Consider the following 72089-nt stretch of genomic DNA (forward strand, 5'->3'; position numbering starts at 1 on the left):
CAAAGAATCAGAAACTGGATGCCTTGTCTCGTTAGTTTGACGAATCTGAAAGCGAAGAGCAGCCTACTACCATGTTGCCCAAGCCAAGATGATAGCACCAATTCATTAGCGAATCGACGGACTTGTTCACAAGGACCAGATGCAAGGGGAGATTCCCAAGAATAGCCCTCAGGGTCACTTGTTCATCCCAAATTCTGTCAGATCTCAGGTACTTCATTGGGAACACGCATCAAGAATGACAGCTCATCCAAGGATTGCCTGGATCCTCAAGTTCATCAAGAGAAGATACTGGTGGCCTGGAATAGTGAGGGAGGTCTGACAATACATGCAGGTATGTGAGGCATGCACCCACATCAAGGAGTCCTCCAGCCAACCTCAAGGGCCCCTTCACCCTCTACCTGTTCCAAACAGACCAGGGGCGCACATCTCCATGGACTTTGTCACGGGTCTTCCACCTTCCAAGGTGAAGATCATCATCATGGTAAATGTAGATAGTTTTACGAAGGCATGCAAATTCATTGCCTTGGATAAACTACCATCTACGGCAGAGATGACTGAAATTGTTCTGCATCAGGTCTTCAGGATCCATTGATTTCTGGTGAACGTTTTGACAGATCGCAGTCCTCAAGTTGCGTTATGTTTTTGGAGGGCATTCTGTACACTGATTGGGGCAACAGCAGGTCTTCTGGGTTTCGCCTACAGTCGAAAGGCCAGACGGAGTGGCTGAGCCAGGTTATGGAATGATGCCTGGCCTCTGAGAAACCAGATGTGGGGTGTGACCATTTGGTGTGGGCAAAGGGCCCCCGCAGCACTTTACAGCACTCTGTACATGGGATGTCCTCATTTGAATGTCAATTTACGTATTCTCCACTACTCTTCCCTGAGCAGGAAGCTGAAGATTTTGTCTGACACCTCAAAGATAAATGGACGAGGGCAAGGGAAATTTTGTTGGCCTCTACATGGAAGGCTAATTGCAGGAGAAGACAGGGAGCAGCTTTATAGCCTAGGCAGCAGGTCTGGCAGTCTGCTCAGGATTTGCCTGTCCTGATGGAAGTTGGTTCCCATGTTCTTTGGACCCCTCAAGATTCTCAACAAAGTAAACTCAGTGGCTTCTACCTCGCAGCTCCCCAAGACCCTCAAGGTCAATCCAAATGTGCACATTTCCAAATTAAAATCTATAAACACCAGTCCTTTAGCCCCACCACCATCAGTCCTGCTACCACCCAGGTTTGTCGATGGGGAACAGGTCTTCGCCGTAAAAAGAATTCTGAGTTCACAAATTGTTTGGAGGTTCCTCATGGACTGTGAGGGATTCGTACCTGAGGAATGGTGCTGGATTGCAGAACGGGACATCTTGGATCCGGCTCTGATCTATGATTACCATCATCATCTCTCTGAGCAGCCAGGGCCGTCAGGAGTTGGCTGTGGGTGTGGGGGGGTGGAGGGTGGGGGGGGGGGGGGTGGGTGCAGGAATCCTGCTATGACACACGGCCGGCTGCACCAGCCCCTGGGGTTTAGACGCTCTAACTCTCTGGAATATGGACAGCTGGCACAGCCCCTTTAAAGATTCAGGTCCACCCGCTAACTGGCGGCCATGATTTGGCACCAAGATTTTAATATTGAAAAAGCACCCAAACAGAAGTTTGGTGCTCAATTGTCAGCCGAGCTTTGAATTCTCATCTAGTATAGAACCCTGTCTTCATTTCAGTTTTGTATCATGTCTTGATTCTAGTATCAGATACTCCAGCACTTGGGTCTTAACAATCCTTGCCTCGGTCTCGTCACAATTGATTCTGGAGTGTGATTTTGGCAGGAAGTGGTTTGAAATTTTACAGCCTAGAAGTCCCTTCCCAAGAGCAGGTTTTTGTGGGATTAATTATTGGGAGTTTGGTGTCTGAGGGAGCTTGCTTGTGCAAAGTAACTGCGGAATTTGCTGTATTTCCTGTAAGACAACAGCAACTGCCTTGTAAAAACATTTCATCGATGGTGAAGCACTTTGGGGTATCCTGAAAGGGAAGAACTGAGTGATGCATAAATGCACATCTTTCTTTTCTAGACACAATGGAAGTTTAAAATAGCAATGGCTATACCATGTACTTAGATCTCTGGTCCTAAGTTACTGCGCTGGTCCTCCTGCAAGTTTGCTGTGGCTTCTTTTTCTTCCCTTCAGAATGTGGGCATAGTTGAGCAGTCCAACAATTATTGTCCACCCTTAATGAGCTTTGAGGAGCTGCAGCTTCTACAACCTTTCTAGTGACGGTACTCCTACAGTGCTGATGGGAAGGGAATTGCAGATGGGAAAAAATCAACTATGATTTTATTAAAAGCAAGAGCAGACATGAAGAGCCAAATGGTCTTCTCCTTAAGTCCTTATATCTTAAAAATGGATGTAGGTGAGAGGTGTCACAATACTGAATTTCATGACTTTGGCAAGTAATTAATCTCAAGGATAAAACAGAAAGAATTTAATGAGTACAGATCTCTTTCAGGGTTATTGAGCTGCAGAACAAGATAGCAACAGAGAAGAGAAGATAACAGAGGGATTTCAACTCAAGGCTGTAAATATTGAAATCAAGTTGTTTCTTAAGCAGGAGATGCTCAGTAAGTTCAAAGGTAATGGAAGCGATTTAAAAAAAAAATCTTTAAGTGCAATATACCACCCCGCCTGGGAATCTCTGGCCTGTGACTTCTCAGAATGGAAAAGGAGCACTTGAGATGGTGTTGTGAACATCGAGTACTTGTCTTGGGAGGACACAAAGGCTCTGTGTGAGTGCAGAAAGGTGCATTCTACCTTACAAACCATCCATCAGCCTGAACACTCATTGGAAAGTCTGCTGTTCTTGAATTGGCTTCCTTGGCCACCACAGAAAGCACAAAGATAAAGTGCAAACAGATCTGAGAAGGAGGAAGAGAACGAGAATGTCTGAGAAGAAGGAAGTGAACGGGTAAATGGATTTGCAGAGGTAGTTTGAGCAATGCAAATCAGGATAGTGATGCTGCAGTCAAATTTGACACATCAAAGGCATTGATGAGGGTTTGAGCAGCTTTTGATCTTGACTGGGATAGAGTCAGGCCATTACTGAACTGAACAATCCCAGTGATTGTAAGTTTACATGCTCTGCAGCCTAACGGTGTGGGGGGTGGTGGTGGGGGGGAGGTGTGGTTCAATAAGTTACTGTGAACAGTTTGATTCGATTTCAAACAATTACTAAACAGAGGAATGATTTGGTAACTATTAAACAGGTTTTTATGAGGAGTGCCTCTTGAGGGGAATGGAACTCAACCAGGAATTCTCTTAGGCAAAAGGAAACAAATCGATCTTTTTCTTTACCTCATTTCAGTAGCTATTTCTGAGTTGGCAATATTTCATTAATTTGGCTCTGCCAACACCAGTGTTTTACAGCAATCACAGCTGAGATCTGAACATCAAAGATCACCACAGTTTATCTGTCTTTATGTTCTTAAGCAGATAAAAAAATCAAAAGTAACTATTAGAATTATATAAATATAAAAATCTAATCAAGGAGAAATTTGCAGCATTAAGTTTAGGCAGAAATGTTTGATAAACATGATGAAATGAACTATCCTCTCGTTGACACTGTCATTTACAATGAACATTCCTCATACAAGATGATGGAGTTATGAGCCACCTGCTACGTGTTTGAGTCTCGGTGTAGTAACATAAATTTTATTCATAATGTTTATCTTAGTGAAAATATACTCACATAAAGAATTTCTCCATTGTCTAGCATGGCACCTGCCACTGCTATCAATATGTAAATATCAAAACTGGTACTTTGTTAAAAGTCAAATATTAGATGAATTCAAGCTTCACCCTATCCAGAACAAATGAATCCATAGCAATGCTTTTAATCTGCTATATCAACATTGTGAAGCCAAAATGTGCGCAGAATAAAAAATAGCTAACCAGGAAGATTGTAAGCAGTGATGATATTATTTAGAAAATAAAGAATACATCAGCAACCACCTCCCCGGGCCTCCCCCTCCCAATACAGCCAGAAGGAGATAAAAAGCAAACACTCCTTGTAGAAGTGCAAAAACAATAGAATCGGAGTGGTGGAGGTTTATAACCACACTAATATGAAATGGAAGAAACAAGTGACTGAGGGAACTGAGCTCTAAATGCACACTCATGAAAATGTTTATCTTTTATCAGCAGGAAGCCAAACAACAGTGGAGAGGGGAATTTTAGGTTTAAATGTTCAGAAACGCAGCTGTATTAGGAAAGGAAGGAATTTCAGTAACAGTGCAGTTTAGTGGCAGTGAGCATCATTCAGAGATGTTCTGTGCAGAGTATTTCTATATATGGGAACACCATTATTGAACAACTGATATAATCACTCAGCTGTAGACAGTCTGGAGTGAGAGATTATTGTACATAGAGCGAGTATTGAACATTCAACCTTGTTAATAAAACACAATAATTCTTTTAAAGTATCAGATTGTGCCAATTTGTGTATGTTAGCATGTCATTACAGAAGACATAACAACATGATAGACCAATTTGCAAGAGAAGAAAATGCTTTATTTTTATGAAAACACTTGCATGTTACACAAAACACCAAGACCGATCTCAGGTGGGTCTGAAGCTCAGCCTTATAGAAGCAGTCACAGTAAACTTCACTCTATGTAGAGTGTTGCAAGGGCATTGGCACTTGATGGCCAAGGAACTGTGAGAAATGTCAGCACTGGCAACAGCAGAATTTTTTCACGAGAGGCAGCAGTGGTTTGCAATAGTCTGCAGGGTTCCTATGGGTTGAGGTAATGCAAGAGTCCCTTTCAGTAAATGCTATGTTAATGGCGTAGTAGGTCAAATATTGCGACTACTGAATTTGCATCTATCTCTTATGTTTTTACATATTGAAGACAGTTTAATTTGCTTGTTCAGGGAATTAAAGCATATGGGCTTAGTATACATAAGTGACTCATGTAAAATGTCTGCCATAATTTTATTGAATGGTGGAAAAGGAGAGAAGGGCCAAATGACCTCAAGCTGCTTCCAATTCTACACTGATGTGGGAGAAAGATTCCTATGTTTCCAGGTGACAGTTTCACTGTTAGTACCAGGAGATCAGATGATGAGATGGCCATTTTCTTTCTTTACACTGAAAAACTAGAATCTATGATCTATGCTGTCAAATACTGATAGATGATTAAAGCCAATGGTATCCTAGATAAATATGCTGAAAATAATAAAATACTAAACAAAGCCAATTCAAGAGAAAGAAATTATCCTTTTCACAAAGCAGAGATTTAAAACACAATGGCCTATTTGCTAACAACTCAAAAAGTAAAGGTTATTTCTTATGCAGATGTGGTGTGCAGGTGTGCAAAAGAAACTGTAGGAGAACTTCCACTCTTTAATTTTACAAATGACATAAAGCTACAAATTCTGGACCTAAAATCAAAAGTATTGTGAGTGTGTGTGTGTGAGTGAGAGTGATTACGTGTATTATGGCATTGAGGAAAGTCTCATTACATTGCAGCTTTGCTGACTATCTTAACAAGGCCTGAAGAGATAGGTTGATTCGTGGATTGAAGGATGAAAGGATCCAATTAGAGCTACTTAGTAGGCCTGAACCTACTTTTGAGGAAACCTGTCAGATAATAACTTCAACGGAGATGTCAGCTGTAAATGTATTAATCTCAAAACAGTTAATGTTGTACATTGTCATAGAGCAATAGGCTAGATCACAGCATCTCACTAGAGTTATGGACAAGAATCTCAAGATAATTTTGTGTGGGAATGCAATTGCAGACACTCAGATCAGTAATGCAATTTCAAATCAGTAATATTTTATAGATGCCAACAGAAGTAGTTTATAGGACACAGACCAAACTGAGATCTGGTATGATGATCCTAACCAACCCCAATGCATGGAAATTTATGAGAATTTTGAATAAACTAGCTTATTGTATGCACACACACACACCCACAAAATTCAAGATGAAAAAAACAGGTTTGATCAGAAGAAGCACATTGAGATGAAGATGAGGACTTTGATGGCTTTTCTATTCAGGCATTTGACTGTAGTTTTTCAGAAGAACACTCCCAAGGAAATGTGCAGTGTAATTGATGGTGCATTCTGAGGAGATCTTTCCAAGTATCAGGGCAAATGGAATGTTTAATGAGATTCAATGACCAATGCGCCTCACTTCTTATTATACTATTTCCTATGTTTTTATTGCAGAATGTGGCATTTAACAAAATGTTCAGCAATTATCTCTTTAAATGTTAGAGAAGATGTAAGGAGTAAAATGACCTACTCCTGCTCCTGGTTTGTATGCAGCGGCAAAATATTGTAATAGACAGGAGCAGATGGGGAAGGATTAGCTGTAATTTTCAGCCAAGTCACGGTTTGAAGCTGGCAAAGTTGTATCAAGATAACCTATGAGGAAATGATTCCAACAAGAGGATTAAAGACCGTAAGATGCATATCAGCAATGAATCTGCAGTTTCCTAATTGCATTCCATTAGGAGCCAGGCCATCCCTGGATCCATCTGTCTTAAGGTTAGGAGAGGATTTATGTTGTTCTCTCTAAAACATCTTCCTGAATGTTTTTGACAGAAGAACCTCATGACTTTACCACAAAATAACTAAAGAGAGCAAGCATATGCCAGTTTACTATCATATGTACATGGTTTTCAGCCTACAAAAGGGAATGTACCAGCTATTATCGAGAGTCTAAAACCTGAGAATGTAGCTGAACTGTGACCGTTATCTGAATTGCATATCACTTTCACTGGCTTTGACAACAATGTCAATGTCCAAATGATGCAAACCTAACTTGTCCAAACTTTTCTTTTAGGTGACCTATCCACTCCAGTTTCTGGTCCAGTCTTCTCAGAACTGTTTCCAAGGCATTCAAGTTGTTCACCAGAGTACCCAATTCACTCTATATCTCCCAGATGTGCAATTTCTCAACATTCTATCATGTGTTTCTTCTATACTTTCTCAGCGAAAATGGAAAATTTCACATTTTCTCCATTTGTTCTTCAATTGCAATTATTACCTCTGGTGCATTCATCCAAGTAATTTATCCAGTAGGATTGATGCTAGAGTGTCAACCTCGAGAGTTTACCTAAATTCTAGACAATTGTAGCTCCAGCATCATCCTGATGGCACACAGCTCATTGCATCTTACCAATTAGAAAACCAAGCAAGTTTACTGAAAACACAAATATCTATATATTTTTTCTTCAAATGAGTACTCTTGTTTAGTGAGAGAGCAATATGCTATGCCTATCATAGCTCTCTCTTGAAATTCATGGTGCCATTGAATGTTTGCACCACCTAAGGTAAGGTCACTTTCACTGGCTGTGATATGATTTAGAAAGCGTCATATTTAGATTCATATTCATTTATTTATCATACAGTGAAATGTGTCATTTTCATTAACAATCAACACAACCGAAGGATGCAAGTGTTGCCATATATTCTGTCACTGACACAGCACACGTGCTATTTTCGCAGAACAGCACAAAAACAGCAAAACAAGCTCTGTTCTCCCCTTGCCCCACCCATTCATACACACTGTCCTCCAACCCCTCTCAGGACTTTTGCAGCCTCTGGCCTCCAGCGGACTTGCAGATACTGTGTCTTGAATGTAAACAGTTGAAGGTAAAGTTGTGTTGAGGTGGTACAATGGATTTGAGAACAGGATTTATGTTGAAACTAAATACAGTATACTCTCATCAAGAAAAAGTTGAATTTTCCCAAATTCCTGAAGATTGTCAAAAGATACTCACAGTAGAGTTACTTAAAAGAAGGAAGCTTATGTCAGGTATCAAGTGCGTTTAGGATATCCCCCAACAAACCCCCGCCCCAAAAAAATGAACATTGAATCAGATTGAGGTTTTCCCAAAATTAACATAACTAAAATAATTGAGATGATGAAATATTGGAATTAAGGGAAAATAAATCTGGTGAGTACCATTTAAGCTCATTACTAACTGTCCTTGGGAACATAATGATGTCACTGGGAATTTTGCATTTTCCCCAAAATACTGGACAATTTCCCAATGTTCTTTTAATCAAGGAAACATTAAATTGGAAAGCTGCAGGAAAATGCCCTCAAAGCAACTGCTTAAAAATGAATGCACAATCAGACCACACAGGCAGTTGCTGGAAAATAATGTTACAATTTTATATGTATGAATCCAGCAGGACATATTCAGGAGAGTCTAATTTTGACAACTACAGTTCCACTTACTGCTCCAGAATGGTGTCTCTGATCCATGTGTCCATGGCGGCAGTCTGGGTTACGTTGGTTATGTTGGCGAGGATGTTAAGTTACACAATTAATATTTGCTGGGAGTAGGCAGGACAGACAGATCATGATATCAGTAATGTACCCCACTGCCATTTTGCAGGATAACACGCCAACCAGTATCCTCTCTTATCCATCACATCACTTAACAATGGGATAGAACCTCTGCCAAGCGATTATTAATTATTTAGAAGATTCATTTATCTTTATTGCTCTTCGTGCAATTGGACAAGTGACAGTTGTTTTCTGCATCGCTCGAGGTTTCAGAAACTTGCAATGAATGCTTTGTCAGGTGCCAAATGGTAATGGCATACCCTCCAGACAGGGCTTTGATTAGGTCATGATTGGGCAGAAGGTGTGCAGAACAAGACAAGTTGCTAGGGAAAAAAGGAAGAAGGGCCCTTAGCAGAACAGCAGTTGGACAAATTGTTCAGGAGCAGTTTTACCTTAGCAAGGGACAAGAAATTAACAAACATCTCCATTGTATTCTGCTGCTCATTCCAGTCATGAGAGACACTACGAAACAGGATGAAGACCACCTTGAAAGCGTCTGTTAAAGAAATCATGGCAATGGCCTTGTATGCATCTAATCCCTGCCTGAGCGAAGATGGAAACACCCAGTAGCTTGTCACCCACTGTAGTCTAAGAGACATCACTAAGACTCTCCATTCAAGAGAACCAACTACATTTCATTTTCTTTTGCCAAGGACATACAAGAGAAGAGTTTGTGCAGGTTGTTAGGACTGATGATTTTCCCAAGGGCCTGGATGCATGAACACTGTTTGTCAGGAGCAGCATTTCAATACTGTCCTTGACTGCAACTTTCTGATGCAGATTGTTTAAGTCATGCGGGTCAGACCCCAAAAGTCACTTGACAGTCCCAGCACTCTCAAAGTGCAACCATCATCAATGCTAGCAATTTTTCAGCTAGCATGACAATGAAAGTGTGGCTTATATGAGATGCTGTTTAAAAGAAAGAGAGCGTCTTAGCTGAAACATACTTGTACAGGATCTTGAGCTGTCTTCACTGTCTGAATGAGGAGTGGATGATTCCTCTTGAAGAGGAGCTTAAACTAAATGTCACTGTTTAAAAATAACGAGCATGAAGCAATTAAAAACAGGTATGAGGCATTTTTTTTCTCTCGGGTCATTAGTCTTTGGAACACTCTTCCTAAGAGAAAATTGGAGGTAAACTCTTCATTTTGCAAATACTAGATCCTTGACAAGTGATGAAAGGTTACTGCTGGCAAATGGAAGTGTGGATTTGGGGCTGCCATCAGATCAGCCATGGGGATGAAATTCCAAGGTGAGTAGCCTACTCTTGCTTCTCATTTGTATATTCTTACAGCTTCTGGGCAACAAAGACTGTTTGTCCGTAGCATGGCTACTGTTCCTGATGGCTGGCTCAAGACATTGCATAGAATGAAAGCCATGATGTCACAATAAGTATGAGTCCATTTGCCTTTGAAATATGAGCTAATCTACTGGATTGCTCTAGAGGAATACTGCAGCACTGAACAAAATGTGTTGCAACAATCTACTGTTCGATGTACACCTTCACCCTCATGAGGGGACACTCCTTGGCCTCAGATACAATAGGCTGCTGGGGAGGGAGAGAATGAGGATGAGGAGAACAGGAAGGTGGAGGCAACCTGCCCAACTCTTTGTTTATTTAAATTTTGTGTTAAAATATTAGTGTTATTATAATAAGGCAGCAAGGCCTACTAGGATAAACACTTTCCTCAAGCTCTTTCGCTTCAGCATAGTAGCATAGGGAAGAATTGAAAAAAATAATTTTAATGGCTGGCCCAGATTTCAGCACACTCTATATATTATTTATTTCAGGGTTTATAAAGAATTTGTCTCATTCAAATTGATTCAGCAGCAATGAATCCTTATGCTAACATACAAATGAAGTGCCTTGTGTTAAATGCAAATGTTACTACTGGAAATTAAAATGATGGTTACTTCATTCAAAAATTAATGAATCAAGGGTAAAATGAATAAAGCTTTTTGAAAGCATGCATAATGTTCACCCATTTGTAATGTCAAAATTCACTTAGCAGTTACAGAAAGCATACTTAGCACCAGGCATTGAATGGGAATGAAAATGAGGTCTGGTGACACAATCAATCTGTGATGGATAACATTCAATGGAAATTTATGTAACCATTCTAGCAAAATGGACAGTTAATTGGTGATAGACAGGCTGAATCCTTTACAAAGATGATAACATCACAGGTTTAGGGATAGTCCTGCCAGTTCTAGTATGAAATTAACAACCTTTGCAGCAGTACACCCATTAACATTAGAGACATGATCACTACTACAAAGAAACAAATATATTTTGACTATGTGAAGCCTATTACAAACATTAGCAATAAGAATCAAAATATATAAGTTTACACACAAACTGACTTTTGCAGAAATCAGCAGATTAACCAAAAGCAGCAAGTTAGTAAAGTAACTACAGCACAAGAATCCATTGACACAAGACTTGAATTAAAAGTATCTGATCACCTAATTATAAGAATTAGGACAGCAAGATGGTGACATAATACCAAGTTTAAACCAAAAAGGATGTTTTAAAACACATACATACACGAACTGGAGTTTTCAGCTTTGATCTGTATCCTGTACTAACATTTCATTATTGTGACTGGTTCTATATTATTAAAGAAAGTCAGCACTGAAGAAATGGGTTCCAACACAATTACTAATCAAACAATATTGGAAAACTGAAAATGTACAGAGGGGTCTGAGATATCTTTCACTCTTTTAGAGAGGAATATTTCCTCGTACATTTTTTTCCATATTTCACCTCTGCCAATCAAAATGATGGCTGGTAACCATTTCCTTACCAAAGTAATGATGACATTTGAATCTGACAAGGGTGATAACAGAAAGCTACTAAATTATAATCAGCTCATAAAAGGATAATTTGATTTTAAGCAAGTCAGTTACTTATTCATTTCAATCTTGCAGGAAACAGAAGAGGAAAACAATTGTCTGGCTAGCTGTTGAAATTTTGGATTTGCTTCTGAAAATGTTGATTTTTTTTAGTGAATCAGACTGTAGCAAAAAGAAGCTTTTTTTTTGGACTTGGCAGACAGCCAAATGCTATACACTGGTACTCTCCACTGTGTCATAAATTAGGTGAACCTGAATTACAGCCAATAGGCTTGGGAGGAAATGAGTAAAAGAGTGTCGAGTAAGAAAATGACTGTCTCCAATTTTAACATGCAGAACCACAAAAATAAACCTCATTGTGTAACTGGAGGAATGACAATATTTTGTACGACTACCAGTACAGATAAAATAGGTACTTGGAATTGATTCATTGCTGCTGTCTGGGGAAAATTATTATTTTTAAAAAAATGTTAGATCACTCTTGCTCAATGTTGAAATGGTAAATAAATGTAAATAAAAATGCCTGGTTATTAGTTTCTTGATATATTAACAAATATCAACTTATTGAAAGGCACATGTAATATTCAATATATATTTACTGTATATATAAACTAGAATACTAGAATTCTCCATAAGAGGTGAACAAGGACTATACAAAGGCTATTCAAGCCAATGGTAAATCCCAACGTCCATGCACCATATGAACTTCCTCCTATCTGCTTCAGAATAATGCTCAATTCTGCTCTCCCTCATAGGTTTATCTGGCTTCTCCCTCTGTTAATCCATGCTATTTGCCCGAACTGCTTATTTTGATAGGGAGTTCCATATTCTAATCACTAACTGGTTAGAATATTTTGCCTTGAATTTCCTGTTTTATGCTCCTAACTTCAGTCCCGCCTATCAGCAGAATGTCTTTCCCTTGAAGCCTTTACATAATCTGAAAGCCCCTCCACCAGACCATCTTGCAACCTCCTCTTTTCTATGGAATGCGTTAGCACCTTATTCTAATTTCTCCAGTAGGTGTTATCTCAGAGGTCTGGTATCATATTGATAAATACAGCTATTGCTTGTTCTTCATTTCCTCATTGTTCAGCTTATAGTAGGGCTCCAAAGCAATGCATTGTTCTTCTAAATAGCTTGGAAAATATCCTGTTTTGTATACTTCAATGCACCACATAGGATGAATGTACGAAAATACCTAGGAAATCACAAAACAATATTGCAAAATTTAAAAGATTGTGCTCTCACTATAACATCCCCAACATGTTTTCTTTCCAAGAGAGAAAACACAATAAGCTGCAAAAGCCAGTGGCTCAGATGTCAACACTTGCGTGCTTCATACGTGCATTGGTCTTAGGTCTGGAACAGTAGCAGATGAATTTTCTGTATCAGTTCCAAACAGCTTCATTCTTCTGGGGATGGGCCCGAGCTGAAAGAGTACTTGACAATGTAGAATGTCACAACATGTAGTCTTAAGCATTTATGTCAGATCAAAAAGACTGCACCAGGGGTGTGTTCCACTTGATTTTTGACCAAATTGTGTGCTGGAAGAAGAAACGTTGTCCATCTTCATCAAGTTTTCATTCAGTGAACTAAAATGAGATTGTAAGTGGCAATGGAAAGTCCATTTATTTTATCAGAAAAATTAAAAGAAATGTCAATATTATTACATAATAATTTGTTTGAAATTAGTCACTGATACATTCGAAATTTTTTCATTCGGGGAAAATGATGTACATTTTTTTATAATGTAGATTTGGAGGCAGAGGTTTGAACAAAGTAATTTACAGGATGTTTAAATCAAGCTTCCATCTGTGGAACTCTTCCATTCCAAACTGTTACTCTACTAGTGTTCAAGTTAATAACGTGCTCAAATTCTTCCTGTGCCAGGGAGTGAACAAAGTGACTTATTTTAAATCTGCAAAAGCAGATGAAACAGGGAAGTTGTAACCACCCACCTGGCTTCACCTATCACCTTCTAGCCAGTCCTCCTTCCCCTTTGCACCCCCCACTTTATTATTCTGGCTTCTTCTCCCTTCTTTCTCAGTCTTTTAGAAGGTATTGGCCAGCAACATGACTGTTTGTTCATTTCCACAGATGCTGTCTGACCTGCTGAGTTCCTCCAGCATTTTGTGTCTTGAGCTGTACTTAGGTGTTCATTGACAACCTACACCACAAGGGGCAAGAGATCAAATGGGTCTAATTCAATCATGCACAACAATGAACGCAAGTAGTTTCGAGTAGAGTGGTTGAACTACTTGGTACCTACCATTGATTGACTGAGTTTCAATTGACATCTACACTTCGTGATTTTGGCTGAATCTGTCTTCAATTTGTTTTATGATTATGGTAATATGTTTTTTATAGTTTACTGAAATATTCTTGTTGGCATAGCATTCTGGCTATTCTAGGTGCAATTCTAAATACCATAAAACCTAAAAACAAAAGCAAAAAGAAATCCAACGTCATTGTGAAAAAATATAAAATCTATAATTTTATCTTGGGTTGGTAGTGCTGAATCCTCTATACATTGTGGCCGTGTTTGACTGTCCCTCATTGAGATTGCTGCCATATAGTTACTGAATTTTAAATCATCTGGTAAAGGGTCTTGGTTTGAAACATTGAATATTTACCTCTTTCCATAGATGCTGCCTGACCTGCTTAGTTCCTGCAGCATTTACTGTTGATTTCTTGCATCTGCGGAATCTCTTGTGTTTATGAACTTTAAGCAATAATCCTAACCACGTTTATAACTAGAAGAGCTCACTCTTGGTAATAATGGTGAAATAACCTTCGTGATTCTTATTTAACACTGCACAGAAACAGGCTCTACAGCCTATAATAATGTCCCAAACTAATTACACTGATCCAATCAACCTGCACAGTGTCCATAACGCTCCATTCTCTGCACATTCAAGGCCCCATCTAAGAACCTTTTAAATGCTTCTATCCTATCTGCTTCCAATACCACGTCTGGCACCCAGCACTCCCTGGGTAAAATACCAGCTCTGATTTAGAAAGAGTGCAGGAAAGGTTTACTGTAGTGTATTCAATATTTCTGTAATTTTTGAGTATTCTGTATATATATTGTTCGATTGAGCATTTTTGTTTGTTTACGTAATTCATTATGAGTTATATGTAAGAAGTACATGAGTGGCATATGTCATTATGCCTCCTTGTCATATGTGAATGACTAAAAAAAAGCAAAAGAAAAACTAAGTAGACAAGTTTAAGATGGTGCTGGTGAAACACGGTGATGACCTACTGGCAGCAAACAAAGCTACTAACTACTTTATTAGTCACCCTTTTTATGGGAAATGATCACTTCAATCAATAGCCTACAACTTCTCATTTGGAGTTGAGCTTTTGAACCTCCTGAGGCCTACCTTCAGATGGAAATGGAAAAACAGTTCAAGGTGCTTCTCACGTTAAACATTCAAAGGCTTTTCTCACGTTAATAGGCTGGGTTTTGGAGTAGCATCTGCACCTGCACCATGGCAGAAAGCTATGGACTAGGTGCTGCAAAACTGTCTGGACACACTGTTTTACCTGGTGACAGCATTGTTACTGGTTAGAATGACAAGGAACATCTCCAAAATCTTAAGACAGTGCTAACAAAATTAGAACATTATGGGCTCAGAGCATGACACAGCAAGTGTAAATTATTTAAACCAAGCATCACTTACTGTGATCTTACATTGAAAATGACTAATCAGTGACTAATTTCACTTACATTGATGCACAAGCATTACACAAATGCGCTGGGAAATTTCAAACAGTGGCGAATGCCCCAATGCTCCAAGTTGTGGTCCTTTTTAGGATTTATCAATCAGTATACCAGGTTCCAGCAGAACCTGGCTATTGTGCTCCACCCATTGAACTGATTAGCACAGATTGGGAAGAAATGGAAATGGGCAAAGCTGTGTGAGGTGGCTTTCCAGAAGGTAAAGAAAATGGTGATGTCAGACACTGTTCTGAACATTATGATGCACATTGTCCAGTGAAGCTTGCCAGTGACGTCTCTCCCTATGGTATAAGTGTAGTCATGTCACACCTTATGAGTGATGGAAATGAACACTCATAGCCCTTGCATCATAGTCCTTTCTGCCGCAGAGAAAAATTATGCACAGATTGATGAAGAGGTCTTGAGTCTGGTTTGTGATGTAAAACATTTCAACCATTATTTGTATGGGAGAAAGTTTACCCTCAGTACAGGTCATCAACCACTGGTGGCCATTTGCAATCCACAGAAGGAGTTCCACTGACAGCAGCAGCATGAATTCAGAGGTGTGCTCTGTTTCTTGCAGGACAACATTATAAGATCAAATTCAAAATGCCAACTAATCATGGAAAAGCTGATGGATTTTTCCGGTTACCCACAGAAAAGAAAATACCTGTAAAATTTGCAAAAAAGGATTTTCTGCTTGACATATTCCCCCAATACAAATCAAAAGTCTTCATATTACAGCAGAACTGATCCAAAGAGAAAACTGGAAAAGACCCCAAAATAGCTGGAAAGTGCAATAGAAATTCAAGTTCCTTCATTTTTGCTATCCCCAGGATAAACTTGCCCTTGACGGTGGTTGCCTTATGTGGGCTAAAGAGTTGTTATACCATCTAACCTGAGTTCTAATGTGTTGGAGGAGCTACCAGCCTATCATCTAGGTATAGTCACAATGAAGGCATCGGCTCAAAGCTTTGTGTGGTGGCCTGGGATATATCAGCAGATCAAGCAGTTTGACATACACACTTCAGGATGCCAACACTTCTAGATATGCCAAGTGCAGTGCCTGTCCATCCCTGGAAATGGCCTCCATTGCCCTGGAAGAGGATTCATGTGGATTTTGCTGGATCATTCTTCGGGACAAATTTCTTGGTAGTAGTGGATGGAGCTACAAAGTGGCCAGAAGTGTTTCCAATAGTCTCTGCGACAAACTTGCACACTATTGATGAGTTTGAGAACTGAAGGACTGGTGTTACAGAACACTTAAGCAGTGACAATGGACCACAGTCTGTTGTGGAATGGTTTCAATCATGCCTGAAAATGAGTGGTATAAGACACATTACATCTGCACCATAGTAGCCAGCTACAAGTGGCTTGGCAGAAAGGTTTGTCCAAGTCTAAAGAAAGCACTATGAGCAATTTCAAAAGAAAACACTACACTGAACAGGAAGCTCACCAATTTCCTCTTTGCATATCACAGTGCAGGACACTCTACAGCTCACCAGGTATGCTGTAGCTAGTTCATCCCTTGCGTTCAGACTTGCATCTCCTCAAACCCAACCTTAGAAGGAGCATGGAAAACAAACAGTTAAGATAGAATGTAAGCTCCTCAAATGAGAGGGTTCAATGTTTCACTTCTGATCAAGCAGCCCTGGTGATAGTCAAATGTAGGGACTTGGAAAGATTAAGAACAGAACTAGACCACTCTTCTACACAGTGGAGATTGCATCTGATGTTATCTGGCGAGGACACAGTGATCGGTTGAGGAGAGCAGAAACAATACGGTAGTTAAAGAAGAAAGGTGTCCAGGCAAAACCTCTTTCTGCGTCCCAGTGTCAACTCCTAGAAACATCGTGGAGGAGGCCCCAGAACTTGAGATTGTTCACAGCCACAAGGGTTTCCTGCTAAACTGCCAAGCAGATTGACACCCCTTGTCAGGAAAGACATTATCCCACAAGAGGAAGAAAGCCTACACAACGATTAAGTTTTTAGGCCTGTATGGGTCAATTTTGTACTGTGCTGTGAATATCAATATAGCAGTTATATATGGTTATATGCATGTGTGTATTTTATATAACACACACACACACACACACACACAATGGATATATAAGATGACTAGAGAGCAATAGGTTACATATTTAAGTTGAGACGCATTATATATTGAGTTGGAGTTCATAGCTGAGCAGGGAGGAGTGTAGCATATTCAATATTTCATTATTCAAAATTAAGTAAGTTTTTTCTGTTTTTTAAATAATTTACTATGGGTTATATGTAAGAAATACGTGAGTGGCATTTGTCATTACGCCACCATGTCATACGTGAGCAACTACTGAAAAAAGGGAAAGAAAAAGTAAGTAAAGTATCCTGGCTCCTGTGTTTTTCTTTCAATTAGTTTCGTGAGTTGCAAAACAAAGACGGGAGGCCCTTTGAACTTACCCTGCTCATTTTGAATGCATCCCCTCAAGCATTAGTTAAGGGCTGATGCTGTTCCTGTTGACTATGTGAAGAATCAAATGTTTTGGACATCAGGCAGAAAAATAAGTTGGAGCCATAGATGAAATCAGCGAAGATCTGATTAAAAGCCAGATCAGATTCAATAGACTGACGCATTTCTGCTCTTATTTTTTTATGTTCTTTGGAAAATAAAAATGCCCGGATTGTTCCAGGCAAAAGCTAATGCTAAATATTTAACAGATTACTTAACTGCTGATTGCTGAAGTAATTGATAATGAACTTGACAACGAATTTCATCTCAAAGCAAACTTGTGAAGCACATAATATGGGTATCTGAAAGAGAATGTTCATAAATCTGGGAGTGAAAAATTCAAAAAAACTATAGGTACTAGAAACAGCACAAATCAACATGGATACAGGCCCTTCGGCCCAAACCATCCCTGCTGACTCTCTCCCATTCAAAGGCTATATAATGTTCACTTCCATTACTCATAAGATTTGACATGACCATACTTATACCATAAGACGAGGGGTCAGAGGCAAGCTTCACTGGACAGTGTCGATCATAATGTGTGAGTATAGTGCCTTACATCACCATTTCCTTTACCTTTTGGAAGTCCACCTCACACTGCTTTGTCCATTGCCATTTCTTCCCCATCCGTAGTAGTCAGTACAAAAGGTGGTGCACAGTAGCCAGGTTTGGCTGGAACCTGTTATACTAATTGATAAATCCTAAAAAGGACCACAACTGTGACACATCCATTGACCTTGGCGCTTCCTCCACTGCTTGATTTTTCTTAGCACACTTGTGTAATGTATGTCCATTGATGCCGTGACCACAGTAAGTGATACTTGGTTTAAATAATTAACACTAGCTGGGTCGTGCTCTGAGACCATAACTTTCTAATCTTGTTAGCACTGTCTTTAAGATTTTGGAGATGTTCCTTGTCATCCTATCCAGTAACAATGTTGTCATCCAGGTTACACTGAGTGCCTGGACAACCTATGCAGCACCTGGTCCATAGCTTTTGGCCAGAGTGCAGAAGCAGATGCTACTCCAAAAATCAGCCTATTATAGCGATAAAGCCCTTTGTGAGTGTTTATGGTGAGAAACACTTCGGACTCTTCTTTCATCTCCGTTTGAAGGTAGGCCTCAGCTGAGTCCAGTTTGCTGAAGAGTTTTTCTCCAGAAAGGTTTGCAAAGCTATCTTCTATCCTGGGCAGAGTATATTGATTTACTTTCATCACTAGGTTGATGGTGACCTTAAAATCACGACAGATCCTGACAGACCCATTCTTCTTGGCTACTGAGAACATTGCCCATTCAACCTTGGAAATAATTTCTTCAGCCTGCAAACAATCTAGTACCTTATCACAGATGGTATAAGGAACTGGAATGGCTTTGTAAAAATTAGGGGTGGCATTTTCATTAAGCACTATTTTACCTTTGATATGTTTGAGTTTTCCAGTGCCATCCTTGAACACTGCTGTAGCATTATTCAGTATCTTTCTTAATTTGCTTTCAGTTGACTCTATTGCGAGAGGTGTAGCATGCAAATTGAGGATGGATCTTCGACTGAGTTGTAGTTATCTCAGCCAATCATGACTCTACACTGTAAGCTTTCCTATTTTTACCTCATGCAGTGGCATGCAAAAGTTTGGGCACCCTTGGTCAAAATTTCTGTTACTGTGAATGGCTAAGCGAGTAAAAGATGACCTGATTTCCAAAAGGCATGAAGTTAAAGAAGACACATTTCTTTAATATTTTAAACAAGATTACTTTTTTATTTCCATCATTTACAGTTTCAAAATAACAAAAAAGGAAAAGGACCCGAAGCAAAAGTTTGGGCACCCTGCATGGTCAGTACTTAGTAACACCCCCTTTGGCAAGTATCACAGCTTGTAAATACTTTCTGTAGCCAGCTAAGAGAATTTCAATTCTTGTTTGGGGGATTTTCACCCATTCTTCCTTGCAAAAGGCTTCTAGTTCTATCCACAGATTTTTGATGATGTTTCGGTAGGGGGGTCTGTGAGGGTCATGGCAAAACCTTCAGCTTGTGCTTCTTGAGGTAGTTCATTGTGGATTTTGAGGTGTGTTTAGGATCATTATCCTGTTGTAGAAGCCATCCTCTTTTCATCTTCAGCTTTTTTACAGACGGTGTGATGTTTGCTTCCAGAATTTGCTGGTATTTAATTGAATTAATTCTTCCTTCTACCAGTGAAATGTTCCCCGTGCCACTGGCTGCAACACAAGCCCAAAGCATGATTGATCCACCCCCATGCTTACCAGTTGGAGAGGTGTTCTTTTCATGCAATTCTGCACCCTTTTTCTCCAAACATACCTTTGCTCATTGCAGCCAAAAAGTTCTATTTTAACTTCATCAGTCCACAGGACTTGTTTCCAAAATGAATCAGGCTTGTTTAGACATTCCTTTGCAGACTTCTGATGCTGAATTTTGTGGTGAGAACGCAGGAAAGGTTTTCTTCTGATGACTCTTCCATGAAGGTCATATTTGCGCAGGTGTCGCTGCACAGTAGAACAGTGCACCACCACTCCAGAGTCTGCTAAATCTTCCTGAAGGTCTTTTGCAGTCAAACGGGGGTTTTGATTTGCCTTTCTAGCAATCCTGCGAGCAGTTCTCTTGGAAAGTTTTCTTAGTCTTCCAGACCTCAACTTGACCTCCACTGTTCCTGTTAACTGCTATTTCTTAATTACATTACGAACTGAGGAAATGGCTACCTGAAAACACTTTGTTATCTTCTTTTAGCCTTCTCCTGCTTTGTGGTCATCATTTATTTTAATTTTCTGTGCGCTAGGCAGCTGCTTAGAGGAGCCCAAGGCTGCTGATTGTTGGGACAAGGTTTGAGGAGTCAGGGTAGTTATAAAGCTTTGAAATTTGCATCACCTGACCTTTCCTAATGATGACTGTGAACAAGCCATAGCCCTAACAAGCTAATTAAGGTCTGAGACCTTGGTAAAAGTTATCTGAGAGCTCAAATCTCTTGGGGCGCCCAAACTTTTGCATGGTGCTCCTTTCCTTTTTTTCACTCTAAAATCATGCAGAACAAAAATAATATACTAATCTTGCTTAAAATGTTGAAAAGAATGTTTGATCTTTAACTTTATGACTTTTGGAGATCAGTTCACCTTCTACTCACTTAACTATTCACAGTAACAGAAATTTTGACCAGGTGTGCCCAAACTTTTGCATGCCGCTGTACAAGCCTAATGCGTCTTGTTGTTTACTGTATTTCACTGTTAGAAGTGTCATTACCAGGGTAATTATCTTTTCTCCAGAATAAGTTCCTAGTTGGATATCTGCATGCATCAGTTCACTATCTTTGAAATGCCATACAAACTCATTTTGTATTTTGTGAAATAGCTGAGTCAGGATCAAATTCCATTTTAATTAATTTGCTGTTCAGTTCTGGTGTAAGCCGTATTGCTTGTCTCCTGTTAGTTTTCACATTTTAAATCTTAATGCTGCCCAATCTTGTGTCATTAGATTTTTCATTAGCAGCTTGCAAGGTAGTGCTCTTCTCGAAACTGTGACTTGCCTTTTTTCTTTATCTCTTTCCTGTACAGACCATTTATTTTTGTCTGTCCGACATGTTCTTTGTATAGGTCCAACTTTGTTGCATTTTATGCAAGTTTCGGCTTTAATCCTGCATTGGTCTGCTGTATCTGAGTCTCTGCCACAACAATAACACAATCTGTACGGCCAGGACTGTGTCTACTTAGATGTTACAATTTTATTCACACTCACTTTCATCCTGACTGCAATTCAATTGTTACAGTGATTTCAACTGATCTTTTAAATGTGAGTTTTGCTTCAGTTTGTAGCCATTTTTGAAGGCTTTCTTGTAAGATTCCACAAACTAAACAATCTCTTAGTGTATCATCACTCCCATTGCTGAACTGACAAGCTCAGACAATCTCATCAATGGCTGAAATCGATTCCCCTTCCTTTTGATTCTGCCTATGAAACCCAAGGCATTCTACAATCAACAATGGTTTTGACTCTAAATGTTCCTGCATTACTTTCATGATCTCAGCAAAGCTCATTATAGCTGGCTTGGTTGGAGCAGTCAAACTTCTATGCAAACTGTATGCTTTTCCATCTAATCCACTCAGCAAAACTTGTACTTGTTTCTCAATAGTTATTCTATTTGCTTTAAGGTACTGTTTAATCCACTTAGTGTAGATATTCCAGTTATGTGTTCAGCAATTGAACCTGCCTATCTTTCTGATGTAGCCAGCTATTTCTCTTTTTGTTTTATTTATGATTTTTATCAGCCAGTGCTCACTGCTTATGGACCCTCGAATTTGTCCGTTTTCTGCATGTCTTTATTTTGAGCATCTTGTTTTGTAAAACCAATCAGAAGGAAAACAAGGGAATCCAGAAAGCGAGTCTAACTCATTTTTACTTTAAGTAAGGCACGTATGTATGGTGTAGTGGCTTGATGATGTATGCCATTACTTTTACATATAACCTGCAATGCACTATGTAAACAATAGAGAATACTTAATCAAACAATATATTTGCAATATTACTTAAATTTTACTGAAATATGAAATACACAATAGATATGCTCAATTGTGGGGAGGGCTTTACCTATGATGTACTGGGCAATTACTTTTTGTAGGATTTTCCTTTCCAGGCCAATATGATCCAGTGAATATACTCTCCACCACATACCTGCAGAAGTTTGTCAAAGCTTTAGATGTTATGCTGAATCTTGGCAAACCTTTAAGGACGTAGAGACACTGTGTAATGACATTTAAGTGCTGCACCCAGGTTTGCTCATATCTGTGTCAATCATTTACCTATCAAAGAGTTTCTTAGCTTGTACTAATGTACCTACTTCAAGCAATGTTCCCTCTAAGGTGTGTCCGTGTACAAAGTGCATGTGCACAAAGGAATTTAAAATGCGCACAAAAGGTCATCACCCTCTACCTTGTTAGCACATAAAGTATATTTCATGATTGTACACAATCTCATTTCCTTTTCCAGTTTCTGATGCGGACAGTGTTGACAATGTGGAGTTTGTGATGATTTGTCTGCAGATTTTAGGACTGGCTTATTTATACTGTTTTGATTGAAGAAATCATTGATTCACTATGTCGAATTCCAAAGAAGCAAAGAGCATGAATCACAAAAGAACTGCTAGTTCATTTAAAGCAGAATGGCCTAATGACCATTTCAACAAACTTTAATAACGTGAAAAGATTGAAATTATTACATGCTGCCATATAGTATATGAGAAATAAGACCCATTAGACCATAATACATAGGTGAAGAGTTAGGCCATTCAATCCTGGATCCCACTCAACCCCATACATCTACCTTCTTGCCATAACCTTCGATGCCCTGACCAATCAGGAAACTATCAATTTTTGCATTAAGTATACCCATGTTCTTGGCTTCCACAGCTGTCTGTGGTAGAGCAGATTCACTACTCTCTCGCTAAAAAAATCCCCCTTAATTCTGTTCTAAAGCATCGGCCCTCAATTTTGAGGCTGTGCCTTCTAGTTCTGGACACCCTCACCATAGGAAACATCCTCTCCACATCCATCTTATCTAGTCCTTTCAACATTCAGTAGATTTCAATGAGGATCCCCAACTTTCTTATAAATTCCAAACGCTCCTCATATGTTAACTCCTTCATTCCCAGAATCAACTTCATGAATCTCCTCTGGACTCTCTCCAATATCAACACATGTTTTCTGAGATGTGGGGCCAAAACTGTTGACAATACTCCAAGTGTGGCTTGGTTAGTGTCTTATAAAGCCTCAGGATTATTTCCTTGTTTTTATATTCTATTCCCCTTGAAATAAATGGCAACATTGCATTTGCCTTCTTTACTAGACTCAACTTGTAAATTAACATTCTGGGAGTCTTGCACGAGGACTCTCAAGTCCCTCTGTACCTCTGATGATTGAATTTTCTCCCCATTTAGATAACAGTCTGCACTATTGTTCCTTTTATCAAAATACATTATCATACATTTTCCAACGCTGTATTTCATCTGCCACTTTTTTGCCCATTCTTTCAATTTTTATGTCCTTCCTCAATCGCATTGCTTCCTCAGCACTACCTACCCCTTCACCTATCTTTGTATCATCTACAAACTTTGTCACAAAGCCATCAACTCCATTATCCAAATCATTGACAATGTGAAAAGTAGCGGTCCCAATACTGACTCCTGAGGAACACTACTAGTCAATAGTAGCCAACCAGAAAAGGCCCCTTTTATTTCCACTCTCTGCCTCCTGATTGTGAGACATTTCTCTAACCATGCCAGCATCTTTCTTGTAATGCATGAGATTTTATCTCATTAAGCAGCTACATGTGTGGCACCTTATCAAATGTCTTTTGAAAATCCAAGTAAATGACATCCACTGCCTCTCCTTTGTCCATAAGACCATAACCATAAGATGTATGGGCAGAATTACGCCATTTAGCTCATTGAGTCTACTCTGCCATTCCATCATGGCTGCTCCTGGATCCCATTCAATCCCATACACTTGCCTTCTCACCATATCCTTTGATGCCCTGAGTAACCAGGAATCTATCAACTTCAGCTTTGAATATAACCACGGACATGGCCACTACCATAGTCAACGGCAAAGAGTTCCATAGATTCACCTCTCTTTGGCTAAAAAAGATCTTCCTTACCTTTGTTCTAAAAAGGTTCCTTCTAGTTCTGGATACCCCAACCAGAGGAATCATCCATTCCGCATCCACCTTACCTATTCCTTTCAACATTCCGTAGGTTCCAATGAGAACCTCATGCATTCTTCTAAATTCCATTGAGTATAGGCCCTACGCTCCCAAATGCTCCTCACATGTTAACCCCTACATTCCTGGAATCATCCTCGTGAACCTCCTCTGGACTCTTTGCAATGACAATACATCCTTTCTGAGATAAGGGGCCCAAAGCTTTTGACAATATTCCAAGTGTGGTCTGACTAGTGTCTTATAAAGCTTCAGCATTATCTCCTTGTTTTTATATTCTATTCCCCTTGAAATAAATGGCAACATTGCACTTGCCTTCTTTACCACAGACTCAACCTGTGAATTAGCCATCAGGTAGTCTTGCACAAGAACTCCTAAGTGCCTTTGCACCTCTGACGTTTAAATTTTCTCCCAATTTAGACAATAGCCTGCATTATGTCCACCCTGCTTGTAACAACCCTGCTTGTTACCTCCTCAAAGATCTCTAACAGATTTGTCAGGCAAGATTTGTCTTTATAGAAACCATAATGACTTTGGTTTATTTTATCATTAGTCTCATCCTTAATAATAGACTCCAACACATTCCCAAACACTGAGTTTAGGTTAACTGGCCTGTAATTTCATTTATTTTGCTGTACTCCCTTCTTAAAAAGTGGAGTGACATTTGCAATATTCCAGTGTGATGCACCATCAATAACTTTCGGAGATGTGAGGCGAGATATAGGCTTTTATTGGCTGGAAGAAAGAACAAACAGCAATTGACCACCACACTACATCCCGGAGACTGAGGCCGAGGCTGTGTCTCCAATTGCCTTTATACCGGGGTCCATGGGAGGAGCCACAGGAGCAGTCAGCAGCAGGGCGTGTCCAGACAGGTATATGTAGTTCACCACACAGTGCGCCGGAACCATGTCAGAATCAAGTGATTCTTGAAAGATAATAACCATTGCATCGGCAATCTTTTCATTTGCTATCTCTATTAATGTGTGATATTTCATTGCTTTTCAACAATGAACGACAAATAGGACTTAGTAGTTTTTTATCCTTGGAATAACTTCAGATTTACTTCCACTTAAAAATTCAGTGTGCACATGTTGTAGTCACTGGGCAAAGAATTGCACAGCACAAGGTTTTGGTGCACATTGGTCATTATAAATGAGAGGGAGCATTGACCTCAGGCACTTCCTCTGCCAGCTCATTTCATATCCTCTCCATCCTTTGTGTGAAAACATTTCCCATCAAATCCTTTTTAAGATTTCCCCTCTCACCCTAAATTCATAATCCATATGTTTGGACTCCTGTACCTTGGGAAAAAAGACTTGCCATCCACATTAGCTGTTACTCGTAATTTAAAACTCTCATTCTCCTATATTCCCAAGGATAAAGGCCTAGCGTGACCAATCTCCGCCGATGATACAGGCTGTCTGGTCCCGGCAATGTTCTCATAAATCCACCCTTTCCAGTTTAACCACATCTCTCCTGTAAAAGTTTGACTTGAACTCAAATTACTCCAAGTGTGACCAAGCCAATGACTTTTACAATGTAATAGCCTAACTCCTGTACTCAGAGACTTGACTGATGGAAGCCACTATGCTAAATGCTTTTCTCGCCACTCTCTCTACCTGTGATGCCACTTCCAGCAAGCTATGGACCTGTTCACCTAGGTTCCTCTGTTTCAATTCATGCCATATTTCCCTACCATTAAAAGTTAAAGCTGTTTTGACTTTCCAAAAAGTATCATATCACTCTTATATGTATTGAAATCAATTTGCCATTTCTTGGTGCACTTCCCTAACTGATTAAGATCAGCTGGAAGTCTGAAATAAGAACTTGCAGTGTTACACTGGAATATCTTTGTTTCATTCTTACTTGGACCCTTCCCTTAACTTCATTCCCCTGTACATTGATGTAGGTGCTGCTTCATGAACTCAAACAGATTTCAGAAGTTTTGTTACATTTGCTGCTAATTTCCACCAGGCTCTGAATTTCACATGTCTCATCTTTTATTCTTTTCTTTCTTTGCTGATCTCTGTCTCCATCTTTGTGGTTAGATACGTGATAAACATAGCCTCCCATAGCTACATGGAATATGGTGCACAAGAACAGGCTCTTCAGCCACAATATTGTGATGAATTTGGTAAGCTAACAACAGCTAATTAACCTAATCCCTTCTCATTGCACATGTTCCATATGTCTATTTTCCAGTTAAGAGCCTCTTAAACACCTCTGTCACTTCTGCCTCCCCCATTATCTGTCACTCTCGGTGTTTAAAAACATTTGTCCTGTACACCTCCTTTGAACCTTTCCTCTCTCACATTAAATGCTTGACTCTGGGTTTTGGACATTTCAACACTAGGGGAAAGATACTAGCCATCTACTCTGTTGTATCTTTCATAATTTTATTAACTTCTGTCAAATCTCCCCTTAGCCTCTTCTGCCCAATGAAAACAACCTCAGATTGTTCAATCTCTTCTTATAGCTTATACCTTCTAATCCAGGCAGCATTCTGGTAAACCTCTTCTGCATGTTCTCCAAAGCCGCGACATCCTTCCTATAATAGGACAACCAGAAATGAATGCAGTTTTCCATAAGTGGCCTAACCAGAGTTTTAAAAGCTGTAACAAAATGTGCTGCTCCCATCCTGTCCCTATCAAGATGCAATTTCTTTCTCCCACTTCTTTCGTGTCTCCTCCATCCACTCTGATATTTAGACTCTCTACACAGGTGTGTTTTGGTTGTTTTCCTTCTTTCTGAAACAAGAGTTCCCCTTCACTAGTAGACAGAGACTCTGACTGCATCTCATATGTTTTATGCAGACAATAGACAATCTCTCATCCCTTTTCCTCTTGGGCAAAGCAAGAACATGCTTCCCTTTGTTCTTCCTCTCTATACTACCAGTCTTCACATTCAATGAATTTTAGAAAACCTACAGCACAATACAGGCCCTTCAGCCCACAAAGCTGTGTCGAACATGTCCTTGCCTTAGAAGTGCCTAAGCTTTACCCATAGCCCTCTATTTTTCTAAGCTCCATGTACCTATCCAGGAGTCTCATAAAAGACCCTATTGTTTCCAGCTCAACCATCACTGCCGGCAGCCCATTCCACGCACTCATCACTCTCTGCGTAAAAAATTACCCCTGACATCTCCTCTGTACCTCCTTCCATGCCTTTAAAACTATGCCCTCTCGTGCTAGCCACTTCAGCTCTGGGGAAAAGCCTCTGACTATCCACATGATCAATGCCTCTCATTAACTTGAACACCTCTATCAGGTCACCTCTCATCCTCTGTCACTTCAAGGAGAAAAGGCTGAGTTCATTCAACCTGTTCTCATAAGGCATGCACCCAATCCAGGCAAGATCCTTGTAAATCTGCTCTGCACCCTTTTCTTTCACAATATCGGCCAGCTTCAATGAGATTTCATTACTGAACATATCTCTCCGCTTTCAGTATTCCAAAGAGTCTGTAGCCTTTTCATTTCCCTAATCTGCTCTTCTAGCATCACCAATAGCTCCCTTTCTCACACAGACCCATGTGATCCAAGTCCTGTTCTTACACTTCTTCCCTCCCCAGCATCTGGGGACCCAAGCAGTCTTTCAGGGTGAAGCAGTGGTTCACTTGCCCCGCTTCCGATCTACCATAATACAATTGGTGATCCCAAAGTGGCTTCCTCCGCATCGGAGGAAAGGAATGTAGATTGAATGAGCATTTTGCAAAGCACCTGCATTCAATCTGCAGGCCCGATCCTGCTTCTGTAGTCTGTCATTTTAATTCTTCATCCTACTTTCACTCAGTACATGCGCTGTTAGAATAAGGCCCAACATAAACTTGAGGAACATCTCATTTTCCTTTTGGGAAGATGGCATTTTTAGGACCACAGTATCTAATTGAATAGATGCTGCTAACTGGTTTTCTCTGTTTGAAGAACTGGACAGTCCTACTGCAGGTTTACCATGTGTGACTTTGGCTCGGAGTTCCTGTCCCCAACAGCATGCATTTCCAACTCCACGCGTTTCCAAGTCCACATCTCACAACTTCTACATTCCTTTGTGTTTTCCCTTTTCTTCCTATCAAAGCTGATCAGCATGACAACCTCTAATACATTCCCTATCCTATCCATTTTTCTCCGCAACTTAAAGCTCACTTGTTTTTTTCTTTTTCACTGTTCTGTTAGAGTATCTTTGACCTGAAATGTTACCCCTGTTTTCCTTCCACAGTCGTTGCCTGACATGCTGTTTCCATATCACCTGTTTCTATTTTATATTTTTCAAAATTTAATTAAGTTTGCAATTTAATATGGGCATATTGCACTTCCTATAAAATGGAAGTTATTTATTATAAATACCATTGGACAACTTAGAAACAATTATTGACAAGCTACGTTGAGTATTCTTCATAAATTTTGCTCACATCTCTGATTTTTATAACAGGAAAACTCTAGAATGTTGCTCAATTGGTATTCACTATGCTAAACTTGCACTTCGGCTGTGTGAGACATCACAATTCAGTCTAAATGTGTTCTTGGTTGGTTTGAGATCAGCTTGGGGAAACAATAGCTGATTGTACCCAGTCCTCATCACCACTTGAATCACAGACCAGTCACTGTGGCCCAAATGTTGCCACGGTTTCACATCCTACAAGCTGTTCAGATTACCTATGTCTTGTTAATAATATACTGACATTTCACTAACAGTGTAGAGCAGAAGCCAGTTGTGCACAATTAGTGTGCTATCATTTTGTGGAGAAGGTGAGCTGTGGAGATGATAATGATGTAAACCATTATCAACAGCAGCAGCAGAATCCAAGTGAATTAATGGCTATATGGAAGGTTTATAACAATCACTTCAATAATGCTGATGATCTTAAGCAAAAAAGATAGTGCCACTTAAGCTGCTCATTGGAAGAGTCTGGCAGAGCTGATGTTTAATGCAATGTCACACCATATGACTGACAGATTTTTGACATTAAGCACTTCTGGCTTGCACTGCAAGTAATCCTAATGGTGTGTTTTTTTTAAACAGAAATACATTAGTTCCCTTTTAATGTGACCAAATGTTTAAAATGCTCTTTTCTCTGGTAAATATTTTCTTGAATGTCCTGAATTTTTATCTGCAAGCTTATTATGAGGACAGTGTGCAATATGCATTGTATGAACGATTACACTGTTACATGCATTCTCTTTCACTTTTGCCAGGCAAAAATATTCCCTTAGGTCTTAAATATTCAGCAAATATATAGCAGTGAAGTGAAAAATAAATTGACGAATACTTATTACTTTCCCTGATTACACAGGAAAATAATCTCTTGATATTTGAAGTCAAATAGAGACATTTCTTTAAATACCTCGTTACTATAACCACTTGGACCCATGAAGTAAGCTGGCCACAGATATAACTGCCAGTTATTAAAGCAGTGTTGAAATATCAGTTTAAGTGCATGATGTACTGTATTTCTTATTCTGTTCGACTCGGAATCAGACACAGGTATATTATCACTGTCTTATACAAAGTAAAATCTGTTGTTTTGCAGCAGCAGTACAGTGCAGTCAATTACAAGTTACAAAACAAATAATCTGTCCAAAAAATAATGAGATAGTGTTTAAGGGTTTGTGGACAATTTAGAAATTTAGAAGAAGCTATTCATGAACTGTTGGGGATAGTTCTCCTTCCTGATGGTAGCAATGAGAAGAGGTATGTCCTTGAAGACGAGGCTCCTCAATAATGGAAGCCATGTTCTTGAGGCCCTAGTTCTTGAAGGTGTCCTTGATGGTTGGGAAGGTTGTGCCCATGATGGAGTTGGCTGAGTTTTCAACTCTCTGCAGTCCTCTGTAATCCTGAGCATTAAAGACTCCATATCAAACTGTGATGCAACCAGTCAGAATGCTCTTCACTGCACATCAAAATAAACTTGCAAGAGGTTTTGATGACATATCAAATCCCCTCAAACTCCAAATGATGTAGAGTCACTGCATTCTTCATAATAGGATCAATGCTTCTTACCTATGACAGATCTTCAGAGACACTGATACTCCAAATCTTAAGGCTGCTGGTGTGATCTTAAAGGTCATTGTGCAGAGTTAAAATTCATGATGTTGAGGTTATTGTATTGACATAGATAGAATATTGATTGGCTAGTAGGAAATAGAGGGTATGTATAAATTGATCCTTTTGCCGTTGGCAATATGTAAGAAAGGGGGCAATGGGTTTCTACTTTTAATAATTAATATAAATGACTTGAATGAGGACACCAAGGATATAGATGCTAAATTTGCTACTGACACATGATAGATGCAAAAGGAGGTTGTGAGAAGGACAGAAGGATACTGCAAAAGGATACAGATAGATAAAGTGAATGGAGAAAGATTTGACATGTGGAGTATAATGAGGGAAACATGAACCTGCTGGGAGGAGGTTCCTTAAGGTTGTTATAGCCAGGAGTGGTAGTGGGAGCTCCTCTACCTATTAAACGCTCCCAATGGCATGCGTCCTAAATAGCCTCTGAAAGCCAAGTCAGAGCAGCCAATCAGCTTAGCTACAATTTCCAGTGGATCCATTTCTACTGACAGGATAATGGACAAAGGCGGGTCACTGATGCCTTAAAAGCAGTCGCTTCGGGCAGATGCGGCTCATCAGCCATGGTTGGCAGCTCACCTAGGAGAAACAAACTCTGATCTCAAATCTCCGCTGCCTTGTGGCTGGATCTTCTACTGGGGAAGGCTTTGGGAGTAAAACCCAAGGGAAAAATGGAGCTGAGGTCCTAAGGCAGTCCAACATTGAGTCCAATGCTGACTAGCAACTCCTGTGGTACTGCTGGTGCCAAACTGTATCAGTCTCTGCCACTCCTTTGGGTTCATCAGCTACATGGAGAGGTGGAGCCTGCTGCATTGGCAACATCTTGCTCTCCATATTGTGCTACCCTGTCTCGCCTACCAGCTTGCGTACAATGAAGACAGCCGGGCCACAATATTTGTGGTTGACCCTGACTAATAGAGGGCCTCGTGGTGGGAGGTATGGAAAAACAGCAGGTTTTTAGCATTATAGCAAGAATCATGGTACATAATTTCACAAAAAGCTAATATGGAAGTGTAGCAAGGACAGAACATTATCATTTATTGTGAGGGGGATTGAATGTGAATGTAGGAAGTCATGCTTCAGTTATAAAGGACAGTGGTGAGAGATCATTTGGAGTGATGAACACAGTCTTGGTTCATTTTTCGAGGAAGAATGTTAAGGTTGGAAGCAGCTCAGAGAAAGTTATTGACTGTGGTGGCTATTTTTCTTAAACTTAAGACATCTAGATGCACGATGCTCAAGCTGCTGGGAACAGATGAACTGAAATCCATTGGTCGTCTCAGCAATAAAGTGTGTGGGGGGCGGTTTGGGAGGGTCAGCTCACACAAAATTGAGTTTCAGGTCTTAGATCTCAATTAATCAGGAAGCGATTTCCGACATCATTCTTTCAGCTAGTTTTAATTTCTTCATATCATTTGGCTGTCTGGGATTTCTATAAAATTGTCTAGATTAATTTTGAAGTTGCTTAAGCATCCTTAGACAATGCTATACCCTTCTCTCAGTTCCTCTGTCTCCACTGCATTTGCTCTCAGGATGGGGCTTTCCATTCCAGAACTAATGGGATGTCCTTCTTCTTCAAAAAAAGGGGCTTTCCATAGAACCATAGAACGTTACAGTACAGAAACAGGCCTTTTGGCCCTTCTTGGCTGTGCGGAACCATTTTTCTGCCTAGTCCCATTGACCTGCACCTGGCCCATATCCCTCCATACACCTCTCATCCATGTACCTGTCCAAGTTTTTCTTAAATGTTAAAAGTGAGCCTGCATTTACCACTTCCTCTGGCAGTTGTTTTATGGGAAGGATGTAATAGAGAAATGGAGGTCATTTAAGGGTGAAATTATGAGGGTACAGAATCTTTATGTTCCTGTTCGGTTGAAAGGAAAGGTTAAAGGTTTGAAAGCGCCATGGTTTTCAAGGGATATTAGAAACTTGGTTCGAAAAAAGAGGGATGTCTACAATAGATATAGGCAGCATGGAGTAAAGGAATTGCTCGAGGAATATAAAGAATGTAAAAGGAAACTTAAGAAAGAGATTAGAAAAGCTAAAAGAAGTTACGAGTTTGGTTTGGCAAATAAGGTGGAAGTAAATCCGAAAGGCTTCTACAGTTATATTAAAAGCAAGAGGATAGTGAGGGATAAAATTGGTCCCTTAGAGAATCAGGGTGGTCAGCTATGTGTGGAGCCGAGGGAGATGGGAGAGATTTTGAACGATTTCTTCTCTTCGGTATTCACTAAGGAGAAGGATATTGAATGGTGTAAGGTGTGGGAAACAAGTAAGGAAGTTATGGAACCTATGACAATTAAAGAGGTGGAAGTACTGGCGCTTTTAAGAAATTTAAAAGTGGATAAATCTCCGGGTCCTGACCGGATATTCCCCAGGACCTTGAGGGAAGTTTGTGTAGAGATAGCAGGAGCTCTGACGGAGATCTTTCAGATGTCATTAGAAACAGGGATTATGCCGGAGGATTGGCGTATTGCTCATGTGGTTCCATTGTTTAAAAAGGGTTCTAGAAGTAAGCCTGGCAATTATAGACCTGTCAGTTTGACATCAGTGGTGGGTAAATTAATGGAAAGTATTCTTAGAGATAGTATTTATAATTATCTGGATAGACAGGATCTGATTAGGAGTAGCCAGCATGGATTTGTGCGTGGAAGGTCATGTTTGACAAACCTTATTGAATTTTTTGAAGTAGTTACGAGGAATGTTGACGAGGGTAAGGTAGTGGATGTAGTCTATATGGACTTCAGCAAGGCCTTTGACAAAGTTCCACATGGAAGGTTAGTTAAGAAGGTTCAGTCGTTAGGTATTAATGCTGGAGTAATAAAATGGATTCAACAGTGGCTAGATGGGAGATGCCAGAGAGTAGTGGTGGATAATTGTTTATCGGGATGGAGGCCGGTGACTAGCGGGGTGCCTCAGGGATCTGTTTTGGGCCCAATGTTGTTTGTAATATACATAAATGATCTGGATGATGGGGTGGTAAATTGGATTAGTAAGTATGCTGATGATACTAAGGTAGGAGGTGTTGTGGATAATGAGGTGGGTTTTCAAAGCTTGCAGGGAGATTTATGCCAGTTAGAAGAATGGGCTGAACGTTGGCAGATGGAGTTTAATGCTGAGAAGTGTGAGGTTCTACATTTTGGCAGGAATAATCCAAATAGAACATACAGGGTAAATGGTAGGGCATTGAGGAATGCAGTGGAACAGAGAGATCTAGGAATAACAGTGCATAGTTCCCTGAAGGTGGAGTCTCATGTAGATAGGGTGGTGAAGAAGGCTTTTGGAACGCTGGCCTTTATAAATCAGAGCATTGAGTACAGAAGTTGGGATGTAATGTTAAAATTGTACAAGGCATTGGTAAGGCCAAATTTGGAATATTGTGTACAGTTCTGGTCACCGAATTATAGGAAAGATATCAATAAATTAGAGAGAGTGCAGAGACGATTTACTAGGATGTTACCTGGGTTTCAGCACTTAAGTTACAGAGAAAGGTTGAACAAGTTAGGTCTCTATTCATTGGAGCGTAGAAGGTTGAGGGGGGATTTGATCGAGGTATTTAAAATGTTGAGAGGGATAGATAGAGTTGACGTGAATAGGCTGTTTCCATTGAGAGTAGGGGAGATTCAAACGAGAGGACATGATTTGAGAGTTAGGGGGCAAAAGTTTAAGGGAAACACGAGGGGGTATTTCTTTACTCAGAGAGTGATAGCTGTGTGGAATGAGCTTCCTGTAGAAGTAGTAGAGGCCAGTTCAGTTGTGTCATTTAAGGTAAAATTGGATAGGTATATGGATAGGAAAGGAGTGGAGGGTTATGGGCTGAGTGCGGGTAGGTGGGACTAGGTGAGATTAAGAGTTTGGCACGGACTAGGAGGGCCGGAATGGCCTGTTTCCGTGCTGTGATTGTTATATGGTTATATAGTTCATTCCACAGTCCCACCACTCTCTGTGTGAAGAAGCCCCCCCCCCCCAATGTTCCCTTTAAACTTTTCCCCCTTCACCCTTAACCCATGTCCTCTGGGTTTTTTTTTCTCCCCTAGCCTCAGTGGAAAAAGCCTACTTGCATTCACTTTATCTACACCGATCATAATTTTATATACCTCTATTAAGTCTCCCCTCATTCTTCTACGCTCCAGGGAATAAAGTCCTAACCTGTTCAACCTTTCTCTGTAACTCAGTTTCTCAAGTCCTGGCAACATCCTTGTAAACCTTCCCTGCACTCTTTCAACCTTATTAATATCCTTCCTGTAATTAGGTGACCAAAACGGCACACAATACTCCAAATTCGGCCTCACCAATGCCTTATACTCAATACTTTGATTTATAAAGGCCAATGTAACAAAAGCTCTCTTTACTACCCTATCTACTTGTGATGCCACTTTTAGGGAATTTTGTATCTGTATTCTTAGATCCCTCTGTTCTACTGCCCTCCTCAGTGTCCTACCATTTACCTTGTGTGTTATACCTTGGTTTGTCCTTCTAAAGTGCAATACCTCCTACTTGTCTGTATTAAACTCCATCTGCCATTTCTCAGCCCATTTTTCCAGCTGTTCCAGATCCCTCTGCAAGCTTTGAAAACCTTCCTCACTGTCCACTACACCTCCAATCTTTGTATCATCAGCAAATTTGCTGATCTAATTTATCACATTATCATCCAGATCATTGATATAGATGACAAATAACAATGGACCCAGCACTGATCCCTGTGGCACACTAGTCACAGGCCTCCACTCAGAGAAGCAATCCTCCACTACCACTCTCTGGCTTCTCCCATTGAGCCAGTGTCTAATCCAGTTTACTACCTCACCATGTACACCTAGCGACTGAATCTTCCTAACTAACCTCCCATGCAGGACCTTGTCAAAGGCCTTACTGAAATCCATGTAGACAACATCCACTGCCTACCCTTCATCCACTTTCCTTGTAACTTCCTCGAAAATCTCTAATAGACTTGTTAAACATGACCTACCATGCATAAGGCCATGTTGACTCTCCCTAACAATCCCGTCTATCTAAATACTTGTAGATCCTATCTCTTAGTACTCCTTCCAATAATTTACCTACTACCGACGTCAAACTTATCGGCCTATAATTTCCCGGATTACATTTAGAGCTTTTTTTAAACAACAGAACAACATGAACTATCCTCCAATCCTCCAGCACCTCACCCGTAGAATTCGAAATTTTAAATATATCTGCCAGGGCCCCTGTAATTTCAACATTAGTCTCCTTCAAGGTCTGAGGGAATATCTTGTCAGGTCCTGGGGATTTATCTACTCTGATTTGCCTCAAGATAGCAAGAACCTCCTCCTCTTCAATCTGTATAGGTTCCATGACCTCACTACCTGTTTGCTTTACTTCCATTGACTCCATGCCAGTTTTATCAGTAAATACAGATGCAAAAAAACCATTTCAGATCTCCCCCATTTCATTTGGTTCCATACATAGCTGACCATTCTGATCTTCAAGAGGAACAACTTTATCCCTTACTATTCTTTTGCTCTTAATATACCTGTAGAAGCTGTTTGGATTATCCTTCACCTTGACTGCCAAAGCTACCTCATGTCTTCTTTTAGCCCTCCTGATTTATTTCTTAAGTATTTTTTGCACCTTTAATACTTCTCAAGTACCTTATTTGCTCCATGTTTCCTATACATGACATACATCTCTCTCTTCTTCTTTATCAGAGTTCCAATATCCCGAGAGAACCAAGGTTCCTTATCCTTATTCACTTTGCCTTTAATCCTGACAGGAGCATACAAACTCTGCACTCTCAAAATTTCTCCTTTGAAGGCCTTCCACTTACCAACGGCATCCTTGCCAGTGAACAACCTGTCCTAAACCACACTTTTTAGGTCCTTTCTCATTTCTTCAAATTTGGCCTTTTTCCAGTTTAGAACCTCAACCCGAGGACCAGATCTATCTTTATCCATGATCAAGTTGAAACTAATGGTGTTATGATCACTGGAACCAAAGTGTTCCCCTACACACACTTCCGTCACCTGTCCTAACTCGTTTCCTAATAGGAGACCTAATATTGCATCCTCTCTAGTCAGTACCTCTATATATTGATTTGGAAAACTTTCCTGGATGCATTTTACAAACTCTAACCTGACTAGACCTTTAACAGTATGGGAGTCCCAATCAATACCTGGAAAATAAAAATCCCCTACTATCACAACTTTATGTTTTCCGCAGTTGTCTGCTATCTATCTGCAGATTTGCTCCTCCAATTCTCGCTGACTATTGGGTGGTCTATAATACAACTCCATTAATGTGGTCATACCTTTCCTGTTTCTCAGCTCCACCTATATGGCCTTGGTAGACAAGCCCTCTAATCTGTCCTGCCTGAGCACTGCTGTAACATTTTCCCTGACTAGCAATGCCATCCCCCCCCCACCCTTCATCCCTCTGCCTCTATCACGTCTGAAACAGTGGAACCCGGAACATTAAGCTGCCAGTCCTGCCTCTCCTGTAGCCAAGTTTCACTAATGGCTACAATGTCATAATTCCACATGTTAATCCACACCCTCCCCACAATACTCCTTGCATTGAAATAGACACAGCTCAGAAGATTATTACCGCCACACACAACCCTTCTATTTGTGACTTTGCATGAACCTTTAACATCATTTATTTTCACCCCCGCTCCACTATCTACTCTGACACACTGGTTCCCATCTGCCTGCAAATCTAGTTTAACCTCCCCCCCCACCAATAGCACTAACAAACCTCCCTGCAAGGATATTGGTCCCCCTGTGGTTTGGGTGTAACCTGTCTCTCTCGTACAGGTCCCACCTGCCCCAGAAGATGTCCCAATGATCCTGAAATCTGAAACCCTGCCCCCTACACCAGTTCCTCAGCCATGTTTTCATCCTCCAGAGCATCCTACTCTTACCCTCACTGGCACGTGGCACAGGTAGCAATCCTGAGATTACCACCCTCGAGGTCCTGCTTTTTAACTTCCTACCAAGCTCCCTATACTCACTTTTCGGGACCTCCTCACTCTTTCTTCCTATGTCATTGGTACCGATGTGTACCATGACATCTGGCTGGTCACCCTCCCACTTCAGAATGCTGTGCACGCGATCACAGACATCCCTGTCCCTTGCACCCGGGAGGCAACAAACCACCCGGGAGTCCCTGTCGCGACCACAGAACCTCCTGTCTGTACCTCTAACTATCGAGTCCCCTATCACTACTGATCTCCTATTCTTCCCCCCTCCCTTCTGCACTGCAGAACCAGACTCAGTGCCAGAGATCCGGCTGCCGCAGCTTGTCCCAGAATCAGTGCTACCCTCACCTGGATCTCTTCCATTTCACCCACATCTGCCCTCACCCCATCCTCCCATCAGGAATAGGGTTTCTCTTGTCCTCAGCTACCACCCCACTAGCCTCTGCACCCAACACATACTTCTCTATAACTTCAGTCATCTTCAACAGGATCACACAGCCAAGCATATCTTTCCATCCCCCCTCCCACTTCCCGTTAACTGCTGGGATCGCTCCAAAGGCAACCCCCCCCCCTTCTCCATTCGTCCCTCCCCACTGATCTCCTGCCTGGTACTTATCCTTGCAAGCAGAACAAGTACCACACCTGCCCATACACCTCCTCACTCACTACCATTCAGGGCCACAAATAGTCCTTCCAGGTGAGGTAACACTTCACCTGCGAGTCTGTTGGGGTTATCTACTGTATCTGATGCTCCCAGTGTGGCCTCCTGTATATCGGTGAGAGCCGATGTAGATTGGGAGACTGTTTCACTGAGCACTTGCACTCCATCTGCCAGAAAACGTCAGATGTCCCGGCAGCCACCTATTTTAATTCTACTTCCCATTCCCATTCTGACATGTTAGTCCACGGCCTTCTCTGCTGCTGCGATGAGGCCACACTCGGGTTGGAGGAGCAACACCTTATTTTCCTTTTAGATAGCCTCCAACCTGATGGCATGAACATTGATTTCTCAAGATTCTGATAATTTCTTACCTGCCCATCACCTCCCTCTGGTGCTCTTCCCCTTAACTTACTTCCATAGTATTCTACCCTTTCCTATCAGATTCCCCCTTCTTTAGCCCTTTTTATGTCTTTCACCCATCAAATTCCCAGCTGCTTACTTCACCCCTCCCCAGGTTTCACCTACCACCTACCACCATGTACATCTCCTCCCCTCCCCCCTTCCTCATCTTTTTTACCCAGTCCCGATGAAGGGTCTCATCCCAAAATGTTGATTGTTTACTCTTATCCAGTGATGCTGCCTGGCCTGCTGAGTTCCTTAGCATTTTGTGTTTGTTGCTTGGATTTCCAGCATCTGCAGGTTTTCTTGAGTTTGTGATCCATAGGCCGTGTGGTGGTGTTGCAAACATACCAAGGCAGAAAATCAGTGAATCTCATAAAATAGTTAAGAATCTGATTGTGGGAGCTCTGTTGCAGGTTAGGGCCCACGCTTGCATAAGCAAAAAGCCTCGGAACTGAATGGGACATGAGATTCGAGAGAGTCAATTAATATCGATTGGTTGGTCAGACTGCCAAAGGGAGAGATTAAAGATCTCAGTAAACACTCCCGTCTGTTGATCGGCACAGGTCCTTAGAAATTGGCCAGGAATCCTGTCTGCAGAATGAAAGAACAGTAGGGTGGGGATGGTGCAAAGAACAGAGTTCAACTGCAAATTAATTTAAAACTCTTAATCCAAAGGTGATAAGAAAACTAAGAGTAAAGGCCCAAGTACAGGATAGGAAGTATATTGCCGATTTAATGGAATTAGTCACCAGGAAACGTAAAATTAGCTCAAAGGTCAGATATTTGCAAGCTGGGCAGAAATTCTTCAGGTACGTTCATATTGCTAGAGGGTGAAAAGCAGGGAGAATGGACAAGCACCAACATTGCTGGAAACAATCTTGCAACATGCAGACCTGCTAGCGTGACTGGGACTTGAAGAAACAGCAAGAAACTCCATGCAAAATTGTAGGATTTGGCAGTAACAATAAGCAGAGCAGGTATACACAATTATAAGGGTATAGATAGATGCAGGAAGATTGTTTCCGATGTTGGGGAAGTCCAGAACGAGGGGACACAGTTTAAGGATAAAGGGGAAGCCGTTTAGGACCGAGATGAGGAAAAACTTCTTCACACAGAGAGTGGTGAATCTGTGGAATTCTCTGCCGCAGGAAACAGTTGAGGCCGGTTCATTGGCTATATTTAAGAGGAAGTTAGATATGGCCCTTGTGGCTAAAGGGATCAGGGGGTATGGAGAGAAAGCAGGGACAGGGTGCTGAGTTGGATGATCAGCCATGATCATACTGAATGGAGGTGCTGAATGGCCTACTCCTGTACCTATTTTCTATGTTTCTATGTAAATGTAAGCAGGCTTTTTCCACTGAAGTTGGGTAAAGGGTGAAAGGTGAAAAGTTTAAGGGAAACATGAGGGGAAACTTCTTCACTCAGAAGGCTGTGAGGAGTGAAATGAGCTGCAGCACAAGTGTTGCATACAAGCTCAACTTCAACATTTAAGCAAAGTTTGGATAGGTACAAGGATGGTAGGGCTGTGGTCCCAGTGCAGGTCGATGGAAGTAGGCAGTTTAAATGGTTTGGCACAGACTAGATGGGCTGAAGGCCTGTATCTGTGCTGTACTTCTGTATTACTCTATGGTGCTATAACTATGAAATCAGGAGCATAGAACTAGTGGCAATCACAGCATATCGGGTTACCTGCTTTAAGACTGAGCAGAGGAACAATTTCTCATTTGTATTGTTCTGCATCTCCACAGCTTTTTTTCATATCAGTATCAATAGACTTGAAAGACCATATATGGATATATCAAGTTTCAATACTTGACCAGCAGTTCCCCATGAAACACTAAAAAATAAGTGAAATTTTAAAGATAAAAATTAATTTAGAATTGTGGTGTATCATTCTTTCAGAATTTATTTAATGCTGGAGTTTTAAAATTTATTTTTATTTCTTTTTTAAAATATAAATAAAACACTTACAGTTGCTTTTCATTTATCTCTTGCTTTTTTTCTCAATTCCATCTTTCCTATTATTTATTTTGATCTTTGTAAACTATTTGCCATTGAATAAATAGTTATAGTTCCTGGTTTAATTTCTGCATGTGTCAGTAAGGATTGCTAAATCAGGTCGTTTGAAGAGTCATACCATGCTTTGGCTTGTCTAATTACACTTGTGAAGAGTAACATACTGGAGAAATGTTTAGGAATGGTATCCAAGAAATTTGACAAAAAAAGTTTGATCTTAACTGATAATATTAAGCAGGATGATCTCGTTGGCAATATGTTTGTTACCCCTTCTGATTTTTGATTGCGTTAGTTTCTTTTTCTTAGGCAGGTCCTCAAAATTGAAGGTGATTTGTTACCTCTCTGGTTTTGTAGGTTCCAGGGTGGCTAAAGAGGCCAATGTGGGAATAACCAATGTGATGAGATGAGAAGTCCTTGGCAGGGTGGACAGGTAGGCAGATTTTAAGGTGGTGGACTCTTTCTGTTGCATGCACAGGGTTTCGATGTACTCCTAATACATGGATTTAAGGTTCCCTGTGCCATCCCAAGTGGCCCATCTCTACCTGGATTAGTCATGGGCTGTAGGTTCATGGCAGTGAGTGGTGATATTGCACCTCTTTAACAAACATTTCAGTGCATCTTGGATTTTTTTTCTATCTCCACAGGGCTTGGAAAGGAGTACCTTTGTGAGTCCAATATCAAGATTATAAAGATAAAAATAAAGATTAGCTTTATTTGTCATATGTACATCAAAGCGTTGAAACTCACCATGAAGTATGTTGTTTGTGTCAAAACCAATCAGCAAGGATTGTGCTGGGACAGCCTACAAGTTTTGCCATGCTTCCAGCGCAGGAATAACATGCCTGCAACTCATTAACCCTCATTGAAAGCCTTTGAAATGGGGGAAGAAACCGGAGCACCTTCAGGAAACGCTCACAGTCAGGAGGAGAATATACAAACTCCTTGTGGACAATCAGTGATTGCTAGTGTTGTAAAGCAATCACACTAACTGCTACACTACCCTGGATACATAACTGCTTGGCAGTAGCTAAGGACTCCGAGATGGGACTATTGACCGGTGAAGTGAGCACTGATTGGTTCGCATATCCTTTCAGAGCACTTGGAGGAGTTTGTGGAGATAGGATTGGTGGTATATTTACAGAATGTTCAGATGCCTGCTGGAGTTAGTCCAGCTCTCAGAATACTTCAGTTTCCTGTTTATCTATATGACGCAATAAAGTTGAAATTACCCACAATTAACGCAATAAAATAAAGATCAGCTGGTCTTATTCCAGGCTGTGTACTGTGCAGAACATTTACCTATCAAGTGACAAGTTGGAAATAAATGAAAAACTGAGCCAAGATGGAAGCTTGTCCATTATTCTATGAATTTACCAAAGAGAAAGCAGACATACTGTAGTTTCCTCTTTATTCCCTTATGAATATGATTACTGCTGTTCAGAAGCATAGCATCATTCCCGCAGAGACATCATTCAGACACATGAGAACTTTTAATCCTAAAATAGCCAACAATCTTGAATCAGGAAAAGGTACAAAAATATTTAAATAATTGGTCACTGAACTTACAATACAGCTTCTGAATCTTAATAAACATGGGATTACACAGCTTTACATCAAAGAGAGTTCATGGCACATTATTTTATGGATCTCTGCTGCTTCATTTTGGTAATTAAACAACATTAAAGCAAAAGTGATGCTTATGCAAGCCTGGGTAATGTATATTGGAGAGTAATTTGAAGATGCTTCCCATAGAATTGCTGCTCTTGCCTATCTCAGCTGTAGAAGTCATAAGCCAAGGAAGCATAGATTAGCAGTACAGGTATTAGAACTGCTTCCTTACCACTCGAGTGACTTGGGTTCAATTCCATCCTCCAGCATTGTGTGTGTGGAGTTTGCAAGTGACCTCTTGGGTTTCCTCTGGATGTCCGAGGTTTCTTTCCATATCCTAAAGACACTGGTGAGTTCACTGTAATATGCCCCTAGTGCAGGGGTGGCAAACCTTTTTGAGACTGTGTGGTCAAATTGTTCAAAGTCTTCTAAAAAAATTCTCTCATGTGCCATGGTAATTTTGAGCAGAGATTATCATTGATTAATGAATTAGTATAACAGAAACAGATTGAAATAAATGAAGCATTTTAGAAAGCCTGTTAAAATCATTAATATTAATCTTTTCAAAAGACCATAACATTATTTCTGAACAGTATTGTTATTGTAACCATTTACTATCCAAGTACTGATGAGCACACCAGGTCTGTAAGGAGTTCAAACTGCTCATCCAACGTCACACACACTTGCTTCTCTGACCAGTCTGAGAAGTTTTCTGTGAAAATATTTCACTCCTCTTATGTTGTAGAAAAATAATTCCCTACTTCATTTGATAGTAACAGTAATCATTATGTATCCTCTTATTGTGGGGTTCAAAGATATTAGGAGTTGCATTGCATGCCGCATGCAAAACGAATTCTTGCGGGTGCCTTAGGCATGCGTACAATAGGCTTCGTTCATCACCCCTATGTGTAGTTGATTGGTGGATTATGGGGAATATTGATAGGGATGGTGAAAATGAAATTGGATACTTAGAACATGGAACAGTACAGCACAGTGTAGGCCTTTCGACCATGATGTTGTGCCAACCTTTAACCCACTCCATAATCCATCTAATTCTTCCTTCCTACATAGCCCATAACTTGCCATTTTTCTTTCCTCCCTGTGCGTATCTATGAGTCTCTAAAATATCCCTAATATATCAGCCTCAACCACCATTACTGGCAATGTGTCCTAGGCACTTCCCACTCTATGTGTAAAAGTCATTCTCTAACATCTCCCCTAAACCTTCCTTCACTCACCTTAAAAGGATGTCCACTGCCACTGTTACCTTGGGAGAAAGGCACTGGGTAACAATTCCATCTATGCCTCTTATATACACCTCTATCAAGAGTCCTCTCATACTCCTTCACCCCTAAGAGAAAAGCTCTTTGCTCAATCAATTTCCTCATAAGACATGTTCTCTAATTCTGGCAGCATCCAGGTGGGTTTCCTCAGCTCCCTCTAATGCTCCACATACTTCCTAAAACGAGGCAACCAGATCTGAACAAAATACTCCAAATGTGGTCTAACCAGAGTTTGATAGAGGTGTAACATTATATTATGGCTCTTGAACTCAATCCCCTGGCTAATGAAGCCAACACACCATATGCCTTCTTAACCACACTCTCAATTTGCATGGCAACTTTGAGGGATTGATGCATTTGGACCCCAAGATCCCTTTGTTCCTCCAAAGTGCTATGGATCCTGCCATAAACCTTATATTTGCCTTCAAGTTCAAGCTTTGAGAGTGTAGCACTTCACACTTTTCCAGATTAAACTCAATAATCCAATTCTCAGCCCAGCTCTGCATATGGCTTATGTCCTGCTGTAACCTAAGACAATCTTCTACATTATTCACAACATTTCAGCTTTGGTGTCATCTTCAAACTTACTAACTCACCCTTCAACTTCCTCATCCAAGTCATTTATAAAAATGACAGGGAGTTGGGGTCCTGGAACAGATCCCTGCAGAACACCACCAGTCACTGACCTCCAGGCAGAATGTGCTCCATCTACTACTACCAGCATCTGTCTTCCATGGGCTTACCAATTCTGAATCTCGTGCCTCTGGACTTTCTGGATGATCTTTCCTTGGGGAGCCTTGTCAAATGCCTTAATGAAATCCATGTCCTTAATGCTCTACCTTCATCAATTTGTTTTATTACATCCTTGAAAACTTCTATCAGGCTTGTGAAACACAACCTGCCTCTCGCATAGCCATGCTGACAATCCTTAATAGGACCATGCCTCTCCAAATATTGCCACAGTAGGTCAATGGCAGATACAATCTCAATGGCTCTCCACATGGCTTTTGACCACCTGGACAACACAAACACCTATTTCAGGATGCTGTGCATCGACTATAGCTCAGCATTTAATACCATCATTCTCACAGTCCTGATCGAGAAGTTGCAGAACCTGGGCCTATATACCTCCATCTGCAATTGGATCCTTGACTTCCTAACCGGAAGACCACACAATCTGTGCAGATTGGTGATAACACATATTCCTCGTTGACGATCAATACTGGCGTACCTCAGGGGTGTGTGCTTAGCCCACTACTCTACTCTCTATATACCCATGACTGTGTGGCTAGGCACACCTCAAATACCATATATAAATCTGCTGATGATACAACCATTTTTGGTAAAATCTCAGGTGGTGACAAGAGGGTGTACAGGAGTGAGATATACCAGCTAGAGTGGTGCCACAGCAACAACCTGGCACTCAATGTCAGTAAAGTGAAAGAGCTGACTGTGGACTTCAGGAAGGGTAAGATGAAGAAACACATACCAATCCCCATAGAGGGATCAGAACTGGAGAGAGTGAGCTGTTTCAAGTTCCTGGGTATCAAGATCTCTGAGGATTTAATCTGGTCCCAACATATCGATGTAGTTATAAAGAATGCAAGACAGCGGCTATACTTTATTCAGAGTTTGAAGAGATTTGGCATATCAACAAATACACTCAAAAACTTCAATAGATGTACTGTGCAGAGCATTCTGACAGGCTGCATCACTGTCTGGTATGGGGGGGGGGGTGGCTTCTGCACAGGACTGTAAGAAGTGCAGAGGGTTGTAAATTCAGTCAGCTCTATCTTGGGTATTATCCTATAAAGTACCCAGGACATCTTCAGCAAGTGGTGTCTCAGAAAGGCAGCGTCTTTATTAAGGACCTCCAGCACCCAGGGCATTTCCCTTTTCTCACTGTTACCATCAGGTAGGAGGTACAGAAACTTGAAGGCACACACTCAGCGATTCAGTAACAGCTTCTTCCCTTCTGCTATCTGATTCCGAAATGGGCATTGAACCCTTGGACATGACCTCATTTTTGTTAATATACAGTGTTTCTGTATTTTTGCATGTTTTTAATCTATTCTATATATGTATACTATAATTGATTTACTTATTATTTTTTTCTCTCTCTGCTATATTATGTATTACATTGAACTGATGCTGCTGTTAACAAATTTCACATCACATACCAGTGATAATAAACCTGATTCTGATTCAAGTGCTTGTAAATCCTGTTCCTATGAATCCTCTCCATTAGTTTGCCCAGCACTCAAGAAAGACCTACTGGTCTGTAATTCTCTGAATATTCCAGTGTTTGACTCGAAATGCCAGTAATTCCTTTCTTCCTACAGATGCTGCTCAACCCATTGAGTTCTTCCAACAGATTGTTTGTCATTCCAGATTCCAGCATTTGAGATCTCTTACATCTCCATTGCGAATGGGTGCTTGATGGTCAGCATGAGCTCAATGGGTTGATGCATCTGTTTCTGTGTTGTGTGACTATTCCTCTACACTGACAGTTGTGGAAGCATTGATAATCACAGGTTAAATTATGAGGTAAAAATTCTATCACTTAGTACAACGTCTTTTGTCAGTGGACAATGTGCTGGCAAAGTCCGTTCTGATTTGTGATATGCATCCTTAATTTAAGGAGAAGAAAAGGTACTGAGGAATCAGGGGCATGCACCTGCTTGCTGGTGAGTTTTCAATTGTTCATCATTACTCAAAGGTGTTGCTTCTATCTGATTGATGGTGACATCAATCTTCCTCCAAAATTTCATTACAATGCTTCCTCCCGTTATTCCCATCCTGGCTGTCATTCTCAGACCAGCCTTTTTCCCCCATCATCTCCCTTACTCCTGATCTGCTCTTCAACTCATACCTTCCACTGTCACCCCATCCACACCTATCTCCTGAACATTTCCACAAGCCTCTGGCTCCTCCCTCCTCTTTCCATTGCCTCTTGTCTTATTCCCTAATTTCTACACCAGGGGTTGGCAACCTTTTTGCCTCTGTGGGCCGGATCGCGTATTAGTGAGCGGACGGTGGCCAGATAAATGCCATAAAAAACTTGAAATATGGGAATGATCTATGTTTGTATTTAAATTCATCTAGTTATGTTTTGCCTCAAATTAATGAATAACGCATGCTAGAAAATTTTTTGTGCTTAAGGTTGCATACCCCTGTTCTACACTATAATCTTCTCCAGCTTCACCTGCTTCTCCTCCCCCCACATCTCATTTTGCAGTCTTTCCACCATCTTCTCTCCTACCTTTGTCAAAAATACTTCCTCCAGGATCTTTAATATTTCCAATTCAGGCTATGATGGAAGAATTACCACTGTGCATGTTTGCGTCTCTGGTGCTTGTTCCACCATGAAAAGCTGACCTCTGTTAAACGATGGAACCCATTCAAGAGTGGAACAAGTACAGCTCTTGTATCTTGATGAGATATCCAATAACAAATGTAAGAGATTTTGGACAGTAAGCAACAAGTGAGTTCAGGACTGTGGAATTCAATTCAAGGATTAGTGTTTGTGTTAGAAGTATTATTAACATTCAAGGTTAGATTGAAAGAGAAAAGAATAATAAACATGAAATAAGGTGGTTTGTTCAATTTCTGTTATACTTGTGGATGCAGAGTTAACCAGGTGGATTGAGTGGCTTGTCAATGTCCTGTCAAATTTAGCTTTTTCTGTGAAATGTGGGACGCCATGATCTACTGTTCTCATTCACTTCCAATGACAAGGGTATCCATTTGATATCAAATGTCATTCAAAGAGTGTTACACATCACATTATTCTTAAGGTCATAAAGTCATAAGTAATCTCATGATTGTACACTTTAAAAAATTGTACAAGTTGGCATGGAACACATAAATGCATATTTCTGTGATGAATCAAATAATCCAGGTAACTTTTGAAGCAGCATTTCTGTAAGTTTTCCTATATAATTTTTTCCCCAGCATTGTGACATCAGTACTAAGATACAACAGATTCGCAGAACAAATGTTACACAGTACCTTGCATTAACATTAACACAACATAATCATATTCCTCAAAGCCATTGGGTTTTGAGGATGGAATATCCCCCAATGCTCATACTGCAACACTTTACAAGTTGACTTTCCAAGACATGGATGGAGATGGACCTCTAGCAAAAATTCACAACCTCTCTTCATTCATAGTCATAAAGCAGAAGCCCTTCAGCCCATGCTCTTTGTTCTGAGTTACTAGTCATTGACTCGAACCTGGAATGTGGCCTCACCCCACACCCCACCCATTGAGGAGAATATCCCAACTTCTTTTAAATGTTGAAATTGAACCTGCATCCACCACTTCCTCTGGTAGCTCATTCCCCACTTGCACCACCCTGTGAGTGAAGAAATTCCCCCTCAGCTTCTCCTTAAAACATTTTGCCTTTCACCACTTCATAATGTACTGGTTAGGCACAGGAGTACGTTCAGCCAGAGACTCATTCCACCAAGATGCAACACTGAGCATCATAGGAAGTCATTCCTGCCTATGGCCATCAAACTTTACAACTCCTCCCTCGGAGTGTCAGACATGCTGAGCCAATATGCTGGTCCTGGACTTATTTCCACTTGGAATAATTTAGTATTATTATTTAATTATTTATGGTTTTATATTGCTATATTTCTACATTATTCTTGATTGATGCAACCGTAACGAAACCCAATTTCCCTCGGGATCAATAAAGTATGTCTGATTCTGATTCTGATTAAACCTATGACTTCCAGTACTAGCTTCACCCAGCTTGCTTGCACTAGCCCAGGGTTTCCTAACCTTTTTTATGCCATGGACCCCTATCATTAACCAAGAGGTCCATGGATGCCAGTTTGAGAATCGTTGCACTATCCCCATCTATACCCCTCATAATTTTGTACACCTCTAACAAATCTCCATCATTTTCCTATGCTCCAGAACATTAAATCCTAACCTATTGAACATTTCCATATAATTCAGATCCTCAAATTCCTCCAACATCCTGGTTAATTTTCTCCATACTCTTTCAATCTTATTGACATCTTACCAGTAGGTAGGTGACCAAACCGCAGACAGTACTCATAATTAGGCCTCAACAACATGGCATCCCAACTTCTGTACTGGATATTTGATTTATGAAGGTTGATGTGCCAAAAGCACTCTTTATAACCCTATCTATCCGGGACACCACTTTCAAGGAATTTGGATCTATATTCCCAGATTCCTCTGTTCTACCGCACTCCTAGAGACACTGAAGTAATGTCCATCTTCTTGAAAGGAGACAAATTCATTGAGCTCCAGGACAGAGATGATATACTCTTTATTTTGTTATGAAGCTCCAAGTCATTGGCTTGCTCATTGTAGAATATAAAACACCAGATATCTATAAGGCAACAATCTTCGAACAGTTTTTCTTAGGTGTTCAACACAAACCCTGTCATAAAAATCCATGATAATCTCTCGCACTCCAATCTTGGGCATTACCCCCAGCACAATTATCACTGATGAAGCTATCCATTGCCTTCAATGGGTAGCAAAGTGTTTGGCTAAGGAAAATAATCTTCAAAGATCAGTGCAAACTTCATGATAACTCAGACAGCCATGATCCCCGTGCTCCCAGTTATGTAAAGTGAATGGTTTACTGACAGTGAGCACCTGGAAGCACTGGAGAATTAGCAACAAAACCCTCTCTGGGAAAAAAAAACATCCTGTTGTGCGTACCACACTCAGAGCCTTTTCCCAGCCCAGCATCTTCTGATTTGATGCTCAGACCGCAGCTCACACTCAACCTACTCCAGTAGGTGGGACAAATACCCCCTGGTATAAACACTCTATTCCAAGGCCATTCATGACAAATGATTTCCAAGCAGATGGGGAGAAACACGGCATGCAAAATTTGATACTTCTTACTATAAGCATCTATTTAGTGTGTATTTTGAACTTTTGGACAAAATCATATCACAGAACTTTGGAAGGCTGGTTTATTGTGCTTTAAGTTTGTAGGTCCGTGTATTATAATATCACTGTGTAGGTGGAATTCTCTGACTGTTCTCATTTTTTAAAAAAGATAGTATAGTTGCAACAAAGGTTTTCTGATTTATACTCATAATGACTTTCTTAGGAGCATGTTGGTCAAGGAGAATGTCAGATTTTCAGTTTTTAGTTTGGTCTTGTGTTTTGCTCTGCCTTCACACTGCAATATTACGGTTTGCTGATTTATTTCAAATTTATAGGCTGAATACTTCAACAAGAAGCATCTATGATTTTAGCAGGATAACAGCTGAAACTTCTAGAGAAACATGTCAAAGAACAGAGAGAAGATAAACTAACAATCATGAATTTTCCCTTGATTTATGACACCCCACAAGCAATCTTTAACATAGGGAAGAAGTCACTTTGTATTTAGTCTCCTACTTCAGAGTTAATAACTTAGTAAAGACCCTCATTAAATAAATGCCACTATTGATTACGTAATATTAGTTATCATAATTCAAATATCCTTAGCTTAAGGACACAGTATGGTGTTATTGAAATGCATTTCTTTTTACTTCTCATTTCCCTGCCTACACATTCTTAAAACTCTGCCACTGTTAATCTGTAACTGTTCCAGGTGAACCTGCTCTACAATTCTTCCTCTCCCCCCTACTAAATCAATAAAGGAGAACGTACTTTGCTTTCTTACAGTCGATTGAATAACAGGAACTTATACTGTCTGTGCATTTATTTCTGAATATCATAACCATATATTGTTAAAAATCCTCAGGAATATTGTGTGCTGCTAACATTATAAATGATTAACTTTTAATTAATGTCCAGAGTTAATCTCATTACCTGACGTATTTTTAAGAAACAGTTCAAAATAAATGTATTATCAAAGTACATTGACGTCGTCATATACAAACCTGAGATCCATTTTTGTGTGGGCATATTCAATAAATCCATAATAGAATCAATGGAAGACGGCGTGAACTAGGGATTCCAATCAGTGTGCAAAGGCAACAAACTGTGCAAATGCAAAAAAATAAAATAAATAATAAACAATATCAAAAAACGTGAAATGAAGAGTCCTTGAAGGTGAATTAATAGAATGTGGGAACATTTCACTGATGAGGCAAGTGAAGTTGAGTGAATTGATCCTCAAGAGCCTGATGGTTGAGGGGTAATGTTCGTCCCTGAACCTGGTAGTGAGAGTTGTGTGGCTCCTTTAACTTCTTCCTGATGGCAGTAGTGAGAAGAAATCATGACCTGGGTGTTGGAGATATTTGATGATGGATACTGCTTTCCTCTGACAACACTCTATGAGATGTGCTCAGTGGTAGGAAAGGCTTTACCCATGATGGGCAGGGCTGCATCCACTAGTTTTTTTTTAAAATAGGATTTACCATTCAAGGGCATTGTTGTTTCCATACTAGGCTGTGATGCAGCTGATCAATATACTCTCCATTAAATATCTATAGAAGGTTGTCAATGTTTTAAATGTCATGCTAAATCTTTGCAAGCTCCTACGGAAGTAAAGACGCTGCCGTGCTTTCTTTGTAATTGCGTTTACGTGCTGGACCCAGAACAAGTAACCTGAAATGATAAGACTGAGGAGTTTAAAGCTGCTAAGCCTTTCCACACATGGTTTTCCAGTTTCCTCCTCTTAAAGTCAATAATCAGCTCCTCGGTCTTGCTGACATTGAGTAAGAGATTGTTGTTATGGCACCACTCAGCTAGATTTTCAGTCTCCCTCCTACATGCTGATTCATCACCACCTTTGATTCAGTCTATGAGAGTGGTGTTATCAACAAACTTGAACATGACATTGAAGCTCTGCATAATCATAAATGTAAAACGAGTAGACCAGGGCCTTGTGCACATAGCCTTGTGGTGCACCTGTGCTGATGGAGATGTGGAGTAGGAAATAGCAACCAATAATGTATTTTGCGTCAACATTTACTTACGTTGAACATCTGCAAAAATAGTAAGTAACTGCTGTGCAATTGATGGGAAATACAAGTAAATGGTTATAAAAACTTACTTACAACCTTAGTATGAAAAAAATCAACTAGGTATATTTTTATTGCACAATTTAATTAATGCACCATGAACAATAGATTTCAAGCTGAGAGTAACAAGTGTGAGGTAACAAGCAGTTGTTTACTTTCTTCTGGCTTGAGGTCCTTCCTGCTGCTGAATGTGCATCAGCTGCAAGGGGTGAAGAGGGAGTGAGTGTTGACTGAAGCAGTTATTCAAAAAAGGCAGTTCTGACATCAAATGAATGTTGCCTTTTGATCTGTTATGCGCAATTCTCATGTGTAAGGATGTCCATGTTTTGTATTCCATGAGCTACCAAGATGTGAAGGGACGTGGATGCCATTTTTGTGCAACCTGTTGTCCAGAGGAGGTTTGTGAGGATGATCCCAGGAATGAAAACATTAATGCATGAGGAGTGTTTGATGGTTCTGTAGTCACTGAAGTTTAGAAGAATGAGGGGAGATCCCATTGAACCCCACTGAATTTTGAAAAGGCTTCAAAGAGTAGAAATGGAAAAAATGTTTCGAATATTGGGAGAGTCTAGGGCCAGAGGGAACAACCTCAAAAAGTGATCTTGCAATCTGTAAGAAGTCAAGGAATACTTGCAACACCATGCCCTGTGCAATTTCTTTCAGAACAGAGATAAGGCTGAATTTCTTTAGCCAGAGGGTGATGAATCTGAGGAGTACATTGCCACTGAAGTCTGTGAAGGCCAAGTCGTTGGGTATATTTGAAGTGAAGGCTGATACATTCTTGATTATTAAGGGTATCAGAGATTTTAGGGAGAAAGCGGAATGGGGTTGAGACAGAAATAAAATTGGCCATGATTGACTGGCAGAACAGAATTGATGGGCTGAATGGCCTAATTCCACTCCTATGTTTTATGGCTTATACACAGTAATTGCTCATGAGAATTGTGCAGAACAGATCAATCATAAGACCAATCAGAAGGCAACATTCATTTGATGTCGGAGCAGCTTTTTGCAAATTAATGCTTTAGTCAATGCGCCCTCTTCACCATTGCAATCAGCACACATACAAGAATAGAAAGGATCCCCAGCCAGAGAAAAAATAAACTGATTTTTACTCTGTTGTTTGCTGCTCCAATTCTAAGTGGTTTCTGGGCTCTTCATAGGTGTTCCTTGTTTCAAAATTGCACAGGGCATGGTGTTGCAAGTATTCCTTGATTTCTTACAGATTGCAAGATCACTTAACTGAGTTTTTTTTTCAGTTATAGGATAGTTGTTATGAATCCTCCTTAAAATGCTGCATGGCTAAAGACCGCATGGAGCAAGATAGACTTCTGGAAGAAGGAATGGAGAGGAAAGGGCCCCGCAACCCCAGAAAGAACATCATCTCAATAAGAATGTCCTCAATGAAATCTGATTCTGGTTTCAGACAAAATCATGTTCTCAGATTTGGGCAACGATCGCATTATCTGAGGCTGTCAAGTTGACTATGATGATGAATCTCAGAGTTTGGCTCCAACTGGAAAGGTGGTGGAGATATTTGCAATGTTTTATAGTTTGCTGCCACTTTTCAGAACTGCCTTTTCATCTCATTCTTGTTTGTCAGTGGCAGTCTTCCACACCAACTCCATACCCATTCTGGTTGGTTAGTACATGTCAACTCTGTCATATACTGGAAACAGTAGTAATCTTACTAGGGCTGGCATACAGCCAAAGGCAGTAACTCATATTGATCTCTGCTTAGTACCGTGGCAGCCATCATGATTTCTCCATTCTGCTGCTGTCCCCTACTTCAGTTGTATATCAATCTGTATAGCAGTCAGAAAAGGGACCTACTGATTAATATGTTATCCACTGATAGTGTGATTTGTAATTACAACTCGTGAATGTGTGCAACACAATGAAAACCTTACAGCTAAGTTTAGACTCCTTAACCATGGAAAACTTCTCAGCAGAATTGTTGTGCAGAAGAACCTCTCTAAACACTGAACATGTTGAACCTTGAGGGGATGGAATATAGCAGCAGAAGACCACAAACATGCACTGAGTAGCACTTCATCAATTAGAGAAAGTGCATAATAACATGGCCACTGAATATGTTTCAGTGAAATCCAGGTGGCCCAGCGGTACAGCCAGTGAAACAGAGCTAGAATCAGAGCTTCCCTCCCAACCTTCAGTGCTGTCTGTATGGAGTCTGCATGTACTCCTTGTGACCGTGTGAACTGATAGAGTGTGCTCCACTTTCCTCTCTTACTCCAAAAACATGCAGGTTAACTGGCCACTGTACATCACCCCAGCTGTGTTGACAAGTGGTAAAATCTAGGGAGAAATAGATGGAATGTGAGGAAGATAATAAGTAGAAGTAACAACACAAGGTAATGGAATAATAACATTAGTTCCATTGTGTGGTTAATATCAATGGATGGTTGACATTGGGGGGTGGGGGGGGGGAGGGTCAAAGAATCTGTGTCCATGATGATCTGTTCTAGAACTTTTTCTCTACCCACTGATCAAAGGAGACCTCAAATACTTAATCAAATTCTGAGCACAGATGTACTGGATGAAAATCTTTTAGATGTTGCAGATAGACAGCACAGAAGTAAGCCTTTCAACTCAACTGCTCCATTACGACTATAATGCCTCATCCAAACTAGTTCTATTTGTCTGAGCTTTACCCTTAACCTTGTAAACCTTTCCAATGCAACCGGTCCAACAGTCTTTTAAAACTTGTTATTGTACCTGACTCAGCTATTTTCTCCAGTTGCTCGTTCTACATTGGTATCATCCTTTGCGTAAGAAGTTAGCCCTTAAGTTTCCTTTAAACCTTTCTCTTCTCACCATAAACCTACCACCACTTCATTTCCCAACCCTGGGAAAAAGAGTAGATTCACCCTATCAATGCCCCGCATGATTTTTTTGTTTTTTTACACCTCTAAGGTCACATCTTCATCTGCTCAGAGGAATAAAGTTCTAGCTTATCCAAACTCTGTCTATAGCCCAGTCTCTCCAGTCCTGGTAACATCTTTTTCTACACTTTTTCCAATTTAAAAGCATCTTTCATTCAGCAGGGTGGCCAAAACTGGACAAGTACTTCACGTGTAGCAGCATCAGCATCCTTCTGTTCTCCCACACTCCCCAGGGAGTGAAATATAATTATAAATACTGCAATACTTGCAAGCTCAAGCAGAATCTATGGAAAGAGAAGCCATTAATGTTACAGGTCAAAGCTCCTTCATCAGAACTTGAAGGAAGGGTACCAAACATTATCACTGTGGTCTGCCATCTGCCCAATTTATGTTTGTCTTCCATTGCTAATCACTCATTTAAATTTGCCTTTTTCTCATGTGTGCTTCTTTCAACTGAAAACTCAGTTTCTCTATTTTTGGAATAAATTTTTAAGCAAATAAATTACATGAATAACCTTGAGATATTTTAATGTAAAACTTGGTAATTTATCCCAATTACATTGGTATTTGTTGTGCATGTTTCCCAATTGTAAACTTTCTACATGTATATTTGCATGTTTTAGTGTTACTCGTTCTGGCTTGTAACTGACCCATGTTGTCTTTGCACAATGCATTCTAAAGTACACCAACACAAGCTTCTCACACAATCATACACCACTATAACAACTCATTTTGGCCTACCTCATCTGTGCCATTCATGATGCCTATCAATGCTAATTGTGTTTGCCTGCATTACAGCCTAATCTGTCCATGCCTTTCCTAAGAAGGCATCCAAATGCTTCTTGAATGTTGAAGATTGAATTTCCATCTACCACCTCCTGTCATCTTCTTAGGAGGTAATCAATCGCCTTCTGCCACTCAGATTTCCTTTGAATTTATCCCCTCGCTTTAAATCTGTGCCATCTAGTTCTAAACTGCCCTGTGTAAAAGACTATCAGTCATCTCTATGCCCCATATTATTTTATGACATTATTATGTATAAGAACACCCTCAGTCTCTTAAATTCCAGTAAGAATAAACCATGTCTCTTCAATCTCTCCTTTTAACTACAGCTCTCCTTTCTAACCAATATCCTGGAAAATCTCTTCTGTATTCTCTCTAGATCAGAGGTGAAGAGGAATTTTGTTAACCGGAGGGTAGTGAATTAGTGAAATTCATTGTCACAGCTGGCTGTGGAGGCCAAGGCATTTAATACATTTAAAGCAGAAGTTGATAGGTTCTTGATTGGTATGGGTGTCAAAGGTGACAAGAGGGTGGCAGGAGAATTGGGTTGAGGGGGAAAGTAAATCACCAATGATTAAGTGACAGAGTGGACTGGATGGGCCAAATAACTGAATTCTGCCCCCATGTTTTATGGCCTTATTGCTATCACATCTTTCTTTAAGTGAGGCAATTAGAACTGGACACCTACTACTTCCTTTCTTTATGCTGGGCTTAACTCTTAGTACGGTACAGTTGACTGACTGTTATCATCCACTAATATAAGATTATATTTCCATTAGATTTATCACAGGAAGGATGCGATAATTCGTTTAACATCTGTTGCTAAGATTTAATGTTATTTAGCAGCATCAGATAAAGAAAAAAATTATTCATCTTTAATGGCTTTCATGGTGGGAAAGGGCAGTTAAAAATCAAAAGAATAATCCAGCTGCAAACTAAGTAAGAGAGGGTTAAATTGAAAGAAAGTGCTTCATATATATTCAAGGAAGACTGGATTCTGGTTTCTCACTGTTTATTATGCATCATTTTCAAAAAGCAATTGTGGGGTAATTTATGAGAGATATGAATACTATTGCAACTCCGGTCTTAAAATACCCATGACAAATGTTACAGGGTTGGGTAAAAAAAATATAAAAAAATAAAAAATATATATATATACACACACACATATATGTATATATATATACACATGTATATATATGTATATACACACATATTTGATATAAGGAAGAGGTTACAGCTGATTTTGGTGGGTGGTCTGCATGTTGGTGTGGAGGGGAGAAAGAAATTCTGCAGAATGAAGCAGAAGAATACATTGCAGGATAACCTTGATTAAATCATTCATATTAACAAATTGACATAGTAATCTTTGTCTGGAAATACCAGTACATGCAAGTGGGAGCACTAGATAGTCACAACACACCTTTGGTTGTGGTCCCTCTATTAAAAAAACCAGCAGTATCCTTGTAGATGCTCGGGTAGATGGAGCTGGAAAGGCAGTCCATCTAAGAGAGGGGAAACTCTGATTTCAAACCTCCGCAGCCTTGCGGCCATACCCACTCATGGGAAAGGCTTTCGGGAGTAAACCCCGAGGACAAATCCAGAGCTGGAGTCCCTGAGGCAGTCCGACGTTGCCTTCAACCTCGCTCTGGCAGCTCCTGTGACATTACTGGTGCCAAGCTGTATCGGCCCTTGCCCTTCCCTTGGAGAACTTTCCAGTGGCTGGAGAGGGGAGACTCACTGTTTGGGCCGGTCTTCCATACAACCTTGCCCTGGCCTGCGCCCTGGAGGGGACACTCCAGCATCGCCTGCAAGACTTCCCAGTCCCAGATCCATGGTCTCGCAAGACTAACGGATGCCTAACCATGTGTTGCAAGAAGGACTGGGGTCAGACAGGTGAGTGGGTGAAGTAACTGGACCTGGGTGGGGCTGGTGGGAGTGAGTGGAGGTAGAGTGCCACATAGATGGGGCCAGAAGATGGTTGTAGAGAAAGGAGACCAGGAGAGGTTGAGGACATAGTCAGAAAGATTTGGATGGGAGACAGGCTTACAGACAGATAAATGTACACAGGGATTTGTATCAGGAGGATCTGAGAGAGGTGGGATTTTGATAGAGTACAAAAATTGGGCATGGAGAGGCAGATATGTGCAGGAAGAAAGTTCAGAACAAGGAGAGCTCATCAAAAGGACAGTCAGGGTGTGGTTCTTGTGGGCTTCTAGGAGACAGCAGTAAAATCAAATGCAGAGTTAGTGTTTGTGGATAGATGGTCAGGACATCAGAGCAATCAAAGGTAAGTATGAAGGTAATTCTACAGGCCGTTCCAGTCCAGCACCATGTTACTGAAACCCTCTGTAGTGGTCACAAGGTGATTCATTAGAAGTCTCTCCTGGAGTAAGTCTCAGCCTTAAATTCTCCTTAAAGCTGCAAAAGGAATATGGCCTGGAGGTTGTTATCATCCCTTGTACAGCTGACACAAACTACACCTGCTCTGCAATGATTATTCACTATGAGAAGTGGCCTGTTGAATTTCTAGAATGAAATGAAATGACCTGACAATTACATTTCCTTCTGGATGAGGATAATTTTCCATCACCTGCTGAAAAATATAAGTGTTTCAGAAATGCATTTCCAGCCCCACTTACTTTCAACAGAATAATATCACTTTGCTTTGAATAAAATATAAAAGCTGAATTATAATTCTGAAGAAAAATTATCCCCAATATTCCATTCAGTTGTGCAGAGTGATATTGAACTGCAGCTAAGTAAGACATTTATACTGGCTGAAGTGTGACTTATAGCCGAGTTAGAAAAAAAAACACTTCAAGGACCCACCACCAATAGCAGAAGATTTTTGGTGATTTTTTGGATCCTTGCTTTTGAAGCCAAGTTGAGGACGAAAATCAGATTTCTGAACTAGAGAAAAACATAGCTTATTTTGTAATCAGTTCCAAACTTTTTCCATTATCATCCTTCAGCAGAGTGGGCTTTTACATCACATTAATTTTTACATTGTCTTACCCTTCAGCAAAGCAGTTCTCTAATACAACTTGTATAAGCAACTTAAACAAGCTCTTTTTTGACGACTGCAGTTTCTAAATCCCTAAATGCTTTTTGGTGATTAGAATACTGCTCACATCTCTGAATTGGACTTTTGTTAATCCTTCCCTTGCATTCCTAAGCTGATCACCTGGTACAGTCTTCACCCAGACAAATCAGTTAGATTCCTCTTCCTCAGTTATAACCTTCTCTGCATCGCTGTTGCATCAACATCCTAAAGGTCACTAGTCTTTTGAATTTTCCCATCTTTTTCCTTTCATCTGCTAACTGATCCTTCCTTTGCTCTGACTGCGAGTCCTTAATCTGATTTATGTATTGGATAACCCAGATGAAGTTTTTTCCCCCACACCAAAAGATGAAGGTAGAGAGGCAAATAAAGTATCTTTTGAAATGACATGGAAAATCGTTCAATTTCCAAGCCTTTGAGACCTTCACAGTTCTAATAGCTCATAAAATATTCTAAAATTCAAGCACTACTTATCTGTTGCCCATTGAAGCTAATAGTTTAAAGACATTTTCCCCCAAAAGGATGCTGTTAATACTTTTTAGCTGTCGAATAATACTAGAGTTAAACCACATCATCTTAAATTTACAGTACCAAATTTATCATGATAGAAAAGTGGGGGACTATCTAGGAGGGAAGGATAGATTGATTTTAGAGTAGGCTAAAAAGTCAGCACAACTTTTTGGGCTGAAGGGCCTGTAATGTGCCGTAATATTCTGTTCTATTTTCTATTTCAAAAATTACAACTTTGCTTATAGAAATAGTTTTCAAATAGCATTCTCCTTGTTTAGATCAACTTAGATTCAATGATTAGTTCATTCAATTGTTATTTGACTGTACTTGTTTTAATTTGAAGCCACATACTTGCAGGTCCAATAGGAATCTGATGCAGAAGGAACTCTGACAAGAAGAGTGTGAAAAAATGGCTGTAAACTACTGCTTACACCAATCTTCTGCTGAAGTGAAAAATTAAAAGTATGCCTCCCCTAAGGTGATACATTCCTTATCCCATTATCTTTACCAAGAAGAATTTTCTCACCTTGAATATTTTGACTTCTTCCTGGAACTCTCAATAATGGAACAGAGTCAAGCACTTGTCTCTGAAACCTATTTACCTCCTGCTGAAATTATGCACCCCAGCACTGCACCATGCTATGCAGTGAATCTTATTGATATGGCATAAATTGGGAGGAAAATTTAAGGAGTCATCTATTTGTAGAGCAGCAGTAGACTATTGTCATAAATGATCACCTGAACGAGAGACTGCATCAGCACAGTTGCTATTTGATAGATGGTGCTGGTGATAAACGAGTTCAATAAAATGGACATACACTTTCACCATATCCCAAACTGATGTTGATTTCACACTATTATTATACCACATTGATCTTCTCCACTAGGGAAACTTATTTTGGCAAGATATTTGCTTCTATCTTCTTTAACAGCAGGAGTTTAATAACCTCATCCAAAACTAGTGTGCCCTCTTCCTGCTGATAGATGTGGTTACTCCACAGAGAATTCAGCACATTTTATTTATCTATGATTTAACTTTAAATCAGAATCTTGGTCATGGAATTACTAGCTTGGCTTCGTAGTGTAGTCTGTGGTATAGGTTTCCTGTGTGGAGAGTTTCCTTTCTTCAGTAAGTGGAAATGTAAATCTCTGTTGTATTAAGATAAGAACTTAAGCAACAACATTTAGCAGGTTCTAAAACATTGCCATGTTACAGCTCTGTGGCAGTCATGTTGGGTTTATTTCATTAATTAAGGGGATGAATACGAATTCAAATCCAAGCTGAATCAACCTGACAAGGAGGTATCACAGGCAGGAAACATGAATGTTATGGAACAAAAGGAGAACTTGTGTTTACTAGAATGAGAGAGGCAGTATCAACGGGCAGAAATTGGACTTCCTTGTTTGGTTTCATATCATATCTAAAAATGAACAGTGGGAGTTTTTCCAAGAGATGAATGTTCCTTCCTTGGCATTTCTGCAAAAGGTAGAGTTTCAACTTTACTGGATTCTTCAGCATTGCCCAAAAATATTTTTAAGCCATATGGTTAGTTCAGAGAAAACAAAAATCTTACTATCTTTTTGTTCCTCAAATTAAGCCATGTTATTGTAGTGGGGACTCTGTTGGGATTCTGTGTAATCAATAATGGAATTCAAAATCTAATCTATCTGGGAAAGAATGGCAATACAGGACAATTCCAAAAACAAGCAAAGCACAAGCAAATTGGAATTAGGGTTCTGTTAACATTACTGATCAGTATTAAAGCAGATGTAAAAGTGCTGAAAAACACTTCATTAAGAATGAGAAGCAAATAGAATCATTGCATTCATAATAATGGATCAAATTGTGTGGAAAATATGAGATTGCTTTGAGATGCTGTGATGAAAAGCAGGAGTCCATCAATCCTCACAAAATGCTGGTGGAACACAACAGGCCAGGCAGCATCTATAAGGAGAAGCACCGTCGACGTCCTGACGAAGGGTCTCGGCCCAAAACGTCGACAGTGCTTCTCCTTATAGATGCTGCCTGGCCTGCTGTGTTCCACCAGCATTTTGTGCGCATTGCTTTACTTTCCAGCATCTGCAGATTTCCTTGTGTGAGTCCATCAATCCTGCTACTTTTTATTTGTTTTGAAAAAAAACAGACAAGCATATCAAATATGAAAATTGAACAGTTTTTTAAATGAGGCAGTTGAATCTATTCAGCACAAATGACAAGATAGCACATTTCAACAATGCAGAGAAGTAAATGCGAAGGAGCTCCCTCAGACCATCTGACGACTGCTACCAGCCACAAATGGTGATTGTGGGACACTTGTGACCCAACAATCACATGAAAAAAAAACTGCTGAAGAATTTACAGAATGGTAAATCCTCAGTCAATCCTTCCTGTGCATCAAGGTTCATGCTACAGCCACTAGAATTGCAAGGTCGATTCATGCGGCAGCAATGAGTGGAAATATTTGTGGACTGTTAGTCCTATAGAAATAAATCTAATACTGCATGTACTACGCACACTGCTGTCTTCACCAGCTGAACTCGATGCCTCTGCAGCTTAGTGCATGGAGAAAAAAAAAGGTTTTCCCATTTCCTTTCTTATATCTTGCTGGTAACAGATAATAAATTTTAAAAACAGAAAATGCAGTAAGCACTTGAAACTCTGCAGATGCTGGAAATCTATTACAAATATCCTGATGAAAGATTTCAGCCCAAAACATTGACTACTATTTCCATCCATAGATGCTGCCTGACCTGCTGAGATCCCCCAGCATTTTTGTGTTGCTGTAAACAGGCAGCTATTATAAGAGTTAATGTTTCAGATTGAAGATCCTTTCCATCAGAACCAGAAAGGAAAATGACAGTATTAAGTTACAGGGAAAGTGAGGGAAAGATAGATCAGACAAAGGATATATCACTGATAGAGTGAAGTCAGGGTGGATTTGGGGATAAGCTGTAAGCAAGGTAAGCAGGACAAGGAAGGAACCAATCCATGTCTGGTTTGTCCAATAAGGAGATGACCATATAGTGATACAAGCAATATATTGGTTGGAAAAAAGTAAAGTGATTTGCTTTTTCACCTGGAAAGATTGGATCCCTGAATGGTTGGAAGGAAAGCAGTAAACGACCAATATGTTCCTGTGCAGTCGCTTGGAAAAGTGCTATAAGACAGGGAATGGTTGGCTGATGGGATGAAGAGTCAGAAAAGGACTGGTCCCTTTAGAGTGATGAAAGAGAAAGCAGCAGGAAGTTGTGTTTCATGGTGGAATCTCAATGAACGTAATGGGAATTGCAATGGATGTTACATTAAATGTGGAGGCTGATGATGTTGAAGGAGGTGTGATAAATCTGTCCTTTCCATGCATGTGAGAGGATAGGAGGGGAGAACAGAGATGGAGAAATAAATGAGATGTGATCAAGAGCTTACTTAATTATGTCAAAGGGAAGAAAATTGCCTTTTTTACCTGTATGGGAATGGGTAGAGATTTTCCTCCAACCATCATTACAGCCTGGTCATTTCTGCAGCCATGCATTTCACAACCATTACATTCTTTATCTGAATGTTTTACACTATCTGCTGTTATGAAAGAGGATCATGTTCCCTCTTCCTAATTGCCCCATTACCCCACTGACCAGACAACATTACTTAGAGCATAACTCTAGACCTCATCCAATCTGAGATAATCCCTTTGACCAATTAATCCTCTCCACAAATTCATATTACCTTATTTTCACTCCTTCCCTGTCGACAAAGTACCTTCTTTGAAATATTGACCTTTTCTTTCAGAAGAAGTTGTCTAATGTGCTGTGTGTCCACATCTTTTGTTTTTATTTCAGATTGCCAGCATCTGCAGTCTTTTCAAGTTTGCAAAACATTCCAAAACCTAGCTGGACTTGATTTATTTTTTAAAATTTATTTTTTTTTTTTTTAAAAAAAAGACAATGTTATAGAGGATTTTGATACTCCAAGAAATTACTAGAAAACAGTTGGAAAAGTTGTGTGACAAAGTCATTCAAGCCTATGGTCTTTCAACCAATTGTCTGAACCTGATGTTTTGCATTGCATGGTGTTTGTTGCCATAATAGTACTCAATGCTGACATGTTTTATAGATCCTGCAGAATCAAGGCATTGGCACAATTGGACTGCATAATCCAATAATTAACTTCAATCTAAATGAGCAGCAAATTAGTGATGCATTGATATATATGCAGCTGCAAATACAGAAAAGGAACCAGTTTGAAAATGAGGGTGAATAAGCACTAAAGTTATAACCTGCATGAAATTCTTCCAATTTTCATAACAACTTCAACCATTTTCAATACAGCGTTCAGGGGCCCAGCCACAGTGTCCAGAGTTAGAAAACTCGAGTTTGGGGTCCTCATCTAAAATCCTCATTCATCATCAAGTCCTGGAGTTGATACTGAAGATCGGAACATCAAGATTGATCAGAAACCAAGATGAGGTCTAATTGCCATCTGTCTGTGAGTCAGCTAGTCCACTGGGAGGATGAAGGTTCGGAGGTGGCTTGTCCCAAGCTTAGAGGACTGTCTGTGAGCGAGTATGAATGGGTGGGTAGGAGGGAGGAATGGGGCTTGTTTTGCTGTTGTTCTGTTGCTATTGTTCAGTTTTTGCTATTGCTATTGTTTGTGTTTCTCTGAACATGCTATGTTGGCACCAAAATCTGTAGCGTCACTTGTGGGCTGCAAATTTCACTGTGTTTCAATGTGCATGTGATAAATAAATGATTCTGAACTTCAGTGACAGCTCCCAAATCTGAGAAGACCCTGGTAATTCTGAAGAGTCTGAACAGAAATAAAAATTTGCAAGACAGGTTAAAGACCTTGCCACGATCTCCATTAACAATCAGTTGATACAGACAATGGCATAGAACATAGAAATCTACAAAACATTACGGGCCCTTTGGCCCACAATGTTGTGCTGACCATGTAACCTGCTATAGAAACTGCCTGGAATTACCCTACTGCATAGACCTCTATTTTCCCAAGCTCCATGTACTTATCCAAGAGTCTCCTCAAAGACTCTATTGTATCCACCTCCATTAGCTGCCAGCAGTACATTCCATGTACCCAACACTGCATGGAAAAACTTACCCCCGATATCCCCTTGGTACCTACATCCAGGTACCTTAAAAAAGTCCTCTCATGTTAGCCATTTCAGCCTTGGGAAAAGGCCTCTGGCCATCCACATGATCATTGCCTCCCATCATCTTAAGCACCTCTATCAGGTCACCTCTCATCCACTGTCACTCCAAGGAGAAAAGGCCAAGTACACTCAACCTATTCTCATAAGGCATGCTCCCCAATCCAGGCAACATCCTTGTAAATCTCCTCTGCACCCTTTCAATGGTTTCCACATCCTTCCTGTAGTGAGGTGACCAAAACTGAACATAGTACTCCAAGTGGAGTCTAACTAAGGTCTTATATAGCTGTAACATTACGGGTTTTAAACTCAATCCCATGGTTGATGAAGGCCAACACACCATACGCCTTCTTAACACTGTCAACCTGCGCACCAGTTTTGAGTGTCCTATGGACTCGTACCCCAAGATCTCTCAGATCCTCTACACTGCTAAGAGTCTTACCATTAATACTATATTCTGCCATCATACTTGACCTAGCAAAATGAACCACCTCACACTTATCTGGGTTGAACTCCATCTGCCACTTCTCAGCCCAGTTCTGCATCGTATCAATGTCCCGCTGTAACATCTGACAATCCTCCACACTATCCACAACACTCACCTCCTTTGTCTTATCAGCAAACTTAATAACCCATCCTTCTACTTCTTCATCCAGGTCATTTATAAAAAAAAATTTACAAAGAGGAAGGGTCCCAGAACCAATCCCTATGAAACACCACTGATCACCAGCCTCCATGCAGAATACAAATCATCTAAACCACCCTTTGCCTTCTGTGGGCAAGCCAATTCCGGAACAAACCAAGGTCTCATTGGATTCCATGCCTCCTTACTTTCTCAATGAGCTTTGCATGGGGAAAACTTATCAAATGCCTTGCGGAAATCCATATCCACTGCTCTACCTTCAATGTGTTTTGATGCATCATCAGATAATTCAATCAGGCTCAAAAGGCACCAACTGCCCTTGACAAAGTCATACTGACCATCCCTAATCAGATTATGTCTCTCCAAATGCTTATCAATCCTGCCTCCCAGGATCTTCTCCAACACTGAAGAAAGATTCACTGGTCTATAATTATCTCTACTCATCATCGTGAACTAGGGAACAACATTTACAACCCTCCAATCCTCCGGTACATCTTCTGTCCCTATTGATGATGCAAAGATAATCACTGGAGACTCAGCAATCTCATCCCCCACTTCCCACAGTAGCCTGGGGTATATCACATCTGGTCCCAGTGACTTATCTAACAATACTTTTCAAAAGCTCCAGCACATCCTCTTTCTTAATGTCTATTTGTTCAAGTACTTCAGTCTGTTGCAAGTCATTCCCTCAATTGCCAAAGTTTTCTCCCCCTGGTGAATACTGAAGCAAAGTATTCATTAAGTACCTCTGCTACCTCCTCCGACTCCATGCACACATTTCCACTATTGCACCTGATTGCTCCTATTCTCACATGGCTCATCCTCTTGTTCTTCACATACTTGTAGAATGCCTTGGGGTTACCCTTAATCCTGCTAGTTTAGGCCTTCTCATGGCCCTTTCTAGCTCTCCTAACTTCATTCTTAAACTCCTTCCTGGCAACCTTGTAATTGTTTAGAAAATTTTCATTGAAAATTTAATTGAAGAACACCTGCATGTAAACTTCATACTTAAATAACAGAACATCAAAATTGTTGAAAGCATTACTAGGGAGGATCTCTCCATTTTGAAAATGTCAGTAAACTGAACTAGCACAACAGTAAGTGCTGGGACTCAGCCCAATATCACAACTGTAACAAAGTAAAGAAGAAACTCCGCAATCACTGTATTTTCTATTAAGGGCAAGTAGGATTGAAAATTAGACAACACATACAATATATAAATGAAAATAAATGTAGCCTTTAACATTACCACAATATTAGAGGAAGTGTTTTAATTCATTCAGACTTGTGAATGGCCCATTCTTTCTTATAGCTCTTTCGAGTGCTGGAGAGATCAAAATTAAGTGACTGTCAATTCAGGAAGAAAATAAGATGGTATTCAACAAAAGTAACATCTGCTAAGGTTTTCTTTAGTCAAATGGTGCTACATTCTGCAACTAGGTCGCGTTTGCTTTCCCTTGCATATGAGTGTTTTGTGAAATGACCAGCTGAAGCTGGAATCCACCACAGATATTTGGAAGGAAAGCAACAGAATGTTTTGCTTCCATATCCACCAAGACAGGATAATGCTTCAGCACTGGAAAGAAATGTTTGATGTGCATCAGCTGCAGCTTATTGACTGACACAGTGATCTGTTTCCAATAATGATCATCAAAATGCATTCAGTTTGAATGTGCCAACCAAAGTAGTACATACAGTATGTTTAATTTCACTTTACCAACTGAAAATCTGGCCAATTGTCTAAGAATGTGTCTTCAAGTCAAGGAATTGGTTAGCAATAACAGTAATAATGTTCATGCTCTGTTAACAATTTTAATTATTGGACACCACCAATTTAAAAAGATAAAAATTTAAGTTGAACTGATTGTTTTAATTGTTACTAATAGTTTTTGAATGTTTCTAAATCTCAGAAATAGGTAGATTAGACAAACAACTAATCCAAGAACTGTAGCTTATCCAGCTGTAAAAAGCTTTTAACTTGCTTTCAGGCAATGCAAGTTATGGTCACCTCCCTTTCCACTCCTTTAATATAGTGCGATACACTTCATGGAAGACTGCACATGGCCTTAATGCTTCGGTTAGTCCTTTCCGCTCGCTGGAGAAAACAGGTGAGATAAACTTGCACTTGCTTTTTTTGGTCAGCACAAATGTGTGCAATACTGCAGATGGCAGAGGTTCTTGAAGCAAAGAAAGTAAGGATGAGAATAAATTATGCACAAATGGGGGAGGGGGAATGCAATATTTTTTTCAGATTAATGATTAGAGACTGAAAGGAGTCTTGTGTTATTATGTGCATAAATAAAGATCTTCAGCTTCCAGTGCTAATGCAGATAGTTCACCCTGAACCAGTACTGATGTTGGTGAGCTGTTTCACGTGCTCAGGTTGTACTGAAGCTATTCTGTAAGTAAATGTTAGTTTTTAGTCGCACTGTTTGTCATTCATCATGAACATAACATGATGTCAGAAGTCAGTGTGTGTGATGCACCATCAATAACTCTCGGAGACGGGAGGTGAATGATGGGCTTTTATTAGCTGCAAGAGACCACCACACAACATCCTGGAGACTGAGGGAGGAGCAGTGCCTCCAACCGCCTTTATACAGGGGTCTGTGGGAGGAGCCACAGGAGCAGTCAGCAGAGGGGCATGTCCAGACAGGTATATGTAGTTCACCACAGTGTGGTCTAAACACAGAGCATAAGTGAATCCCATGAGCTACTAAGAAAGAGATGCAAGTTCCAATGGGGATAAAGAAATAAGACTGTTCTAGAAGTAAATGAAGTTGGTAGCCAATGTGGTGACAGAGCAATTGTATCCAAAAGTTCAGAAAATTAAGGTGAGAGATGCTGAATATTCCCGTAATGAATAACCTGAGTCCTACTGCATCAATGCAGTTTACTGGCAATCTAAACGATAACTGGAAGTACTTCAAACACCAATTCAATATACATTTAGCGGCGAGCAGAGCTGGAAGGGCAGAGGAAAATCTGAAAGCATCTACTTTTCTATGTGTAATTGGCAATGATGCTTGGATATCTACAAGAGCTTTCAAGTTGATTAGACAGCCTGATGACAAAATTTCAGAAGTATTTTGTCCCAAGTAAAAGCATCATGCCTGAAAGATACAAGTTCTTTTGCTGCAACCAGAAACAAGGTGTTAGCTTTGACCAATACATAGCTGAGCTTCACACACTGAGCAAGCCCTGAGAATTTGGAGATTTGAGAGACTCACTGGGTAGAGACAAAGTCTCAGAGAAAGATTACAACACAAAAATGATTTGACACTGGAAAAGGCTGTGGATATGTATGGGGCAATAGAGACCACATGAGCAAAGGCAGAAACAACAGTGGAGGCTGTAGAATGGAGGGGCACAGTGCAAGACAGTTACCAAAGCAACAGCAAAGCAGAGAGGTAGCTCAAAAGCAAAAGTACAGCAAATGTGGAGGTAAACACTTCAAAGGTGTGTCCTGCTTATGGGAAGCTCTGCAATAAGAGTGGGAAGAGGAATCATAAGATAAAGGAGAATTAGGCCATTCGGCCCATTGAGTCTGCTCCGCCATTCAATCATGAACACAGTAGGCTTATCTAGAAAGCATGGGATCCAGGGAAGTTCAACAAGGTGGATTCAGAATTGGCTTGCCTGCAGAAAGCTGAGGGTCATGGTGGAGGGAGTACATTCAGATTGGAGGGTTGGGACTAGTGGTGTCCCACGAGGGTCGGATCTTTGACCCCTACTTTTCGTGATTTTTATTAACAACCTGGATGTGGGAGTAGAAGGGTGGGTTGGCAAGTTTGCAGATGACACAAAGGTTAGTGGTGTTGTGGATAGTGTAGAGAATTGTTGAAGATTGCAGAGATACATTGATAGGATGCAGAAGTGGGCTGAGAAGTGGCAGATGGAGTTCAACCCGGAGAAGTGCAAGGCAGTACACTTTGGAAGGACAAACTCAAAGGCAGAGTACAAGGTAAACAGCGGGATATTTGGTAGTGTGGAGGAGCAGAGGATCTCAGGGTACATATCCACAGATTCCTGGAAGTTACCTCACAGGTAGATAGGGTGGTTAAGAAAGCTTATGGGGTGTTAGCTTTCATAAGTTGAGGGACAGAATTTAAGAGTCACGAGGTAATGATGCAGCTCTATAAAACTCTGGTTAGGCCACACTTGGAATACTGTGTCCAGTTCTGGTTGCCTCACTATAGGAAGGATGTGGAAGCATTGGAAACGGTACAGAGGAGATTCACCAGGATGCTGCCTGGTTTAGAGAGTATGCATTATGATCAGAGATTAAGGGAGCTGGGGCTTTACTCTTTGGAGAGGAGGATGAGAGTAGACATGATAGAGGTATACAAGATATTAAGAGGAATAGATAGAGTGGACAGCCAGCACCTCTTCCCCAGGGCACCACTGCTCAATACAAGAGGACATAGCTTTAAGGTAAGGGGTGGGTAGTTCAAGGGGGATATTAGAGGAAATTTAAAAAACTCAGTAGCTGGTGCGTAAAATGTACTGCTTGAGTCAGTGGTGGAGGCAGATACACTAGTGAAATTTAAGAGACTACTAGAAAGGTATATGGAGGAATTTAAGGTGGGGGGTTATATGGGAGGCAGGGTTTAAGGGTCAGCACAACATTGTGGGCCAAAGGGCCTGTACTGTGCTGTACTATTCTATGCTCTATGATCCAATTCTTCCAGTCATCCCCACTCCCATTTCACCCCATACCCTTTGATGCCCTGGCTAATCAAGAACATACCTATCTCTGTCTTAAATACACCCAATGACTTAGCCTCCACAGCCACTTGTGGCAACAAATTCCACAGATTTACCACCCTCTGACTAAAGTAATTTCTCCACATCTCAGTTCTAAAAGGACGTCCTTCAATCCTGAAGTTGTGCCCTCTTGTCCTAGAATCCCCTACCGTGGGAAATAACTTGACCGTATCTAATCTGTTCAGGCCCTTTAACATTGAGTGTTTCTACGAGATCTTCCACATTCTCCTGAATTCCAGGGAATACAGCCCAAGAGCTACCAGACGTTTCTCATACGGTAACTGTTTCATTCTTGTGAATCTTCTCTGAACCCTCTCCAATGTCAGTATATCATTTCTAAAATAAGGAACCCAAAACTGCATAAAATACTCCAAGTGTGGTCTCACAAGTGCCTTATAGAGCCTCAACATCATTCCCCTGCTCTTATATTCTATACCTCTAGAAATGAATGCCAACATTGTATTTGTCTTCTTCACAACCAACTCAACCTGGAGGTTAACCTTTAAGGGCATCTTGCACAAGGACTCCCAAGTCCCTTTGCACCTCTGCATTTTGAACTCTCTCCCCAACCAAATTATAACCTGCCTGTTTATTTCTTGCACAAAAGTGCATGACCAGACACTATCCAACTCTATTTCACTTGCCACTTCTTTGCAAAAAATCATTTTGCAAAGCTGGGGCTACAAGAGAAAGGTGCAATTGGTTGCTGAAGAAATGGGGGAAGTCTTTGTAGATTCTCCACAGACTGCCGGTGCTGGGAAGACAGAATAGATTATTCCAGTGACTCTGAATGAGACAATAATTCCATTCTAGCTGGACACTGGAGCACAGGTGAAACTGTTGTCTATCGATAATTTCAAGACTCTCAAACTGAAGAGCAAGATTTACCCAGTGAAATTAAGTGGCAATATATACTGGAATGTCCTCTCCAGTATAGGGTGCTGTATGATGACCTTCAGGCACAAGGGACAGACCTAAAGGCACAGCTACTGATCGTGGCAAAGCGAGTGCAATCAATATTAAGTGAAATCCTCAACCTGGTGAAAAGAGTTTTCGTAATGGCTTCACAGACCATTGATGACCACACTTCACGTGTGAAAGAACATGCAGATGCCTTTGAGGGGCTCAGGTGATTACCAGATTGTAAATTGAGAAACTCATAACTGCATCCATGAGAGCTCCAGAGAGGTCATACAAGAGAAGCACAAGAACTCCACCTTCCATGGACACTCGTACCAGTGACACCAGCATGACAGTCAGGATGCCAGTGCTAAACAGAATGATCATGATGAAGTCACCATTCTTGCTTCCACATCATGCAGCTTTCATTCAAAAATCTCTCTCATCGACTTCCAATTAAAGTCTTGAAATTAAAAACATCTCCACGATCCTCTCTGAAATTCAAGAGTAAAAATAAAAAGGATATGGGGGAAGACCACACAAACTCAAAGGTCAGAACAGTGGCAACAGTTTAACTCTAACCAATTTGAGGAGTTGCTATCTATGATATGTAGTCAACAGAGGGAGCTCTGTGAATGGAGACAGAATCAGTTGGAACTCATGCAAAGACTCATTGATGACATGGATGTAGTCCAGTGCTCCATTATGAGACATGTGGATGGAACTATGGTCACACAGCAAGAACAAAAACAGATGAACAGAAGGCAAACACAAGGAAATCTGCAGATGCTGGAAATTCAAGCAACACACAAAATTTTGTGTGTCAGATGAACAGATAGGCTCTTAGTAGAAGGATGTGAAAGAAGAAACATGTTGATTAGAGTTCGCAAAAAGATACTAATATTAACATAGGAAGTAAAAGAAATACATCTATGGGGATAAATAGCAGACTCAAATGGATTATAAAGCCACTTCCAAGACCGATTGAGAGTTGATGACTGAATAAGGGACTGCATTTGCTCAATACAATTGAAGTTAACGTAAAAATCTTGGTTGGAAAGTGTTATTATTTCTTGCAGGTTTATGGCACCATAGTATTGGGTTTGTTTTTTCCTTAAAGGAGGAAGATGTGTTATTATGTGTCTGCACAGCAAAGAATTTCAGTTGCCAGTGTGCTTTGCTGGAACCGGAAGTGACATATGTGATCTTGTGCACATAATCAGGTTGAGCTAAAACCAAGAACTGGTCACACAGAGTAAGTGCCATCTTGTAAATAAATGTGTTAGGTGTTACAAAAGCTGTTTGTCTTTTATCAAGAAAACATAACAGCTTTGATTGTTATTAATAAGAATTATATACATCCTCTGCAGGGAAGAAGTTATTTTGTTTTCCTGCCACAAATTAAACAACTTTTGTTTCACTGTGGGACCTTTCAAGATGCCATTGCTGTTGTCACATATAATGTAATTTTAACCCTGCCTGAGGCAGTTCAGTTGGAATTACTGGCAGGATTTTCCTGTAGGAATTCATCGACTATCCTGCAATCTATGATTTTAACCTACTCTTCTGGAATGGCAAAAAGGATACTAATGGAAACTGGCAGTGTCTTTCTTTAAATATTTAGAAAGGCTCAAGGTGACTCAAAAGGGGTTTCCACTGACTAAACCGACTACATCTGCAATCAAACCCATTTCCAAATTCAGGAGGCCAGAGAGGCTAAAAAAAAAAAAGGGGGAACAAAACTTTATATTTTCCTTCTGAGAGAGGAGGAACCAAAGTGAAACCTGATGGACATTCCAGAGAGGATCGACTGCAATTTAGAAGAATGAGAGGAGACTTAATTAAAACATAACTTCGAAGAATCCTGACAGGGTGTGTGATGAGAGGATGTTTGCTTCTATGGGACAATCTGGAATTTCGGGTCACTGTTTAGAAGGGATAGCCTGAGGTGGTGCATGCTTTCTCTCAAAATCTTGAGGGCCATTTGAACTCTCTTCTCTTTTAGAATACCTTTTGAGGCAGAAATACATGGATTCTCAATAAAAGAAGTGGGGAAACGTTTGCTGCAGGTTGTGGAGAATGTGACTAATGCTGGGGTGGAAGACCTCAGTGGCTTACTCCTGTTCATAATTCATATACGTATTTATACGTTCATTCCTCTGACCAGGGAAGCAGGGGATGACAGAATGGATTTAAAATCTTCCCATATCTATCCTGCAAAGGTCAGGAGGATTGTTACTTATTCAATGAGCTACCAGCTTGA

This window comes from Hemitrygon akajei, chromosome 13 (assembly GCF_048418815.1).
Source record: "Hemitrygon akajei chromosome 13, sHemAka1.3, whole genome shotgun sequence".
In the NCBI taxonomy this organism is placed as follows: domain Eukaryota; kingdom Metazoa; phylum Chordata; class Chondrichthyes; order Myliobatiformes; family Dasyatidae; genus Hemitrygon; species Hemitrygon akajei.